Source organism: Apium graveolens, chromosome 4 (genome assembly GCF_009905375.1).
Source record: "Apium graveolens cultivar Ventura chromosome 4, ASM990537v1, whole genome shotgun sequence".
Classification (NCBI taxonomy): domain Eukaryota; kingdom Viridiplantae; phylum Streptophyta; class Magnoliopsida; order Apiales; family Apiaceae; genus Apium; species Apium graveolens.
Genome location: NC_133650.1, coordinates 5,373,636 through 5,433,020, shown reverse-complemented (window position 1 = coordinate 5,433,020; position 59,385 = coordinate 5,373,636). Strand labels below are relative to the sequence as shown.

General features: G+C 33.1%; 4 protein-coding genes across 5 annotated transcripts; 3 read left to right on the top strand and 1 right to left on the bottom strand.

Annotated features, from left to right (window-relative positions):
* Positions 1-6,606: 6,606 nt before the first annotated feature.
* On the top strand, positions 6,607-22,176 carry LOC141717573 (mannosyl-oligosaccharide 1,2-alpha-mannosidase MNS1-like). Its single transcript, XM_074519709.1, has 14 exons — positions 6,607-7,096; positions 8,285-8,332; positions 14,333-14,524; positions 14,776-14,888; positions 16,702-16,767; positions 16,901-17,072; positions 18,050-18,139; positions 18,357-18,481; positions 18,628-18,693; positions 18,997-19,105; positions 19,197-19,295; positions 20,195-20,275; positions 20,474-20,644; positions 21,556-22,176. The coding sequence occupies exons 1-14, from the start codon at positions 6,938-6,940 to the stop codon at positions 21,796-21,798; spliced, it is 1,734 nt and encodes a 577-aa protein (XP_074375810.1). The 5' UTR covers positions 6,607-6,937; the 3' UTR covers positions 21,799-22,176.
* A 2,363-nt stretch (positions 22,177-24,539) lies between these two features.
* On the bottom strand, positions 24,540-33,988 carry LOC141717572 (putative mitochondrial adenine nucleotide transporter BTL1). Of its 2 annotated transcripts, none has more exons than XM_074519707.1 (6): positions 33,715-33,988; positions 33,468-33,635; positions 33,294-33,388; positions 31,130-31,463; positions 30,676-30,913; positions 24,540-28,904 (listed from the first exon to the last, which is right to left on the bottom strand). In XM_074519707.1, exons 1-6 carry the CDS (start codon positions 33,742-33,744, stop codon positions 28,654-28,656), a joined length of 1,116 nt encoding a protein of 371 aa, XP_074375808.1. In that variant the 5' UTR covers positions 33,745-33,988; the 3' UTR covers positions 24,540-28,653. The 2 variants fall into 2 exon arrangements, with proteins under 2 accessions (XP_074375808.1, XP_074375809.1); XM_074519708.1 differs by having other exon boundaries at positions 33,468-33,632; positions 33,715-33,987.
* Positions 24,930-28,085, top strand: LOC141717571 (tyrosine-sulfated glycopeptide receptor 1). The gene has a single exon (XM_074519706.1). It carries the CDS (start codon positions 24,930-24,932, stop codon positions 28,083-28,085), a length of 3,156 nt encoding a protein of 1,051 aa, XP_074375807.1.
* Positions 33,989-37,266: 3,278 nt separating the features above from the next.
* On the top strand, positions 37,267-47,862 carry LOC141718223 (uncharacterized). Its single transcript, XM_074520603.1, has 6 exons — positions 37,267-37,432; positions 37,529-37,781; positions 37,867-38,457; positions 38,575-38,882; positions 39,008-39,237; positions 47,536-47,862. Exons 1-6 carry the CDS (start codon positions 37,267-37,269, stop codon positions 47,860-47,862), a joined length of 1,875 nt encoding a protein of 624 aa, XP_074376704.1.
* The last annotated feature ends 11,523 nt before the right edge of the window (positions 47,863-59,385 follow it).

The following is a 59,385-nucleotide window of genomic DNA, read 5'->3' as shown; positions in this document are numbered from 1 at the left end:
TTTGGTCTTTCTCACTCCTCTTTTGTCAAACGTAGTTGCAGGTCATCATTCTGTAATTGCATCATTTCCTTTTGTAGTTTCAAACTCATGGCTACTGATTCACTTCGTGAAGAAGCAATAGCCAGTGAGTCCTTTTGCATTGTTTTAAGAATTTCCAGACCTTCGTCATTCTTTGTCTCAGTTGCAACCCTTTTTAACTTCTTCGCAACTTTCCTTCCAATAGGACGTTCCATCATTTCATCGGATTCTAAGCTGGTATGAATTTGACCGTCAACACTTTGTGAGGAAGCCTATTTGTCCTTACCAGGCTTGTTTTTCTTATCCATGGTAGCTTGGATTTGGTGAAAATCGCAATACATGCCAATGACGTATGAACATAAACTTCTCCTTCAATATTGTCTCGTATGTCTCTATTGCTTCATCAATCTGCAATATCACCTGAAAGGGAAGGAATCTAGACTCCAAGTTATGTTTAATACAATGACTTAAGACCCTGTATTATTTCTCTTGAATTTACAAACTTTGTAATTAAGCACAATACTCAAGCCTACATATCCTAAAAATAATGCATCTTATTAAAAAAACTGAACATCAAAATGATTTGCTTAAGACAATGCATATTATCAAATCTCAATCAGAAATTAATTGCACTAAGGAGTACCTTATTTTGCTCAGTTGTTCCACTTTGATTTTTTGAGCAAACTTGGTTATAGAATCCCACAAATTTGGCCACTTTTTCATTAATTGTACACCATCGATTAGACATGGAGTTTGATGTTTGATCACTCTCAAGACCTTCTTTATTTTTGTCGTAATATTTTCAAATCATATCCCAATAACACGTATGTGTTTGGTTGCTACCTTGTACCGGATCCATGCTAATATTTAACCGGGCAGAAATAAGCAACATATCTTCTTCAATCAAGAAATTTTTCGACCGATTTCCCTTCTTCGATTTCACAGCTTTTTTTATGGTTGAGATTCAGATTGAAAAAGGGGGCTGAGATTGAGAAGCAGGTTGAGAAAATACGAAATCTTCAAATGACCCATCATTCAGTAAAGATACGAATGAGCCTCTCATTTTCTGTAAAAAGAACACAACTTATTGGAGAATTGAAAATTTTCTGAAAAATCCCCAATTTTGTAAGAATCAAAACCTTAATCCAAGAATACAAGAACATGTGATTGTGATTTTAGAAAGAACATATAAATAAGATATCAAAATAAATATGGAACAAATCTAAAGTCCTAATTTACAACAAAATTTGATAAAGAACGAGCAAATCATACCTTTGTAGCACAAAAGTAGCAGCAGCGGGAGAAGCAGGAGCGGGAGATGAGCTGGCTGAATATAGAGGACCAAAAGGGAATCAACGGATATAGCGGATGAAATTGGGATTTCTATAATTTTACCTAACAGCTCTACACCCTTGGAGCCCTTTTATTTATAGAGAATAGCTAAAAATACAACTATAGCACTGTCAGCTAGAAGTTTTGACTAACAGTTCAGGATGGTTGGAGTTGCTCTTATGCGCATTACATCTTTTTTTGTATTTAATGGGTTTGTTTATTCTCAATTTCTTGTTCCCTTCATTCAGTGTTTCTACCTCTAGTTCCTATGTTTTAGCGTCAATGTTGCTTTAACTTCAATTTGTTGTTACTGTGTTTATTTACGTTATCTGTAGTGCAAGACAATATAAGTATGCCCAATGCATGGGTGGTTGTACTTTCAATTAAATCGCCACCAATTTCCAGGGCCAATTGTCCGTGTTTATCCAAGGACTTATGCTAGCTAGGGAAACTGTCTCTTTCGTCACAATTTGGGTTAAAATGCCAAAAAGAGTGTAGGTTGCGAGTTCAACCCTAACCTTTTAATGTTCACAGTTTCTACTTAAGATACCTTGTAGTAATCTCAGTTATCTTTAAGGCCTTTCTCCCAAGGATTTTAAAAATTGATGGAATTAAGTGAGTAGGAGGTAGACTTGTCAATGAATAGGATGTCCGATCATATGTGAAACTTGATAGGTGGATATAAATTGTTTAAAATTAAAATCAATCTGATAGCAATCCGATCCGAGAAGGAACAGATTCAATAAGAAGTGGATATGAATTTCATTGATCCGATTCGATAAAAATCGGATTCAAAATACTATAATTATATATTTTATGAATTTTATATATGAATATAGTCTAATTATATTAAATCAATATAATTTACTTTAAAATGTATTAATATTCTCATTTTAAGTCATTTTATTATATTTTCACACAAATTATTATTTCATCATATTATATTTTATTGAATATACTACATTATGTTTGTGGGAAATTATTTTCTTACATAGTGTTTTATTCACAATTTATTTTCTATACTTTATTTTTATATATTTTCAAATTACATTAATATATTATAATTTATTTATTTTCATAGTTGGTTTAAACTAAAAAAAATCACATACTTCCAAATATTTTTAATTTTCACAACATTTTTTTACTATAATATAGCTTCTTGTGCTTATATTTATTTTATTATTAAATTGGAGAAACTCTACTCAATCCTCTAGTTTTCAGCTCTATTAAATATATGATCCTACTGGGGTATTTCTCTAAACCTTAAGATTTTAGATGAGCTGGTTACTCAACATGGTATCAGAGCTTCGGTTGACGGGAGAACTAAGGTTCGATTCCCAGTCACCCCCAATATTCTCACAATTTATTATGGACACTAAAAGCAATTAATACCCCAAAGATGGGTGCGGGCATTTCTCTAAAACCTTAAGGTTTTAGATGAGCTGGTTACTCAACAAACTCATTTGATATTTTCTCAAACATCTCCATCTCATTAGCCTTTTTGATAGCATTTGCTTCCCTCTCGGTCCTCTCCCATGCATTACCTCTCCCGGAGTTTTCACACAGCTTTTGACTAATTTTTCAGCTAGTTGATTGTTATAGTCATCATCTGAAATTTCCTCTAAAATTGGTAGAAAATCTTCGTGATTAATGCAGTTTCATAGTGCACCTAATTCAACTTTTATTTTCTTTGATTTTCTTCCAGTAGACTTAAAGTGTGTTTTGGATGGTTGTTTACATGATGGAGGTTTAGTCAATTTTTTCAAGGAGGCCTGGTTGGTTGAGATAGGTATTTTGAGTAGAGAGTTGACTGTGAGTCTGTAACGATATTTAGGCTTGGAGGTTTGGATGGTTTGAGTTTTTGTTTGGCTAGGGTTTTGGATTGAGATTGGCAGAGTTGTAGATTTATTGCTTAGTGGTGTTTTCTTAATGTCTTTCCCATCTCTTCCATCATTCTTCTTTTTGTCTTCATCTTTCCCTTTCCTTTTCTCATCTTTTTGACCACCACTGCTTTTGCTAGATTGACTTAGATTTGAGACAAACGATTTGCGTTCATCCTTATTTTGCTCATCATCGTCCATGTCATCATCTTTTTTTATTATAGCAGTCTTTGGTAGCATATCATCAACATTTATCAAGTATCTCCCAAAGATATTAATCATCTCAAAATCCTCAACAGTCTTGTTCTTCTTAGTCTTCAACTCAGTCTCAATCACCATCATTATCTTCTTCTTCTTCTTCTTCATGACACAATATTTTGTAACTTAAAAGTATCTGCACTACTTGGTAGTTGAACATATGTAGGCCACCCCTTGCTAGGTTTAAAATACGCCTCTAAAAATGCTCCATCTTGGCCTGTTTTGAGTTCCTTTAGCAAATGAGTGTCCTCCTGGATCATCACCTTCACTTTGTTGATGAAGATCTTTAGTTCTGAGGCTCTCCTAGACTTGAGAAATACTAGAGAGACCTGCATGCATTTATCAACTCCAGAATCATTGATATTGATTACCACGCTCTTTACACTTGGCATTTGTCTAGTGATTCGTACCACTCTCAAGAAGTTCACATTGTTGTTGGCAGACCTCTTGTAAGTATGATGGTTGAGATTCACTGGGACTCACAAGCCCTCTAAAATGTCGTTAAATCCCTTGTCATAGCAAGGGCCTTCAGCTTTCATTTTGAGTCTTTCCTCCATACCAACATCGTCACTTTGACTGGTAGATTTTAGCTTGGACTTCATCTCCCCCTTAGACTTGGTAGCAGGAAAGTTAATGTTCTGGGGGATCTGTGACCTAACAATATGTGGTGTTTCTTGGAGAGGAACCTTAAGTCCATCAACAATAGCTCCCAATGACACACTTGTCTATATTTGGAAGTAGTTTTGGCAGTATATCAAGGATTTGATGTCATTTTTCTGACCGTGGACAAGAGTTGCGAGCTGATTGACTTGAGAAGTCAGAGATGCACTGGATGCTTGAAGTTCAGTTACTTGAGATTGGAGAGCTTGAATTTGGTGATATGAAGAGGTGGAAGGAATATTTGCATATATTTTAGACGCGGTTGTTCCAAAAGTGTCATGCACCACCTATCTAATATTTTCCATCATCAAGGCTGAAGGCTCATATCTAGTCTTATGAAGTTGATCTAATTTGATTTTGGTGTCATTGTTGTTTGTGATTTATTCTTGGATAACATCATGCAACGCCAAAAATGATTCTTTGAGATGCTTGATGTTGGACTCAACCATAGTGAGACTGAATGTAGCCATCTTTTCAGCAAATTTGTTGAATTAGTTTTTGATCGCTATTTATGATGGCACAAGTTCATCAATTCTGGTCCCCACCATCTCCTTGATCTTTCCTTGATGACCATCTAGAGTCTAGTCTAGTGCTTTTTCAATGAAGCGAAAAGCTTTTAATTGTGCTTTGTAGACTTCAGTGATGACATCATACACATCTTGTGGAGTGAGTGCTTTGGCATTGATACTCAATTTAGTGTTATACCCTTATATGAACTTAGCCAAAACCTCCTCCATCTCAGTGCTAAAATCCTTAGACATCCACACATCTACATTACCATTTTGTTCAACTTCATCTGCAATCGTTTTCCAGTTGATCTTCAACATCCTTTTTGTAAGATAAAAAAATTGCTTGATAGTCTTGGTTAGACATATTTGTTGTAAGTAGTTGTTTAGTGATGCTGACAAGTCCTTCAATTTGATCTACAAGGAAATCATATATGATCATTGATTGAATTTGAGTGTTCTGTAGTCATTGAGAGATTAGGTGTGAGGGTTGTTGTGTAGAGGTAAATTGTTGGTTTATGTTTGGTTGTACGGTGGTTGAGGTGGATGGTACACCCGTGACAGAGGTCAAAGTTTGACTCACAATTGGAAGTATAATTGTGACAGTGTGTTGATTACTTTGAGAGTGATCTTTCATTTGAATTAGAGGGGAGTTGACCCGGTTAATGTCATGTATTATGGTCTTACCCTTATTCTTCTTGCAAAAAATTGACACTTGAATGCACTATTATACTTGCATCCCAAGTCGGTGGATCATTGGCAATTGATTTTCAGTTTTAATTGTGAATGCAATTTCATCAAGAATTTTGAGAGAAGTTATTCCGTCAAGAGGAACCTTCAATTAAAACGGAAAGAACTTGAGCAGCTTCCCTAAAAATACTAAAATTGATTTGGTTGATTCTAATTCTACGATTACATTCAAATAACTTTTCATACTCGCAAATGATTGATTTTGATATTTACTAAATTGTTGAATTTAATGGTTACATTATTTATAAGGTTATATTTATTTAATAGTAACTTATTATTTAAAGTGTATATTTAAATTGCGCAACTTATTTTAGTTATACAATTGAATATAAATTTAATTGATATAAAATATAATTAATTTTTCCTGAATTATTGTATGTAATTTATTACGAATCAAAAATAATTTGTTATAACTAAATACAACAATGGTTATTATAAAATTAGGCTATTACGTGAGCCCGTAGGGTTACACACTGCGCACCCGAAGGGTAAATAAAAAAAATTACGATTGTTATTGTAAGTTTCTTGGGTTAATTTTAGTTGTAAATATAATTACAAACTCGTGAAATTTTCTCAAATTTTCTTTTAAAAACTAAAATTTTATAATAATAAAACATATTTTTTAGGGGGGTGTATTCAATTGGGATTTTAAAAGATTTTTATGAATTTTAGAAATCATGGGGTATTCAATTTGGATTTTAAATAATCCTTTAAAATCTGAAGGTATTCAACAAGGATTGAAAAAAGTCTTTTAAAATGTAAGTGTATTCAATTTAGATTTTAAAAAGTCAATCAAAATTTGGTGGTATTCAATTTGGATTTTAAAAAATCCATCAAAATCTAATGGTATTCAAAAGTCCATGGATTTTCTTTTATTTAAAAAAGTTGTGGATTTTGATGAATTTGCTAGTACATTTTTAATATCTTGAAATCTCTTCAAAATATATGAGATTTTGATGGATTTCTAAAAAACTCCACAAAATCTGCAAGACTCTACAAGATTTTGGATCAAACTCCATCAAAATCCACGAAAAATTGAAATCAACGAAAATCTTTTAAAATCCGTAGATTATTAACAATATTTTAAAATCTGAAATGAATACACTCTAAGTTTATAGTAGTAGATATTTTTGAAAAGCGTTTAATTACATTTTTCATTTGTGAAATCACTAATTAAGAACTCAAACACCGGAACTTCTGATTTAGTACAGTGTCAAGTTAAGGGAGGACCATAACAGAAAGACACAAGGAGACTTTAGTCGGAGTCTTCTTCTCCATCTACCTAAGTCTTTGGGAGTTGGAAAAGTAAAACAAACACAAACTGTTTCTAACTTTTTATGCCTTGATCAGCAGGCCAGGCATCTGATAACTCTTTGTTCCTTAATTTCTGTATCATATTCGTTTAGGGCTTTTTTGTTTTACACCAATTCAATTCTCTCTCCGTGTGTATAGAGAGCGAGAGCGAGAGCGAGAGATAGATAGAGAGAGAGAGAGAGAGAGAGAGAGAGAGAGAGAGAGAGAGAGAGAGAGGCGATGGCCAGGAGCAGATCTTTGTCCACCACAAACAGATGGAGGTATATAAATCCTGCTTACTATCTGAAGCGACCTAAGCGCCTTGCATTTCTCTTCATAGCCTTCGTCTGTCTCTCTTTCTTCGTTTGGGATCGACAAACACTCGTCCGAGAGCACGAGGTACCTTTTTATTCTTAATAGTTTGTTATCCGGCATTTCCATAGGATATATCCTTTGTTATATGAATCGAGCATTCCCAGGGGATACTCTTTGTCATTGTATCAAGACGTTTCATTAAAATTATTAAGTAATTGCAACTAAATGAAAGTGATTCCATCCAATACGTAGTTAGCAAGCCTTTAAGTGATTAATTAACTTACCTATATTATGTATATTATGATTAGAGTTACCTACTTCATTAGCCCATTATTCTAACTTACTCATCCAGGGGAGGTCAAAATTTGGAAATTTTCGATAATTTTAAAATCTAGTGCATAAATTATATTTTAGCGGGGTCAAATCACTACTATTATTCATAAATTTTGACTAAAATATGACTCAGATAATAAACATTATACATAATTTCAAGTTGAGTGACCCCACGGGCTTGTTTTTTTTTGAGTTAATTGTTGTTTGATTAATACTTAGATTAGAGTGCATCCGTATGCTTTGTAATTTGTTCATTATGTTAAGAAAATAAATCTCCTGATAATTTGTTGGTGAGGTGTAATATCACTTTTGCATTGTTTTGGAAATTAGTGAGTGGCTAATCCAATTATCTGTTAGAGATCCTGAGCAATTTTACGTATTGTTTTCGAAATTAGTGACTAATCCAGTTATCTGTTAGAGATCTTGAGCAATTTTACATAATTTTGGGGAAACCGATCAGACATGTAAGGGAAGAGTGTTAATTGGATCGTCTAGAATCACTTATGAAATGGAAATGCGGAATTAGAGGGGCTTAACTAGATCTTGTATTATATTCTAACACTAGCACATAATGCATGAGCAGCAGGGAATACATTACTAGAAAGGAGTGATGGAAATTTCTGCAGGCATCGATGTTGTATGTAGAAAGTGACAATATTTTACTATTAATTTCAGTCTCAGACTCCTTTCGAGCTATTGTTGCAGCCAAATATCAGTGAATCAAGTTATAACTTATATTAGTACTAATTATTACAGTTCTACACGTCTACATGGAGCGTATGGTAGATAATTGTTACATTTAATTTGGCATCTCTTTTTTTCAAGAATTGGGTATCGGTTACCGTCCCATTAAGAGCTGTTATTTCTTATACTATAATCCCTAACCAGGGAGATGTATTATTATAACGTACTCACCTGTAGTAATTTTCTGGTTTGCAGGTGGAGGTTGCTCAACTGAATGAAGCAGTGCTTAAATTACAAAATCTGGTACTCGTAGTTTATCCTTAATATACTTTTAATCTATTTGCTGTATACATCCTATAATAGCATGTTTACATATTTTCTGTGCCGTATATCTTTCCAGTTATTTCACGTTTCTATAATTCTTGTTCTGTTGTCTAGTATTCTGAATGACTCATTCCAACTCTAATTGATCACACCTTAAACAATTAAGCGTTCTTTTTTGGCTACATTATTATTTTCCTTTCGAAGAACCCTCTTTTCTAGGTAAAAATGTCAACCAAAATTGTGGCTATATTTATGAAGTTTTAGCAATAATCAATTTTTTTTCCAGAATAAGTTAAAGATATAAATATGCATGTTTAGTTTAAAACGAAGACGGTAGATCAATCTACAGACTATGTGAGAATGATAGATGATTTGTGTAATAAAAGTGAAAACATGTCTTATGAGTCCACAAAGAAAATGTTGCTAAAGGCGCGAGGTGCAAAGGTCCTCTTGGATAACTTGTGTGAGATTCTTGGATTTAAGTCCTTTAAAGCCTATTAATAAATATAGATGTGCATAATAATGACTATATATTTGTGCATGTGGTAATATATTAACTCGATAAGTATCCAAAGTAACTATCTTAACAAGTTAAACCAAATAGTATATTACAAATATGGTCAACGGATATTCTCACTGGTAGAGCATAAAACAATTACATTAGTTGTTGATTGTTTTTATATTATTATTTAGATTTAAATATGTATGTAATTATAGTTATATTTGTATTTATATGGTTATGTTGTGAATATAAATCTATTTATGAGAGTGTTTTATTTTAAATATTACCATTATTATAGGTGACCAGACCGACTACCAACAAATCTTTCATCGTTTCGTCTTTAATATAGTAGTATAGATATAGATTATATAGTTAGGAAATAAGAATTTGTTTCCTTAATTCAGTTATGGTAGTAAAATATTATAAAGATTTAATTTTCTTAGGAAATTTCTTGGCTACCAAGTAATGTTTTTTATCATATAAACTCTTGCAATCCTTTATTATTAAATAGAGATGAATGATATAAATTATATATGAGGATTTTGTGTGTTTTTTTGCTGATTCTCCGCGGAGATAGACATCTTATCTCCTGTTTTACCCTTTTTCCACCCGTCCTACATCAAAGGGCTACAATGACCCACTTAATAAATTCAACACATGACTACATGTACGTTTTAAATCTTATCTCCTCTAGCTACTAGTCTAGCTTTACACCTTTGTAAAGTCCCTGAGCAAACTTAGTCTTGAACACTGACATAGGTGTAGAAAGTAGAATCCGAGTTAAGTTTTTTTTTTTATTTTTTTTTTGTGCTTTTCAGTATTTATAAGATTGGAAATGCAAAAGTTGTTAATAAAGCTATTTTCAAATCACAAATGATTATAATATAGAGATTAGCTAAGGATGGACATCAGATTACCCCGCCCCCGTTCTCCGAATTCTAACCCACTCCCTGAACGGGGATCATTTTGCTCCCAATCCCTGTCCCAAACAGGGAACCCCGGGGAATCTGGGATTCTAATATTTTTTTGTCAAATAAATATTATATATTTCAATAAATCATGATACGCTAATTTGTTCTAAATTTAACATCATATTTTAAATAGCAATTTAAATTGTATGTATTTATAATAAAAGGTAAAATTAAAATTATTAATATTATATCATATTCTAGTCAAAAATTTTAATAGATTAAAGTGGATTAACAAAATTAAAACTTTAAGAATATATACACATAATAATTAGTCATAACAATTGAATTAATATATACAAATTATCATTTATTATGTTAAATATGATAAACGGGGAACGGGTCGGGGATCAGAGCGGGGATACCCTAATTCCCGACCCGCCCCGATCCTCGATTTTTTTTTATACTTTTCCCTATTCCTCGGACGAACCCGAAAAATTCCCCGACCCGAACTGGGCGAGGATCGGATCGGGTATGGCGGGTAAAATGCCCATCCCTATGATTAACCCATCAAGACTCTAAGAGGAATTTTCCAAGATGATGTAACTAGGCATTTGATTGATTAAGTGGCTGTCAATAGACGATTTCCTGGAAGATTTATATAAAGCTTAAGATCCCTACGAATAAGTAACAGGTGTATACGTTTTCTTTATACCCTACATTTGTTGAGGTGCTCTACGATAAATATTTGATGAACAATGCCTTCGGAAGCAAAAAACTAATTGAAAGTATCTTGATCTATCTGTGTTCCATCATCACTTCTGATGTACTTAAAAAAGACATGAAAATGATTTGTAACATAATTCTGAAAAACAACCACAATAGAAGAAATCAGTTCCTTTGTATAAATCAAGTGGGTCCAAGCAGTTCCTGAACAATCATTATGATCTAGCACCTGACATTGTGATAGGGTTTCCACAAGTTAATATGAATTAACTGAAAACATATAGAAGTATTTAAATTTTATACAGGAAAGGGGGGCTTACAACGTTAATTAATGCAGAGAGCCAGAGATGAGACCTTTAAAGTTGACGGAATATAATGATCCCAAGGAGATGACTTCATGATAAATTGCATTCACCATCTTAGGTTCTTTAGCCATGCCTTCTCGAGTATAAGAACCCCCATCCTACCATCTTGATGTTGCACCGGAGAAGAACCAATTATACTAAAAGAAATCTAGAAATTTTAGAGTTTTGTGTTCTATTTCCTTTCCACTCATTGTACCAATTTGGATGCCTCGTCAATGTAACAACACTGGTCTTAAATATGACCCTTACTTTGAAGTAAGAGTAAAAAATTTAGAATACATAAAAGTCCTTATCTCATATGGATTACTATTTACCAACACTGCGAGTTAATGAGTTTTGGTTTCTTAATATGCCATAATATGTGATCGGTGCTTAATCAAGTTAGCTTAGCTGAATCAATTTGTTAAGGTGATCATCCTTACTCATTCTGTGTTAAATATATTTGATGTTGTTTAGGAATTGTTATTAGGAGATGTTATCAGGAGTTAGCTCAGAAGTTCATCTTCCATCACAGTCTGACAGAAAATGACGTTATCAGTATTTAGTCATCAGAATTTGTTATAAAAACTTAACAGTTAGAGTTTGTTATGCTACAAATTAGGAGAATATTGATTTTGATTAACGAGATAAGATTTGCAAAGATATGTCGGTTTTAGGACTTTAGTAATTAGTAGCTATCGGTTATAAGATATACCATAATAAGTTAATTCATACATATCATATCTTTTGTAATTGATAGTGTAGCTGTGTGATATAAACAGAGATTAGGTTTACATTATATTATCATTAGTGTAACCTAGCAGTTCTCAAGGAGATATGTTCATCATTTGAAAGCGTACTTTAAATTTTATTGTTAGTTTTTTACATCAATAAAAACTGAGTTTCATATCTTGTGTTGATTTTCAAATTGATTGTTATACACTGCATTCAACCCCCTTCTACAATGTATTCAAGGCCTAACATTCTTTTAAATGCATAACATGTGCATTTCTCCATAGCACCTCAAGACCAAACTGGATATGGATATTCTTAAAGAACTTGTAGCTGGTCCCAAAAGATCTTATACTCTTTAACTCTTCTCTCAATCGTACGATGATATTTTTCGTACCAATTGACCCGACAACATACATAACCAATACTAATACCAATGCCATTACCAAAATTTAAATTAAATAAATGGGGGTGGAAACCCGAGTTCCTTCCTAAACCGAGCTTTGAATACCATATTAAGTAACCAGTCGCTCTAAAAATTTAATGTGTCAGAGGATGGTCCGAACATGATCTTATACTCTTTAACAAAGTAGACATTAACTTCTTATGAATCTCATATAAAGAATCGGAATTGATTGACCATACTCTCCTGAATTTCTAACCATAAATGTTTAGCAGTTTGAGAGAAATAAAACTTTCTGGAATTCTTTTCTCCGCAGAGTACAAAATCTAACCAGTACTCATGTAATTATTTATCATTCATTTTTGGAGATACGGAGAATTAGATGCGGGTTTTGAAAAAGTTTCAATAATAAAACTTGATTTGTTCCCTCTAATGCAAGAACGCCACGACTCTAACTGATATTGTTATTAACATTAAACATAGTTTGCCCTAATTGACTATTCTTATCACCATGAGATCAGTAACGTGGATCATTGTAATTAACAACATAATTGGGATTATTTCAATGATTTGTCAAATGTTTTGGCATGATTGATTCGAATCTTAGAAAAGGCACTTGCAAATTGAATTTGAAGATCTGAAATCCTAGCTTCAAGAGAAGAAACAATCAAGAAATTGAAGCGAACTAAAACCCTGGATAATGATATTAGGTGTATATATCGAGAAACAAGTAATTAAAACAAAAATATTTTGATATAAATCGATGAAGTATCGAAGATTTATACACAACTGAGATTATATGTGTATATAGAAAGGTAGTCAAATGAGAACCTCCTTTATGAGAACTGAGATCCAATCTCATTTTCACATTATTTATATCAATTTCGAATCCTAACCACGCAATTTAAATTCTTATTTGATTTTCTTCATCTCCCCCTTCTCTATCATATGTACACTCTTTCTCACCAACTCATCAGACTTTTGCATGTTGAAAGACTTTTACATGTTCTGCTTTAAAATATTGCAAAAGATATTGCAAAATATGTTGCAAGACATATAGTATTCCAATTTGTACATTATTTAAGAGTAGTCCACTTAACAAAACCCATATAGGTAAAACCCATATATATTTATATATATTTATGATTTGGTGATTTGTGTTTAAATTTAGAGATTTTGTTTTAGGTTCTTAGTGCTCATTATAAAATAATTCTCATTGGTGAAGCCCTCTGTGCACGTGTGTGTATATATAAATCAATAGTACGGAGATTATGAATCGAAGCTCCTAAACTCTAATACCATGTAAAAATAATTACTGTATGATAATTCATCTAAAAGAAGATCTTGAGAAAATATTATGTATAGTAGATTATAAGAACTTGAAATGAAACGAGATACAAAACGTTATATATACAACATTAGCAATTAGCCCACTGTCTAACTTGTTACTAACTTCACGTCAGCTATAGTATTGCTAAATAGTTAGAAAATATGAAATAAACTTTATGACTAACACAGGCAAATTCAGATTGAACACTCTTCCAAACAATATTAGGCAGTATTGGACAAGCACCCACTCTCCACTCTCCACCCTCCAGATTCTTATTCTTCAATGCCTTTAAACATGCAAAAGTCTTCCTATATATAACCTGAACATCAGTCCCTTATTCCAAAGACAGTAGCTTTTCTATTTGTAATCCCTACACCAGCATTTTATTTCTAAACTAAAACTGAAACAAAATAAATTCCAGCCTCCATTGGAAATGTGCAACCGACTTAATATCCCAATAACTCCAATCGAAAAATATATTTATTCTGTGACCTATCATATATCTCTTAGATGCATTAGAAGCAAAACTTTTGACGTTTGAAGGTTACCGTGACATAAATATTTAATATGTATTCAGGCAATAAATTACAACCATAAATGAAAATCAGATTATAAGGCTGTTCATATTTTCTATGAATACTTGTCATCAACAAAAGAACATTCTTTAAAAAAGTAAAAACACATAAAAAAGAAGAACCAAAGAAGAGGCGCATGGGTAGGTGAGGTTAGAGCGCTTCGCTATGCCTGGGTGAAGCATTTCACTTTTCACATGTATCTTATGTATTTCCTATCCCTTGGTATAAATTTAAATTGTACCGCGTAGATTTCATTGTTGTTACTTGTTAATTATATTATGTTTTCTCCACTATCTTTAATTCATAACTATTTTAAACACTTAATTGTTGTTTTACCTTCTATACGTTTGTGCATGCATACTAAATCTGGATTGCAAGTATTTTATAGTATTATTGTGTATTTTTTTTCGATTTGATGTGTCTTAATTTTAAGGGTCTAAAGTCCAACTTAACTTGCAGTTGGAAGAGTCGAAGAATGTTAAAGATGCTCTAGGTGAAAAGAGTAAATTCGGTGGAGAAGATACTGATGCAAGTAAAATGGTTGGCATTGAGGACCCTATCAGTGTTCAACGAAGAGAAAAAGTAAAAGGTGCTATGCTTCATGCATGGACATCGTATGAGAAATATGCATGGGGTAAAGATGAGCTTCAGGTATGCAGACAAGAAATACTGTAAATTTTTCAGAATAGAAGAAAAATATTATAATTATGTGTTTGTTTTAGTATTCTTCATTTCTTATTGTTGCTTTAGGTCTTTTGCTAACATTATGTCAAGTCGCATGTTTCTCCTTTTAACCTATGATTTGTCTTTAAAGTAGTCTTTGTTAACTTTAAGATTTCCCTATTTTTTTTAATTGCTTAGTCATACAAATTGTCGTGCTAACATGCTAGCATGTTTTTCAGCCGCAATCAAAGAATGGTGTCGATAGCTTTGGTGGTCTCGGTGCAACTCTTATTGATTCTCTTGACACTTTGTACATAATGGGTCTAGATGAACAGTTTCAAAGAGCCAGAGAGTGAGTTCTGATCTTTATATGCTTCTCTCCGTTCAGCGATATTTTTAGTTCTCTACTCCTGTTTATGAGTTAATAGTTATTACTTATTATCATAATTACCAGAGGTAATACATATAAACCTGCTTTGGAAGAAGACAAGTATAGTACCTGCGCCCTTTGTAGTAGTCCATTTTACTTGTCGCACACAGTTTGAGGTGTAAAATGAAACATTTACACTTAGTATTCATTTTTAACTTTTATTTTAGATAAATATATAGACTCTGAATTAAAGTAGAATGTTTGATATAAATATAAATTTTATACGCAAATTGGATGCCAAGAGTCAAAAGGACTAGCAAAAGGGGACTGAAGGAGTACTATAATACTCCTTTTATAACAATGATGTCTATCTGCAAGTCAGTTCTTGATTAACATAGTTTGTATATGATATATTAATCATATGACTGCAATTGCATTAATCAATCTACATATTAGGCCTTGAATAATATTTTCCATTCTTAAAGTCGTGCAAAGTTAGTACACGTTCTGTTTCTTTCTGTTAGGCTTATTTTCTACTGGCGACTTGTTTTGCAATTAAAGAACGTCCAGACTGTCTGACTGTCTACTTTCCTTCCTTGGTAGGTCTCAGTAGTATCTTTTACCCTCTATAAAGCTGAAGTGGTTTCTGTTATGTTTTTATTCGGAAGATTTCCTTTTCATTGTTTGTTTCAAACAGTGTACATCGGAAGATATATTATTTGGGTTGGCGATTCTTCTCCATGATTATACATTTTTTAAATTTGTTCAACTCTTTTTTTTATCTTATGTTCTTTTCTGGAAAGGGTGTCATAGATTCCTAGAGATGCCAAAAAATAGCTCGGGACTGAAGCCTGGCGCGGCCTGGCCTGGAAAAATCCGGTCCAACCCGGCCTGGCATCCCAAGCATTTAAAAGCCGGCCCGGCATCCCAGGAATTTAAAAGCCTGGCCTAGATAAAAAGATATTATTATAATATTTTTAATATATTTACTACAAACTAAATATACTTTATACACATATCTTTACATCTTGATGACTAAGAATCATTAATTTTTTTTTCAAAAAAAAAAGAACCATTAATTTTTTACTTGCATCTACCTAACATGAATAAATATATATCAAGTATTAGGGATAATCTATCAATTTATCAAAAATTAAAAAAATTCTCGGAAACCTGGCGCATCCGGCCTGGGGGATTTTTGTGCACCTCTGTATTCCTAGTGACTCCCCCAATTTGTCAGCACTGAGCTGGGCCACATAGTATCTCGACCAATATGTATGCTATTCAGAAACAACAAGATACATTTTTCATATCAGCTCTCTCCTTTCAGGTTCTTCGATCTGTTCTCTTCTCTTATTAATAAACTCGGGAATAGAACAATAAGGAATAGGCTTAAAAACCAGTCTTTTATTTATTATTATATGTTTTTAGTTAGTTTAGGTCTGTGACCATTCCCATTACTTAATATTTTTATTGACTAGTACCATTTTTATAATGGCGCAGTAGCATATCATATTCTTTTTAACATCTCTTATCAATGATATACGTTCCAAGTAATTCAATCTATATTCTCCCATTGCAGTTTCTGTTATTTACAGTAATAAATTACTTGGCACCTGTTAATATTTCTCCTGTTTTTATTCATGCTATTTTGTGTTAACTTTAATTAATCTTCTTTGTCTTTTCCAGCAATATTATGTTTCTTATAATTCATGCACTATATAATGAGAATAAAAAGTAGTTTAAGTTCATATATCTGTAACTTCTTGGCTGATTAATAATCTATTTAATGCAGGTGGGTTGCAAACTCTTTAGATTTCAACAAGAATTATGATGCTAGTGTTTTTGAAACAACCATAAGGTTTCTTCATTGGTTTACAATGTCTATTTTTATTTTATGTTATTGGTCAGTAGTGCATGCATGTCATGTACTAATTTTGCATTGATGAAATAGCTAAAAAAAAGGTGTACTGGTATCATTTGTGTTTTCACAGAGTTGTGGGAGGACTTCTAAGTACATTTGATCTCTCTGGGGATAAAATCTTTCTCGAAAAGGCTACAGATATTGCTAACAGACTCCTGCCTGCATGGGATACCACTTCCGGAATCCCCTTCAACATTATTAACTTGGCTCATGGAAATGCACACAATCCTGGTTGGACCGGAGTAAGTCCTGAAATTATGTGTATCATTTATATGTACTTGGAATTGAATATGGTGCTCTTTGTTTCGTTCAAGTTTGGTTTCGCGGTCCTTCCAATCATTTACAAATCCGAGTAGATTACTTGTAGATATGACTTTCACGGATGCAGGACAACTTTGAGAACTAATGATTTATATGATAGAAAACAATAAAAGATGAAGTTGAGTGGATTAAGAAAAGCCACTACCCCAAGGGTTTCCCACTCTTGTAAGTGTATATATATAAGGTAACTTGTACCGTTGATTTTACCCTAATTGAATCCTCTTGCTGATCCTATAAACAGAGCTTCAAGTACGCCGTAAACAGACTACATTCGTTCCATTTTTAGCTATCAAAAATTTCTCTCTACATTTTACCCTATGTTGCATACAAATGTACAAGTCACCAGTTTTGATGCTTGAACAATCTACCGAGTCCCTGAGGCTCTTGTCCAAAAGTATTGATGCTGAGTAGGACCTTGGTAGCATGGTCGGGATCAAGTGTGAGAACCATTAAATTGTCTTATATATATAGTAATATGTATATATATATATATAGCCACAAATAAAATAAAAATACTCTCTTTACTCTAGACTTTTAGCCTGTTCATAAGTTTTCCCAAAGGAGTCGATTAGGTAAAAGTACCTTTCTCCGGATACAATTTACCCTTTTTAATGTCTGAATTACTACTTTTAGAATTTTACCTTATAGAAAGATCTTTTTCATAAATAGTTTACTGGATATCGGCCTTGAAGTCAACCATATCCCACCCTGGGCCCAGACAAAGTTGGACTTTTAATTGCTTCGAAAGAGCTGGGATAAATTTAGCCCATATAATTCTATTTGGGGGCTAACAATACCAGGGTTGGGGCTTCGAGGGTGTTAGCTCGGGTATTGTATCTACATGTGGATTATGTAAATATCATATATTGTAACTGAAGTTTATTTGTCTTGTTACAAGGGAGACAGTATTCTGGCAGATTCGGGCACAGAGCAGCTGGAATTTATTGCTCTCTCTCAGAGGACGGGAGATCCAAAGTATCAGCAAAAGGTACACATTTGTCTTAAAACTATTTGGGATCTTTTTTAACATTCCTGATGGTAGAATATATAAACATCTACCACCAATGTGGATCATTCTCAACGAGTAGTTCATTAGTCTATACAAAGAATTTTTTAGTTCTTATTGTGAATGTCTATTCGGGCGTTTTCTTTTACTTTAAGCTTTAATACCTTCCAACTGATTTACTTCATTATGTGATTTTCAGGTAGAGAATGTTATTTTACAGTTAAATAAGACCTTTCCCTCTGATGGTTTACTGCCCATATATATTAATCCACATAAAGGAACACCATCCTACTCAACTATAACTTTTGGGGCCATGGGAGACAGGTACGAATAGAATGCTTAGGTCTGATGCATTTGAACTTGGATTTGATTTCATATCTATTTGTAATCACATTTTTAAGTATTGTTTTTTGTCGGAGACCACAGGAGTCATCCTCGTGTATTCATTGGTGATCTAATTTTGCTTGCAGTTTTTATGAGTATCTACTTAAAGTTTGGATCCAGGGAAACAGAACCACTGCTGTAAAGCATTATAGGTGAGATTCGTGAGAAACTACATTAACTTATATATAGAGTTTACAATGTGCATTGCGCCATTAATATTGGTACCCCTTCCATTTCTGTAAGTTTCTTGAAAAAATTATCTGAACAATCAATAAATAATCATTTTGTTGAAGCTTCCTTTGATAGGATACTGCCTGGTATTCGCTATATTATTATCCCATATTAAAGATTTTTTTAACTTGCTAGTTGCTATAATTCCAAATGAGTTGGGGATAACATCCTACTTTTTAGGAACATGCTGATGGAAAATTAATTATTCTGAATTTTGAAAACAGAGAAATGTGGGAGACATCAATGACGGGCTTACTGAGCTTGGTTAGAAGAACTACACCATCATCTTTTGCATATATTGCAGAGAAGATGGGAAGTTCTCTTTCTGACAAGGTAATACATGACGGGGAAATAATATATAGCTTTATTTTAAACTTAATGTGTGTTATTCAATTTTTTATCTTTCATTCTATTACACATGCAGATGGATGAATTAGCATGTTTTGCCCCAGGAATGATAGCATTAGGGGCGTCTGGTTATGATCGTGACAATGCCCAGAAATTCCTATCACTGGCAGAAGAGGTAAATATGATTTTTTACCTATAGGCGGGTAGTAATATTTTGGGGGAATGAAAGGATTACCTTCTAGTAATGTGTTAGTTGTTTGATTTTTTTTTAATGAATTGAATCATTTTCCAGTCATGTTATCAATATAGTTCTCATTTTTTGTGCTATGATGTATGTTTGCAAACATTATCAATTTAATCTAGTACTTCTTGGTTCTTACATGGGGCATAGGTACTTGCTCATGTTTATATTACCTTGTATTTTTTAGTTTTGCGCGTAAGCAACTTTAAAATGCTTCTTTTTGTTCCCTTTTCTTTGGTGGGTAAGAAATCAATTGTTTAGTCCTTTTATAGCAAACTTGTGGACGCTAAACGTCCAAGTACCATTATTTTTTTTTGTGAAGAACCCTTTTTTATATCGAATGACTCACATAATTCATTTTGGAGAGATTTAGTGCAACTAAATCAAAGTATTTAATACTAAAATGTCATATATTCTATATATCTTAAATCGCTTATGATTGAAGGTCAGATCATTTAAATATTTTGATATTTGCTCAACTATTCCAGAAAATAAAGATTAGACTACTTCAATGAAGTTAATTTGATTTTATGAAGGAACCAAATATCAGATGGTGTGTCAGGAGCTTCATTTGTGTGGAAATGGGTATACACATTGATGTAAATACGTGAAAATAACCAGAGTAGATTTTTTCTATTTAGTTGTGAACCTGATTATTAAAGATATGTAATAATAAAGTTTTACCATTTTCCCAGAGTACCAACTACCAAGTATATTGCAGTGGCATTAATCCTTAATTGCTGGTCCTAATTTTCTTAGTCAGAGTGGCATGTTCCTTGCGAAACACAACTATATATGCTCTTGACTTCTCTTTCTTTGGCTTCAATGTGTAGCTGGCTTGGACTTGCTATAACTTTTACCAGTCAACGCCAACAAAATTGGCTGGAGAGAATTATTTTTTTCGTGCAGGGCAGGTTGGTAGTCATATTCTATAATGCAAATTTAATATATCTTAATTCCTGAGAGTTGCAAGTTTTTCTTTTAGTTACGGACTTATGGTCACTTGCATATATTTAAATACTACTTTCAATTCATAAGCTTTCAATACAGAAATTGAGTCATGTATGAGGTAAACCAAGAGCCAAAGGTCTCAATCATTCGTAAAATTTCAGGATATGAGCGTCGGTACTTCGTGGAATATATTGAGACCAGAGACAGTTGAATCTCTCTTTTACCTCTGGCGTTTGACTGGAAACAAGACATACCAAGAGTGGGGTTGGAATATATTCGAAGCATTTGAAAAGAACTCACGCATAGAGTCGGGATATGTTGGATTAAAGGATGTAAGAACTTTAAACTATGATACAGATTGCATTACGATCATGATCTGCATTTAAGTTTTGGTCATACATTTCTGAAGTGGAAATATATAATTTATTAATGTTGGGATTTTTGCCCCCCCCCCCCGGTCTCTTTCTCTCATTTAAATTTTAAAAAATTTCGTTGCCTAATTTTAAAACCACATAACCTTCAATCTATTTTTGAACTCCTTTAGTTTGTTTAGTAGTCGGATCTTCAAGAAGGCAACTTCTCTACTTTCATATGAGTAGGGGCTAGAGCTTCTGCACATCTTACCATCCCCCCTAGACTCTAGACCTTGTTTTTTTAGGATACACCGGATATGTTTGGTTTTATTTCCTATTTATTTTGACAAGGAAATGATTCTACTACATAATTGCTCTCTATCTCATCTGTATTTGATCACTTTGTCTTGAGATATTCCAACTATCCCCTAGTTTAATAATCCACTCCTACTAAATATCATTTTACTTCCCCACCTAAATAAAAAACCCTTCATCCCTTCTATTATAAGTTCACACCCCTTGTGTTAATCACTCCCTCATTCCGATCTCCCACATAACAGATAAGTTAACATAAGTGTAATGTGCCTAAACTGAATAAAAATGTAAGAGTTGCGCATGAAGGTATCTAGCACCAACCTTCAAGTGTTCGTGTCTCCTTTTTTGATTTATGATCTCTAGCCATTCTATCATAAATATGTTAATAAATGAGACCTGATTGTCTCAAGTTCTTTGCTGTCTAATAGAGCTCATTGTGTCTGCTTTCGCTCTTTGGTTAAATGGGCCAATGGTCGCTAGGGATTGGCTCAAAAGTTTAAAAGTATTTACATTGTAAAGCATTACCTGCTTTTAATACTGGACTTATCTTACTGATAGTTTTCCATTACTATTAGGTTAATACCGGCGTGAAAGACAATATGATGCAGAGCTTCTTTCTTGCGGAGACACTCAAATATCTATATCTGCTGTTTTCACCTACTACAGTTATTCCCTTGGATGAGTGGGTTTTCAACACAGAAGCCCATCCCCTAAGAATCGTCACCCGACAAGGTCAAGGAGTTATCAATGAAGCATCAGATGAGCAACACAAGCCGAAGTTGCATTCAAGAAAACAAGGTCGATTTGGTCATCTTTAAATTATTAGTTGGTGTCTTATTTTTATAAAGTCGGTTGTCCATTTATGCGGGCTCGATTGCACAGAGATGAGAGATCCAGTGCGATAGTGTGCTTGAGAGCAATATGGCTTTTTGCAACCTATTGGTTCAATTGTAGAGTTATATTACTATAAAGTTGGCCATAAATTCGGTATATTCACTTGTTTGGTTGCCATGCATAAAAGGATTGCAGGCATAAAATGTATAACATAGAATGTATAGTGGTCTATTTACAAATTTTTGTGTTGGATAGGTTGAGAAGTACAAGTACTTTCTACATAAGCCATAAACATGTTATTTCGAACTTTAAATGTATTAGATTTAATAATATTGCTGAATAGTTAGAACTCTTGACCATGATATTTTTCCTGCCTTTAGTATATATAAAACACATTTAATAGAATACTTTGATTAATTGTTTAATGATTACTTTGATTTTTTATATCTTTCGCATAGAAATAATATAATACTATTATTGAAATGTTTTTCTTAGTTAAATTCTTATTTTGATGTTAGAATAAAAGTTTTTAAAATTTTAATCTTAGATGAGATAGTTATTTAATATGATATGTTATGGTACATGAAATTCTATTATTTAATAGAAAATCAACAAATCGACTTTGTGCAAGTCATTTTTAAAACTTGTTATTTATTTCATAGCATACATTTGTAATTATTGTTTTATACATTTTTAGTTGTAAAAGGCGTTTGTAAAAATAATCATATGCTGAAACATATTTTTAAATTATGCATCCTTAAATATTTATTTAAATTATATAGTTGCATCTTTTCAATTACATAGATTTCTAAAAGATATTATTCTTTTACAATATGTTTTAAACAATAATGTCCTTAAAAAAATTCAAATAAAATTTTCAAATAAGTAGACTAGGTTTATATTTGTTTTTGGACATGAATAACACAATTAAGTATTGAAGTTGAAATAATAAAAATGAGTAGCTCCTTAAATTTATTTATAAAATAAGTGAAATCTGAAAATATGTTTGTATCATATTTTGGGTTTGGATAGCCACAACAACCAAGTAAATAATGTCTAAATGTCAAAACAAAGATATCAGACCTACCAGTAGACTATCTTTCTTTTCAATTATAATAATACAAGGTTCTAACCCTTTGTTTTCTTGGAGACTTTTGCCTTATTTTTCATGAAAAAACCAAGAAGAGTTATCAAAGGTAAGAAAAATAAGAAATAAAAAAGATATAAGGACATGACATGTGCATAGATTAGTGGCATACAATACAATACACACATGTCAGCTCCTCTGTTATAACTGATCAAAGCTGGGGAAACTACATAAACGTTAACACACATTGATAATTTTTGTATCATTTTTACGACTGATACTCTAATACCAGTCCATTTTGCAACAAGATATATACAAATGTATCTACATTTAACATTACATTTAAGTCAACTATTTTACTTGGACTATAGAGCATCAGTATTATGGCGGTGTAAACGAGTCAAATTGTTCTTCGGCTATTCGAGTTCGTCTCGTAAAAAATTCAGATTCAGCTTGAAAATAATCGAACCAAGCTCGAACTTAAGCTTTTCAATTTTTTATTCGAGATGAGCTCGATCTTGAAATTACTCAGTTAGTAAGGTTCGCGAGTCTTATCGAGTTTCTGTTATTTTAATTTTTTTATAAATATTTAAGATTTTTATATATTATATTTTTTATCGAATCGAACTCAAACCGAGTCGATCATATTTTATATTTTTATTAATATTTTTTGAAATTAATTCGAGATTTTGAACGAAATTCGAGCCTACGAAATTTTTTACAAACCGAGTTCAAACTTGAAATTAAAAAATTGATCAAGATCGAAATCGAATTCGAGCCGAGCTTAACGGTAATTGAATCGGCTCAACTCAGTTATCCTAGTTTACCTTGAGTACCGCCTATTGGACTGGGTCCAAGTCGCTTGTAATTTGGGTTTCAGATAAAAAAAGTAAAGGGAAAGCTAAAATAATGAGTCAAGTTGTGGGGAAGCAGGTAATGCTTACCCAAGGAAATAATAATAATAAAACAACCCAGTAGCAGAGATAGACAAAAGGATATATATATATAATAATAATAATAATAATAAATTAAGTGGGGGTGATTAGGAAACCACGAAGAGAGGTTCTCCATTTGTTTTGTCTTTCACTTGCCTTTTTTTTACTAATTTAGTTTATATATCTTATAATTAAATATATGTTCTACCAAATCTCGGGATGAGCGAGAATCGAATTTAGAACCTAAGAAGATAAACTTGTAAGCACTTGTGTTTTTAAATCTACAAAGTTATGATTTATTCCCGTACATCACACGCTTTCTCTCCATGCTCCCCCCTCCTAGCATACAACAAGTATATAAAAAATAACATCATCATCATCCTCCTCATATTTATCTTTCTTTTTCATCGTAATAATAATATATTCCCATTTCTTCCCTTTAAATATTCCAACCATACAAAGTCTACCAGCTTGTTTACTGCACCTAGCTCAGCCGCCCGAAAGTAAACGTTTCTTTTTTTTTTATAATAATAAAAAAAAAGAATAATGAAATAAATAAATAAATAAATAAATAAAAATTGTCAACATCCCCACCCCCGCTACTGTCCATCTATCCCCAGTCTTCTGCTCTGCTAATGCTAATGGGTGGAGACTTAAAAGTCTGCCGCACAAACTCATTCTTTGATGATACTCCAAAACAATATTTATAATAAATATTAATAATAATAATAATTATAAAAGGCAGTCTTTGTAAATCGCATTTAAGCTACAGACATAATCATAAATTCTTCTCCCGTGAAATTCAAGCGAACTCAGGAGACATAATTATAATGAGATTTAAACCCGTGATCAAGAGGATAGTTATCTCTGTTTAACCAACTGAGCCGACCCTTACGGGCTAGTTAACTGTCTTCTTCATCCTTTAGTTGGTTTGGTTTGTGCAACTTACTAATGATCCAAGAATCTTGTAAATTTATAGATACAGCAGCTCCTACCCAATAAACAGACTCATTTGCCAAGCACCACAACAACAATCGATCAGGTGTTTAGTCTATCCAATCAGACCCCACAACTAAAAATAACAGCAGCAGCCATGCTGTCAATTCATTCTTCTGCTTGCTGCTGCTGCTATAGATTCTTCTTAATCCTCTTCTTTCTGGGTTCTTATTGCCATGCTGCTGTTTGCAATAAGGTGGATCAAAGCTCTCTCCTCGTCTTCTCCCAAGCAATCTCTTTCTTCAACTGGTCTACTTCTTCTACGCAAGATTGCTGCGTCTGGGAAGGGATCACTTGCGATCATAATGGTCGTGTTACTCGTTTATTACTTCCGTCCAACCACCTCCGAGGAATCATCCATCCCTCCATAGCTAATCTCACTTCTCTTGTTCACCTCAATCTCTCCAACAACTTTCTTTCCGGCCCTCTACCTCCTACTTTTTTCACGTCCTTGACTCAAATTCAGGTCATTGACTTGAGCTCCAACCGCCTTTTCGGACAACTACCAGTACCCGGGGGCCTGCCTGTTACTGTCAAAACACTTGATCTATCCAACAACCACTTCAACGGGACTGTCCCCTCTTCATTTCTTTCTCAAGCTCTCCAATTGGAAACTTTCAATGTAAGTAACAACATTTTTGCTGGTTCTATTCCTTCGTCAATCTGCACATATTCACCCTCTCTCTCGCGCCTTGATTTCTCCTACAATGACTTTCATGGCGAGATTCCCATGCTCGGGGATTGTCCTAAACTGGAAGCTTTAAGAGCAGGTTTCAATAATCTTTCAGGACAGCTTCCTCGTGTCATATACAGCGCTTTGACACTGCGGGAGATTTTTCTTGCTGGCAATAAGCTGAGTGGATCCATTGAAGAGGGCATTACTAAACTTAGTAACCTCAGGATCCTATCTCTCTATGCCAACCAATTGACAGGAATTATCCCTCGGAATATTGGAAATCTCTCATCATTGGAACAGTTACACCTTCACATCAACACTCTAAATGGGACTCTGCCGTCATCTCTGATGAATTGCACAAGTCTCCGGATGCTGACTTTACGTGTCAACTTCTTAACCGGTGACCTGTCCTCCCTTGATTTCTCCAAGCTCCTTCAGCTTAGCATTATTGACCTTGGGAACAACAATCTCTCTGGAAATTTGCCACCAAGCCTTTACATGTGCAAGTCGCTAATTGCAATTCGACTAGGAGTTAATCGAATACAAGGACAGATCTCGCCTGAAATCCGCACATTACCTTCCCTAACGTTCCTCTCGATTTCCAACAACAGCCTAACCAATATCACAGGGGCAATTAAGATCTTGATGGGCTGTAAGAACCTTCGTATTATCATTTTCTCAATGAATTTCTTTAAAGAGGCAATACCAGAGGCTGTAGAAACAATAGACTCTGATGGATTTCAAAACCTCCAGGTTCTTAGTATGGGTGGTTGTAACTTCACCGGAAGCATTCCCAAATGGTTGGGTAACCTGAGGAAACTACAGGTTCTCGACCTTTCTTATAATAGAATAAAGGGCTCAGTTCCGGGTTGGTTTGCAAATATGTCTTACCTGTTTTACTTGGACTTGTCTGATAACCTGCTATCGGGAGATTTTCCAAAACAGTTAATTCAACTGCCAGCACTGACGTCAAGAGAAGGTGCAGACCAGCTAGATGGTAGTAACTTAGAGTTGCCCATTTATGTAGCAGCTGATAATCAATACAACCAGCTTGCCAGCCTCCCACCAGCAATATACCTCAAAAACAACAGCTTCAGCGGAAATATTCCAATTGAAATAGGCCAATTAAAATATATACAGGTCCTTGATCTCAGTTGCAACAAATTTAGCGGCACTATTCCTAACCAACTATCTAATCTTACCAAGTTAGAGAAGCTGGACCTTTCTGGAAACAATCTTACCGGTGAAATTCCTGCATCACTTAGACAGCTTAATTTCTTGTCTTCTTTCAGTGTTGCAAACAACAGTCTTCATGGTCCAGTACCAACAGGAGGGCAGTTTGATACCTTTACCAATTCCAGCTATGAAGGGAATATAGGGTTGTGTGGTCCAATGACTCCACGGAACTGTACTAGCAGCTCAAAACCTACACATTCTTCTGTGCATAGAAGACCAAATAAGAAACTCATTGTTGGGCTTATCCTTGGAATTTGTTTTGGCATTGGTATCACTCTCACTGTTATAGCATTATGGATATTGTCGAAAAGGAAAGTCCTGCCTCGAAGTGAGCCTGATAAGATTGATATGGACACAGTATCCTTCAATTCTCATTCAGTGATATGTACTGAATTTGGGAAGGATACCAGCCTTGTAATTCTGTTTCCAAATATTACAAATGAGATCAAAGATCTTACAATATCTGAGATTTTGAAGGCCACCGACAATTTCAGCCAAGCCAACATTGTTGGCTGTGGAGGTTTTGGTTTGGTATATAAAGCAACTTTAGTTAATGGTACCAATCTAGCCGTTAAAAAACTTTCTGGAGATATGGGTTTGATGGAGAGGGAATTCAAAGCAGAAGTAGAAGCGCTATCCACAGCTCAGCACAAAAATTTGGTTTCTTTGCAAGGTTATTGTGTACATGAGGGTTTTAGGTTACTTATATATTCCTATATGAAAAATGGGAGTCTGGATTACTGGTTGCATGAGAAGACTGATGGAGCATCTCAACTGGATTGGCCTACGCGACTGCAGATTGCACGAGGGGCAAGTTGCGGGCTGGCTTATATGCACTTGATCTGTGAACCGCATATTGTGCATCGTGACATAAAGTCCAGTAATATCCTTCTTGATGATAAGTTTGAAGCTCATGTGGCAGATTTTGGATTGTCAAGATTGATTCTTCCATATCATACTCATGTAACCACAGAGCTGGTAGGTACCCTGGGCTATATTCCCCCCGAGTATGGCCAAGCATGGATAGCTACCTTGAGAGGCGACATGTACAGTTTTGGTGTTGTGATGCTTGAATTGCTCACTGGGAAAAGGCCTGTTGAAATATTCAAACCAAAGATGTCGAGGGAATTAGTAGTGTGGGTGCAACAACTGAGAAGTGAAGATAAACAAGAAGAAATCTTTGATCCTGTCCTCAGAGACAAGGGCTTTGAAGAAGAGATGCTTCAGGTGCTTGATATGGCCTGCATGTGTGTAAATAGAAATCCTTTTAAAAGACCTACCATTAGAGAAGTAGTTGACTGTCTCAAGAATGTAGGATCCAATTCACTGACGGCACAATAACTGCAACAGCATCCGTGCATATACTTAAATCGTAGATTGTTATTGCAAATTTCAAAGTAAATATACACCAGTCAGATTTATTTTGTTTGCTGATGATGATACACGAACAAGTAATGATTGCACGATATCAAACAAAGCATTTTATATTCTAAACCTTGCCAATATGGGACAACTTAATTTATTTTCTAAATTCTAAAACTGACGATAATGTAGCAAAATTCTACATGTACATAAAATTAAGGGTAAAAATGTTTACCGAAATACACGGCATCCATAAAGGCTTGCACCTTATGTATATTCAACCCAAAATTTTACGGTAGATAAACGTATATCAAAATCCAAAACATATGGGGTGCACAAAGTGCGTACTAATAGATGCATGCTAAGCAAACTTTACCCAAGTTCCGTCGCAATTCCACCGTTCATTTTTCCAGTTCCTTTAGCTAAGAAAATTTTGTTGGCAAATTTAGCACCAAATTTAAGGATCAATGTAACTCAGGCTTCCTGTGAAGTTGCGAGTTTTGACACTAAGCTCCGCACATCCGAACACTCAACTTCAAATTAATCATCATTGGGAATGTCTCCCAGCAAGCAGAATATCTTTCCATGCTTCATAAAACATCCAAGTGATTCCTGAGGATGGCATAACTTTCATACAACTGGCACCCCACCCTCTATAAAGTCCTAGTATTCCCTCATTCTTAACGATTTCAGAAAGTGCAGCTGCCATGTTGGGTGGGCATCGACCCTGCAGAGTTCCTACCATCAATCGTTTTCTGGCTACCTCCAAAGGAAAACTGATGGTGCTAGCTGTGAAACCTGGTCCGCCAAAAACAGAAGGAAGGATAACTCAGACAACTTTAAAAAGGAAGCACTTTTATATAGTAACTTTTAGCATGATCCAATTGACAAACAACCCTCCAGACAAAGCACAAGCTTATTACTGTTATCTGTTCAACAGGAAAAATGTGTGCCAACAGAATGGTGGGAAATCCTAAGGTTAAAATCTTGTTAATGAAGTTACTTTGTATTAGTGCAAAAGTTGATTTACAGATCCTGTTATGCTGCTCAAATATATGTATATACAGGTTCTTGCTAAATGAGAGGCTCTTGCTAAATGAGAACCACATTATTGTGAAAACTAAGATCCGATCTCATCCCTTCATTTTTATACCCACAATAAATCTACCCCATGAAATTTAATCCACCTTCAAAACTAATTATCACTTTCGGCCACATCCCCCAGCCACCAAACTCTGGCAACATCACCGGTATCTAGAGCTGTCAAAAAAATTCGAAAAATCCGATATTCGTCCGAAAAAATCACATTCGTATCCGAAACAAAGATGATATTATCTGTATCCGAATCCAAATATATATATATAAATATTTACATAATTTAAAATTTATTATATTAAATTTATAGTGTGTGTTTGTGTGTATATATATGTTAAATATTATGTTTATACAAATTTTATAGACATATATAAAAAAATCACCTAAGTTTATCAATTTAAAGATAACAATTATATTTAAAAGATAAATAAAATTAATTTTTAAAAAAATTAAAATATGATTAAATCACTTTAACTCTTATTTTAATTTTTAAAAATGAATTTTTAATTTTTACTAATTTTTTTCAATTTTTTTCATTTAAAAAAAAAATTTAAAAATCTGATTGAAAATCGGATTCGGATCCGGATATTATACGTATCCAGATAGTTTCCGTCGGATCCGGATTCAAATATTATTCTTTAAATATTTTCCGGATTCAGATACGAATACGGATATGAATTTTTGGATTTGGTAATGATTGGTGTTACATTTATGTTTTTATGGATTTATGTCTGGAACCTTGGTAGTTTTTGTTTTATTTTTGGTGAGTTTGTATCAAGTTTTTATTATTTATGCTGAATTTTGATGATTTGGTGATTCTCCTTATATAGGCGATTAGTGGATGGTACTGGTTGTGGTAGTTTAAATTCTTATGGTTTTATTTATTTTTTGTGACATCATGATTTTTTTTTCTTGAGTTTGACGGTGATATGTCGGTGTACTGATGGTGGTGACCACATGGTGATCTTAAAGATGGTGGTCGGTTGTGGCGATCAGTGGGTGCTTGTGATGGCGGTGTTGATTTCATTATGGTGATTTTTGTAAAACTATAGTGATTCTAGTTATGGCGTTGATGATTAATTGTTGGACTCCATAGGCGGTGGTGGCCGGAAACAGCGGTCGGTGATTGGAGTAGAAAGATGGTGGTGGAATACTAAGATATTGATAACCTTAATTGGTGGTGGGAGACGAGGATAAGGTTTGTAAATAAGTGGCTACGATTAGATCTGAAATTTCACCCTAATTGGGGTTCTCAGCGAAACATGACCCTATATATCTATTTATCTATCTAAACTATACTATTATAAGCAAAATTGAGTATATTTAATTGTTGGTTGATTGAGCTATACTACTTCACGAGGTTCATGGATCGAATCATGTCAACAACATATGTTAATATAGATAAAAATAAAGGTACATGTTTCAAATAATCATCAACATATTATTGTGATATTAATAAAGACTGAATTCCCACCTGATAGAGCACCGAGTAGCAGCATCTCTGCACGGCTTAAAGAATGTTTCTTTTGACCTCGGCAATATGATTGCTTCAATGTTTCGTACATAAAATAGTAGCAAGTACTATATGGGAGCATACCAATTAATGTAGGTGATAAACCAGCATAAAAGCCGCCAATTCCACCACTATTGTAAATCTTGCCAATTGCAAGGCTCAAGCACGGGTAAGCATCGGGACTTATAGTTAAGCGGTCCTGTGGTAGAGAGATAAATGTTATAAATTATTAATCAAGATTACAATTTGCTCCGATATATAGTTAAACCCAATACACAAGTCCTATAGCAAAGCAAGAGCAAGTGTGTAAAAGAGTAGAGGCTTCCGTGATGCTCAAAAATTGAAAATACATTTTAAAAAGATTTTCCAGGAATACTTCAGACTCCAACAAACTGCACCAGACAGATAAATATACCTTTAGGACTTCGAGCGGATGGCAGACAAGCGTGCTAACTACTCCAGCAGCTGCACCAGCCAAAGCAATAGGAGATAACCAAGAGAGAGAGATATTCAGACTAACGTGACCAATCTGTACATTTGGTCCATCAGAATGTTTCCTATTCTCTTGTACTGAAGTCATTGCCCGCTTGACATATTCAAAAGTTGCAAGTTCGATAGCCTGTGTAGGAACTATGCGCAGCATGTTAACTGCATTACCGGCCCATAATCCTCGCCAACCCTGATGTTCGATGACCTCAAGGAAACTACCAAAAATATGTCTGGAGCCCACACCAACAATCATTCTTGTCCTACATAATCCAACATAATCTGATTTAAGAATAAGGTGCAATGCTTAATTTTAGAAAAAAATGGACTAATTACTAACAATACATTAGATTATGTATATCTGTTTCACTAATCATTACAAACTGAGGTTCCCTATATTATTCTTGATAGCTTGACATTTCTAAGTAAATAGCGAAATGAAAATCGATGACTACCTTATTTACAACATCATGAACTACTGCAGACAGTGATTTTCTACTTATGAATACATATTCGATATTCCGTCTAGCCTGATATTTTACTGTTTTTCTCCCAGTACCCTATATACAACCTACTGGTCACTGTCATCTTGAGTCGCTATAAATAGCAATATCACTAATTGGTTCAATCATTGTTTTCCTTCCAGATCTTTTTCTTTAAATGAAGATACTTAAAAAACAGTGAAAAACACAAAAACAACAAGATTGCACTAAATAGATAAAAACTGGATAGTAAAATAAGTTTATAATGGATGGTTGAGTAGGAAGAAACAAAAGAAACATCAGGAACTGAGAAATTGAGCTAATATGAAGTGCGTAGTAGAGCTTGGTTGCAAGTCCCAATAGCCCAGGAGCGCTAATTTCACAAATTTAACAAAAAAATATTAAGCCACTGGATTTTTTTACTGATCTTGCTAGTCTATATTTACAAATAGACAATATCTCAACCAGAATATCTGATATATTAGGCATACAGACATTCCGGTGTACTGATAACAAATAGTGAGAAAATAATACCAGCTGTTATATCATAGAAGAGCAGTGCATTCAATTATAAGGCTGAATTGATTGGTGGAAATCAATATTGTGAGACAGGTGTGAGAAAACTAGCATAAATGGTGATGTTAAGTTTATCTAAAAATGATGAAAAGGGAGAAAAAAAAATGCTTCATTCTCATTAATTTACACAACCCATATAATGACAACTCATAATGCCAAATCAGACTGAGCACTACATTTAACTATGTAAAATGAAAAATAAACTAAAAAAATACAGAAGCCTTTTGTCAAACTGGACTTGGAGCTTGAATAAGAATGCCAAGCTTGGAAGATAAAAAACTGTGTAATGCAGGAGGAACAGACTTGGCAAGAAGATCAGCTAAGTGTGAAAGAGTCTTGACATGACCTTTTGATTAAAATTTAGATCCACGTAATCCCCGATGAAATACCAATCATCCCTCTATTGTTTTGTTCTTTTTTGAAATGCATGATTCTTTTACTCGAGCATTTTGCAGCAAGGTTGTCAAAAATAATTTCAATAAGCCAAGAAACAGGAATCTTCGAATCTAATAATAAATCTTTTAATTAAATAATTGCACTTGTAGACTAGTAGTATGATTGATGCCTTCGTATTCAGCTTTACAAGTACTCCTTGAAGTTGTTTCTTAGCTTTCCAAGCACTAGAAAGAATTGAAGAAAACAAATGAAGGAGAAATTGAAGAACAAACAGAAAATTAGGTCAACAAACAGAAATTGATGCATAAAAAAAATCACAAACTGAAGCAAGATAACAGAAATATGAGAATTGATTTCAAGCAGCTTGTTAAGAACTTAGATCAAACACAAAGGCGAGAGCATCCTTGCTAATAAAGAAGCAGAAACGATTAATGGTGATGTTAAGCTAAATCTAAAAAGAAGCAGCAGACAACTGAAATGAAATGATTTATTTTAATTATCTGGTGTATACATACAACACCACCACCTACCCAACTATACTAACACGAAATATCAGCTGATAATGTCAGTCATAATACATGTATTTCGTGTAGAAATACAAAATTGAAATACATGTGAATAAAAGTGAAAGGGGCGGACCTAATGGTTTCGAGAGGCGCGAGAACAGCTTTGGTCATGGCTCCTGCCAGAGCACCACTGAGAAACTCACCTACTTCTCTAGTCCTCAGAAATTGCTAAAACACAAGGAATTATAAGCATTAATATTATTGAAATTATAGAATAAAGATAGTAATTAGTAATTAGGTGAGTTACTTTGATAGGGGGTCCTAATTGCAAAGGAAGGGTGTGGGTGGAAGCATGGTGGTACTTGAGGTCAGCAAGCTCCAACTCTTGTTTTGGGACATTAATAATCATGGCCATATCTCCACGGCCGCCGCCGCCGCCGTACAAGTTCCCCGTTAAGCAAAGGCTCTTGTGCTGCTGTCATTTTCAGATTCCAATCAGAGAGAGAGAGAGAGAGAGAGAGTTACTAATGGTATACAATGTACTACTCACTTACCTTAGAGTCTGGACGTGATTTTTGGGTCATTTTGTATGAATCTCGTCAACAAAAACGTTTCCTTATTGCTTGTATAGATATTTTTTCTTCGACAAAGAAAAGTGTTGATACGCTTACTTGCCAGCCTCCGCTTCTTCTTTCTTTTTTAGGGTTTTCTCCGCCCGTTATTTGATTATTTTTCAAATTTTCTGACGACTAAAGCAGCCTGACCTCCGTTCTTGTGGGGTTCTGCTGTGCAACAAGATACAGTCAAGCTCCTTAATTGTATTTATTTTTTTTAGGGAAAAGCATATAAACATAAACAGTTTGGAAATTTCAGCCATAAAGAAAAAGGATGTGAAATATTATACACAAATTTTAGGGAAATATTATTCGGTCTTTCAAATCTGTTCATGTGCATCCATGAGTTTAATGTAGTTTTGTTTTTTTAACCTCTTTTTGTTTTGTTCTGAAAGTAAAAAAAAAAAAAGAGTTATGCAAAAAGTATTTCCCAAATTATATTATGGAAGTTTTGTGAGACTATAAAATTTATCTTTCGCGTGTTATCTTTTCATTATATCTTTCTTTATATCTACTATATTATAAATCCTGAATTCACAAAACATGTGGTTTTTTACACTATCTACCCCATATTTTCAAATATTATTATCAAGTTTTTTATTACCAACTTGCACCACTCACACGTGATTTGAACAGTAGTAGCATATACTATTTGCAATTGAAAAAGGAAAGTATGCTTTCTTGCCAAAAGTACAAGCTAAAGTGTACTGTCACAACCTTTACTTCCCATAACCAAAAGAATCCAAACAAAACATAGAAAGTTGGACCAATTCAAATCTGAATTCAAAATTCAAATCCCCTTTCAGATTTCATTTTTTCCTCCTCTGGTTTTGGTGTTTTATTCATCTATCTCTTCAGGCGTTGTACAAGCATATTCGTCCTCTACTTTTGGTACTTTATTCATCCCTTCAGCTGTTCGAGAATGAAAGAGGTTTTTAATTACTTGTGATGTATTTGAGTTCCATTTTGCAGACCACATACTATCACATGAAAGAGTTTCTTACACTCTGATTTCATTTTCCAGGCCACATACTCTCACTTGAAACTGGACAATTTCACATCTTTCCGCACGGATGTTTGTATGTTTTCTTTCAGCTTAGTGCTAATTAACTTTATCATTTGTTGTATGTATTAGATTTGATATTGTGGACTTCAATTAGGTACTCACACCCGGAAGTTTAGGAAGGTTGATTTGGTTTGCCCAAAAAGTTACGGTAACACGCTAATTTTTGTCGCAAATTATTATTGAACTTGTGATTTTCCAATTGTTTATAATAGAAATCACCGAGTGAAATGTTTCTTAAATTGTAGATGCTACACCGTCTCCTGTAACACACTTCAGCAATCACAAAGAACATTGTAACCTTTTGTCATGGATAAATTTTACAAAAATCTTTTGCTATTAAAAAACATTTTCTAATATTTTTAATAAATCTGAATTAAGTTTCGGTGTTTTCTATGGGACTCCCTGCTCCAATAGTGGTTCCAACAACAATATTCGGAGCCCTTCTTATCCTTCTGTCACAGCTTCTCCATGTAACCTCGGAGAACCTTTATCAGATATTTCAAATACAACCAGGATTGTTGTTCAACCACAAGGTATCTACACTTCACTTAAGCTATTTTTCCAATGACCATGATGCACTGTGTGAATTCGTTTCAATTTTTCAAGATAAATTTCTTCAATTTAAATAATGAATTATGCTTTGCATATGTAAACCTTTACCTACCATTGTATCATAAGGTGACGACAGTACCTTTGTTAAGTCATCAACAAAAGAGTGCAGACAGTTTGAGAGTCCATTGGTGACACCTACTGCATATACAGAACCTTTATCCCGATTTTCAGATAAGCAGAAACCTGTTAATGATCATCAAGGTAATTAAGTTAGAATTCACTATTTTACCAATGAAGTAGTTGTATTGTGCTTTGTCATTTGGTTGAATATAAGGCTACTAACATCACATGTCATGCTGCTCAATTAAATTTTTAGCTTCATGTAACTTACAATCCCAACGAATTCGGAAAGGCGGTTGTTCGAAATGAGCTTTTTCAGTGAATTCTTCTAATTTAAGTAGAAGGATTGATTCGTCTGTTAGAGCAGTCCCGTATATGGCATTATTTCAAGAAAATATTTGTGATATTGACTACGAATCTGCAGGTACCTTATTTGCCAAAGAAAGAGAAAAAAAATCCTAATTTTAAGTATCAGGTACCTTCTGATAGTTTTGTATATATTTGCAGAGCATTCAACCATAGCCGAGTTCGAAGGAGATTATTTTGATTTCTTCCATGATGATGGTAATGAAACTGAAATATAGAAAATGATATATACTTTATACATGAATAATAAGCTGAGATCTTTTTTTACAGATCACGACACTGCTTGTGTTGAAGAAGAAATCCTGGAAAATGGTCGGGAAGCAGCACGTTCAGGTATTGTTCCCGAAATTGATGACTCTTTCATGTATCTTACATGTTAATGACTTCCTTTTTTTTGTTTACAGTGCCTGAGGGTTATGTATCGTTAGGGTCTCCGACCGAATTTTGTCGTAAATGTAAGGTTGTCATGTGGAAGGAGGAGAGGACCAATAAAAATGTTAAGAAAGGTGTTCCGAAGTTCAGTTTTTGTTGTTTGGATGGTCAGATAAAACTTCCACGCACACCAACCATCCCGTCATATCTGATGCATCTTTATACTGATCCGAAGAAGAAAAATCATTTTATGAGATACATTCGTCTTTATAATGCCATGTTTGCTTTTACTTCCATGGGAGGCAAAGTTGATCACACGATTAATTGTGGTAGGGCGCCTTGTGTTTATCGTCTAAATGGACAGAACCACCATATTTTTGGAACCCTCATCCCTAATGAAGGTGATGATCCCAAATTATGTCAGTTGTATGTGTATGATACTGAGCACGAAGTGGACAATCGAATAAAATGGGTGAAAGTAGACAGTGGGGAATTGGTTGACTCAGAAATTGTTGAAGGCCTGGTTCAAATGTTGGATGAGAGTAACCAATTGGTTAAAAAATTTCGTTATGCCAGGGACCGCTTCAAAGAACAACCGATAAGAGATTTGAAAATCAAATTAAAGGTTTTTTTTAACAATTTTATTTTATGTGCAGAACAATTTCATTCTCAAAATTTCTAATTGAAAATGTTAACTGATATTTGAATCTTTAAATTATGTAGGTCTTCACATTCGTCTAGCAGGACGTATTTATCAACAATACGTTGTTGATGCATTTTCATATGTTGAACAAGCTAGATTGTGGTGGTTGCGTACACATCAAACAAATCTTAGAAGTGATATGTATAATTCACTTGCTAAGAAAATGGTTAACGGTGTAAATGATACAACGAATGTGGGTAAAGGTTTTATATTACCTGCTAATTTTCTGGGCTCTAAAAGATATATGCAGCAGAACTTTCAAGATGCTCTTGTCGTATGTCGTGTTGTAGGACACCCTGATGTATTTCTCACAATGACATGTAACCCACTATGGGACGAAATCCTGGAAATGATGAAATTACTTCATGGTTGCTCTCCCCGAGATTCTCCGGATATTATTGCCCGTGTTTTTCATCTCAAGCTCGAACAATTGTTAGATGACATAAAGAAGAAGAACTATTTTGGGACGTGCATTGGTGGTAAAAACTTCTTATCTATTTCAAGTTTTTTATGTGAATGTAATTAAACGACCTAAACTAATAAATTAATTTCTTTGATTATTTTTTATGGTGTAGTTATGTACGTTGTGGAATTTCAGAAGCGAGGACTACCTCATGTTCATATGTTAATATGGCTTGATAGGGAGTCGAAGATGAATCTTGCCTCTAACGTTGACAAATTTGTGAGTGTTGAGATACCTGATCCTCTGACAGATCCAGTTGGTTATGATGCGGTAAAATCATTGATGATTCATGATCCTTGTGGTCTCCAAAATCCCAAATCTCCATGTATTAGCAGTTGCCGGTGTACAAAGCATTTTCCTAAAAAGTAAGAGTTCTTTAAATTTCTAACTTATGAACAAGATATTGTCATCGAATTGTCTGTTTTCTGAAACTTACATATACATTTGTAGGTATTGCAACCAAACATATTTTGATCAATCCGGTTTTCCAATTTACCGACGTCGTAATACCGACATTACTGTCATGAAAGGTAAATGTGAACTTGACAATCAGTCTGTGGTTCCATACAATAGGGATCTTTTGGTCAAATATCAATGTCACATGAAAGTAGAGATATGTTGTCATGCACGTAGCTTAAAATATCTTTTCAAATACTGCCTTAAGGGTCATGATCGTGCCACAATTGAAATTTCTACCAGTAATGGAGGTCTGGATGATGGAAATGATAAAGTAGTTGACGAAATTAATGCATATTTTGATGGTAGGTATATTTGTGCATCAGAGGCAGCCTATCGTATTTTTGGTTATCCTATACATTATCGCTCTATTTTTGTGCTTCGTTTGTCGTTCCATTTTCCAGGAGAGAGGAGTTGTACTTTTACTGAGAGTGAATCACTTGAAAAAGTAGTTCGTCGCGAGCAATACAAACATAGTCAGTTGGAGGCATTTTTTCTGCTCAATGAAAGTGATGTTAATGCGAGGAAATATACATATGACCAAATTCCCCAGTATTATGTGTGGAACGAAACTGACGGGAAATGGTGTGTTAGGAAAAAAGGCAAACAAATTGGACGCCTACTCTATACGCATCACAGTAGTGGGGAATTATGGTACCTGCGTTTGCTGCTTTCAAACATTTGTGGTTGTACTTCTTTCAGGTCTTTGCAAACTGTGAATGGTGTTCATTATTCAACCTTTAAGGATGCTTGCAAGAGTTTAGGATTGCTAGACGATGATAATGAATGGCATGTTGTTATGAAAGAGTGTGTCGTAAGTAGCTTTCCTGCGCAGATTCGGCAACTATTTGTACACATTATTGTCAATTGTCAAGTAACCGACATGAGGAAACTTTGGGATGACCACTGGAAACACATGATTGATGACATTTTGCTTAAAAGGAATGAGTTAGCAATTGATCCCAACAATGTGTATTCAGACAAGCAACTCCAATTTTTTGCTCTTGCAGGTAATGTGGGCCTTATGCCATTTGAAAATGCAATGCATTCCTTACATAGATTTATTTGGTTGTACCTACATTTAATTTGGTTGTACCTACATTTAATATAAGTTTTTTTTTTGTAAATTTTGCAGAGATTGATAAGTTGCTTAAGTCCGTAAGCAAGTCATTGAAACAATTCAGGCAACTGCCACAACCTCCATCTACATATTTACAGTCTGGGAAAAATAATTTGGTGATTGAAGAGACGAGTTATAACCTTGATGAGATGGATTCCAATTTTAAGAATCTTTTCCAGCACTGCAACACTGAGCAACTTCAAATTTTCAAAGATGTTGTCCATGTTAGTGTAGGTGCCCTAGAGGCAATACATTATTCTTTTATAATCTTTATGTCAGTTGATCATTCAATAAATGTATTTATTATGACCTTAATTACTGCGATATTTTGTTAGCATAATAAATGTCCTTAGAATCATGATACAAATTGTATAGTTTAAGTACATGACTTGAACTTGAGATTATATAATATATCATATTCTTAAAGGTCCCTAGTCGAGTATTATTATATAGGACAATAATAATACATAAATAGACTAGTATGTTGTTTGACAAGATAACCACATCTCATTGGTTATAAGTATGGGGATACTAAAGTCAATACATAGGTACATGTGAGAGTACATGGTACTGGACAGACCCACAGTGAGATTCTTCATGTTTAATAAAGTCATAAGAAAGACTCACAGTGATAATGGTGTAACGATCCTTTGACTTGAAATCATTATATTTCTATACGAGGATTAATATACTTTGACTACATTAAAAGTTACTTTTGATCGGGTGATGATAAAAGTGGACATTGGGTATATCATGAGTCGTATGAGAAATATGAATGATAGATAAAGGATTTAACCCTCCTATAATTATGAGAGATATTATTGGCCTCTTGATTGAGTGAGATTATAAAAGCATGGCCATGCTCAAATAATGATTTGTCTCGATAATCTACTCATGGATCAAGTAAACCCGGATTAAATGTTGAAGAGGATGACTAAATACATGCCTCGAGTTTAATCTATAATATGTATGGTTAAAGGGATTATATTACACGAAAAATATTAATCATGAAAGGTTTTATCTAATCACGATTTAATTATTGTTTAATTGGGTAACAATGATATATTACTAGATACCGCTCATTGTTTATAATTTTATTAGAGAATAAAATTATTGTCAATTAAATAATAGCCTATAGGGTCGCACAAATAGAGCACTTAATGGAATAGTTAATTTAAATTATAGATTTAAATTAATTGATGATTATTTGAATTTTATTATAATTAAGTAAGACTTAATTGAGATAATATAAATTCGAATTAAAAGGAATGTTTTTGCCCATAATAATTAAGTATGACTTAGTTATTAATTAAATAATAGAAATTCGTTTTTATTATTTAATCCAATACCTACTAGGGTTGGGTTTCGCTATTATGGGCCTTTTTAATCAGCCATTATAAATAGATAATGATAGGTTAAAGAGGCTTGTACGTTTTTAAGAAAAAAACCCTAGCAGTAAAGAGAGGCAGAGGCAATTCAGATCGTCAAGAAGGAGGCTAGTACATCCATTCCGTAGTCAAGTTCGTGAGACGTTCTTGAAGGTGCTCGTGTGGATACCATAGAGGTGTTTCTCCGAGAGGTAGACACAAAGCGTGATAGCTAGGATCTCCGTTGAGTTCGTGAAAGTTAAGCTCTTGAAAGATATGATTCGTTATCTCCATAATCTGCCCATAATTATACATGGATCCTGTTTTGGGTTTCGAAATTTTTATTTTATTTACGTTTATCCGCTGCGTTTTATGCCTTCGGAACCCAACAATGGCATCAGAGCTACGTGTATAAGGGGCTGATTTGGTTACGTGTTTACTGTATTTTTACAAGTATGCATGTGTGATGAGTCTGCCATGATAACAGTTATGTTATATGAGTCTGCCATGATAACAGTTATGTTATATGAATGATATGATGAATCTGTTAATGATCTATATGATGATACTAGTATATTTAAGATCTGCCATAACTCATATGTATGCGATCTCTTAAAATATGTATACTGATACATGTTTTTGGTAACTGGGATATGGATCGTGTGTATACTGATACATGCTTCTGGAATAGTATTCTGATACATGTTTTGCTAGTATTCTGATACTTGATTTTGCAAAAATTTCCGCCATCGGGGGGCTCGCTGCCCCCCGAACCCCCCCAGCGACCTCACCGCGGAGGTCGATCCGCGTGCTTAGGGTTTATTTATTATTCTTGATTGGATCATGATAAGTGATAAATAGTATGTCATCTTTATATGATCTATCATGTTCTTTAATGGTTACTTGAGCATGGTGCATAGTTATGGCCTTAAGACCTTAGTTGTAATGGTTTATTCTTTTGGTTTGTAATAAATACGGCTTGCATGTCGTTTTCTATTTGTAGTTGTTTTATCTCGAATGTAACTCGAGTTCTTTTGTAAGTTCATTAGTATAATTCTTAATGTAACATCCAAGAAGGACAAGGGAAAGATGAGGCATCCTATGGAGGCCAAGGAGACAATGAAAGCAATAGAGAAGACATATGTAATAGTTATTTTTACACCATAAACTGACCTTGATCTTTTCATTAGCCTGAAAAGATCACATAGGATTGGGCCATAACTATTGCACGTTTACTTTACGCACTTTTCATATGATGTATAAATAGTATGTGTAGAGTAGAAAATGCATGTTTTAATTAGATTAATGATGCATGTATGTATTAGATACATCACCCCCCATGCCATGCCTTTAAACAAGATAAATCTGTAACGACTCAAGATTTAAAATTAACAAACGATCATGAGATTCTCGTGTTTATGAAACACGGAATAAAATACGAATTTTCTTTATTTCTGACATGGGGCGATTTTGTCAACAACGGGTTCATAGAACTTGTAAGGCTGTGGGTTTTAAGCGAGACCGATGTGACTCCTCCACTACCTGGAAATCAAACCATTGACGAGTATTGATTTGAAGTATTTTATTCAAGGAAAAATTGGGAATCTCTTTATGATGGGATCATGATCGTTCTAAATTAAAAATCCCTAAGTAAAAATATTAAGTTTTAATCAGATGCTTTCCAATGAATGAACACTCATTAAATCCTAGATCGATAAGGGGAAGGGCTGTCAGTGGCAGGGGACTCCTATCTATCATGGTGAAATGCGACGAATATAAACGGTTATATTCGGACGTTGTATCATTGGGTCTAACTTAACTGAGTCATCATAATAAGGTGAATATAAACGGTTATATTCAACTATTATGAACTTAGAAGCATAGAGTTTGGTTAAAAATCTATTAGATAGATAAAATCAATTGTTGTTCACCAAATTATCCAAGAATTATATATGATATAATTGACAACTATTGTCTACCTAAATAATTATGTTTTAAGGATACCAGTGGCTGACTTAGAACATGACAAAATATGGATCTTGGCTCACTAGAAAGATTTATGGGATATACTTTCCGAATTAATAGTTAGGGCTATTAATTTGATAAAAAATAGTGGGAGATATATTATGAATATATCATAATCATATGAACATAAAATTTTAACTCAGACAATCTAATGTTTATTTTGCGCTTTTATTATTGTAGATACTGAGTAATGGCAAACAACACAAACACACTGTCCGTACGTTCAGTCCTTGAGAAGGACAAGCTGACAGGAGGAAACAACTTCCTAGACTGGCAGAGGAATTTGAGGATTGTCCTCAGGCAGGAGCGCAAGCTTCATGTCATTGATATTCCTCCTCCAGGCCCCCTTCCTGAGGGTGCTACTACTGATGAACGAGCAGCACGCACAAGGGATGAGAATGATGCAAATGATGTTGCATGTCTTATGTTGGCAACTATGAGTGCTGAGCTTCAAAGACAACATGTGCATATGGATGCATATACTATCAATGAGCACTTACAAAGCATGTTTGCAAGCCAAACTCGTCAAGAAAGGTTCAACACGAGTAAGTCACTTTTTAATTGCAAACAAGGGGCGAGTGAACCAGTTGGCCCACATGTTCTGAAGATGATTGGTTACATTGAGTACCTTGAAACTTTGGGTTTCCCGATTGGTCCGGAAACTGGTATTTACCTAATCATGAATTCTTTGAACAACAAATTCACTCAGTTTGTTGTGAACTACAATATGAATGAATTTGACAAAACACCTACTGAATTGTTGCATATGTTGAGAACATATGAGACCAACATGAAGACAGCTGAACCTGCTCCCATACTGATGGTGGGAAATAAAGGTAAGGCCAAAGGGAAGGGCAAATGGAAGGGTAAGAAGAAAATTGGATCTGATTCTACACCCATGCCAAAGTCAGGTCCCAAACAGGCTTTAAAGCCTAAAGGTGGTGTGGCCAAGGGTGAATGTCACTATTGTAAGAAAGATGGTCACTGGAAGAGAAACTATCCAATTTACTTGGAGGATCTGAAGAAAAAGAAAGCAGTTCAGATTTCTGGATCAGGTATTTATGTTATAGAAGTTAATTTGTCTATTTCTACATCTTGGGTATTTGATACTGGATGTGCTTCTCACATTTGTATAAATGTGCAGGGCCTGCAGAGAAGTAGAACTTTGGCTAAGAGAGAAGTGGACCTAAGAGTAGGCAATGGAGCAAAAGTTGTTGCTTTAGCTGTAGGGACTTATTATTTATCTATGCCCTCTAGGCTTGTTTTAGAACTAGAAGACTGTTTTTACGTGCCTGCGATTCGCAGAAACATTATTTCTGTTTCTTGTTTGGACAAGAAAGGTTTTTCATTTACAATAAAGAACAACAGTTGCTCTTTTGCTTTGAATGATTTAACCTATGGTGTTGCGCGTTTATTTAATGGTTTATATGTTCTTGATTTAGATAACCATGTCTGTAATATAGAAAACAAATGACTTAAAATGAATGACTCAAATCAAACATACCTCTGGCATTGTCGTCTAGGCCACATAAATGAGAAACGCATATCCAAATTACATAAGGATGAATACTTGGATAAGTTTGATTTTGAATCATACCAAGAATGAGAATCTTGTTTGCTTGGTAAGATGACTAAAGCCCCTTTCACTGGTAAGGGTCAAAGGGCCACTAAACGTCTGGAGCTAATACATAGTGATGTATGTGGCCCAATGCGTGTAATTGCTAGAGGAGGCTACTACTACTTCATAACATTTACTGATGATTTCAGTAGATATGGATATGTATATCTTATGAAGAACAAATCCGATTCTTTTGAAAAATTTAAAGAATACAAGGTTGAAGTAGAGAAGCAAATTGGCGGAGATGCAAGTATTAAGATCTTACGATCCAATCGTGGGGGTGAATACTTAAGCACCGAATTTAGAGAGTATTTGAAAGAGTGTGGTATTGTATCACAACTCACTCCGCCAGGAACACCTCAATGGAATGGAGTTTCAGAGAGGAGAAATCGCACCTTGTTGGATATGGTGCGATCGATGATGAGTCATGCAGATCTTCCAATTAGTTTCTGGGGTTACGCTCTAGAAACAGCGGCTTTCACACTTAACCGTGTTCCTACTAAGAAGGTTCAAAAGACTCCATATGAGATATGGAAGGAGAAACGGTCAGGCATGAACTTTATGAAAGTTTGGGGATGTAAGGCGTTTGTGAAACGTCAAGAATCTGACAAGCTTAGACCTAAATCCGAAGAGTGCATTTTTGTAGGATACCCTAATGAAACAAAGGCGTATTATTTTTATAGTCCTTCTGAGCAGAAAGTGTTTATTGCTCGAGATGCTGTCTTCATGGAAAGAGATTTTGTTTCCAAAAGAAACAGTGGGAGAACTATAGATCTCGATGAAGATCGAGAACCGCAAAATAGCATTGAACCTGAAGTGGAACAAGAGCAGAATAATGATAATGCTCAACAAACACAGGTTGTTCATAGATCTGGTAGATTTCGCCATGAGCCAGAGAGATATGGATTTCTCATGACTCAGTGTGGTGATTTGATGCTCATAGATGAAGATGAGCCTCTCACATACCAAGATGCTATAAACAGTCCAGACTCTAAGAGATGGCTTGAAGCCATAAAATCCGAGATAGATTCCATGTACGAAAACCATGTATGGACTTTGGTTGATCCACCTGAAGGGGTAAAACCCATAGGGTGCAAATGGGTTTTTAAGAAGAAAAAGGGCATGGATGGAAATGTTCAGACCTATAAAGCTAGGCTGGTTGCAAAAGGTTTCAAACAAATTCATGGTATTGATTATGATGAAACTTTCTCACCAGTGGCTATGGTCAAGTCTATAAGGATTTTACTTGCCATTGCAGCATTCCATGATTATGAAATCTGGCAAATGGATGTCAAAACAGCCTTCCTTAATGGAAGCCTTGAAGAGGATGTGTACATGACACAACCGGAGGGTTTTGTCGATCCAAGGAATGCTGGCAAGGTATGTAAATTGCGTCGATCCATTTATGGATTGAAGCAATCCTCTAGGAGATGGAATATCCGTTTTGATGAAATAGTCACAGAGTATGGCTTTGTTCAAAACGAAGATGAACCGTGTGTTTACAAAAAGGTTAGTGGGAGCTATGTGGCATTCATAGTACTATATGTTGATGATATACTACTAATGGGGAATGACATACCTTCTCTAAAGGCTGTTAAGACTTGGTTAGGGAGTAATTTCTCCATTAAAGACTTAGGAGAGGCATCCTACATTCTAGGAATGAGGATCTATAGAGAAAGATCTAGAAGGATGATCGGTCTAAGTCAGAGCACATACATTGATAAGGTTTTGCATCGTTTTGGAATGCAAAATGCAAAAAGGGGATATGTCCCCGTGTCTCAAGGGATAACGATCTCTAAGGACCAGTGTCCGAAATCATTGGATGAGAAGGACCACATGAATAAAGTTCCATATGCTTCAGCAATTGGATCTATCATGTATGCAATGGTATGTACTCGCCCAGATGTCTCGTATGCTTTGAGCATGACGATCAGATACCAGTCTAATCCGGGTGAAGGTCATTGGACGGCAGTTAATAATATTCTTAAGTACCTGAAAAGAACTAAAGATTCATTCTTGGTGTATGGAGGAGAAGAGAAACTCGTTGTAAAAGATTACACCGATGCAAGTTTCCAAACAGACAGAGATGATACTGTATCACAGTCTGGTTTTGTATTTTGTCTAAACGGAGGTGCTGTAAGCTGGAAGAGTTCAAAGCAAGAAACAGTAGCTGATTCTACAATGGAGGCTGAGTACATTGCAGCTTGTGAAGCAGCTAAGGAGGCCGTTTGGATTCGAAAGTTCATTTCTGATTTGGGAGTGGTTCCATCGATCGCAGATCCCATTGATCTATACTGCGATAATAATGGAGCCATTGCACAGGCTAAAGAACCTAGATCACACTCCCGGGCTAAACATATACTCAGGAGATTTCACCTTATTCGAGAGATTAATGAAAGGGGTGATATACACATATGTAAAGTGCACACAAATGATAACATTACAGACCCACTGACCAAAGGCTTATCGCAGCAGAAGCACGATGGTCACACTAGTTCCATGGGTATTAGATATATGGGTGATTGACTCTAGTGCAAGTGGGAGATTGTTAGTGTAGGTTCCCTAGAGGCAATACATTATTCTTTTATAATCTTTATGTCAGTTGATCATTCAATAAATGTATTTATTATGACCTTAATTACTGTGATATTTTGTTAGCATAATAAATGTCCTTAGAATCATGATACAAATTGTATAGTTTAAGTATATGACTTGAACTTGAGATTATATAATATATCATATTCTTAAAGGTCCCTAGTCGAGTATTATTATATAGGACAATGATAATACATAGATAGACTAGTATGTTGTTTGACAAGATAACCACATCTCATTGGTTATAAGTATGGGGATACTAAAGTCAATACATAGGTACATGTGAGAGTACATGGTACTGGACAGACCCACAGTGATAGACTTAATTATAATATAAATTCGAATTAAAAGGAATGTTTTTGCCCATAATAATTAAGTATGACTTAGTTATTAATTAAATAATAGAAATTCGTTTTTATTATTTAATCCAATACCTACTAGGGTTGGGCTTTGCTATTATGGGCCTTTTTAATCAGCCATTATAGATAGATAATGATAGGTTAAAGAGGCTTGTACGTTTTTAATAAAAAAACCCTAGTAGCAAAGAGAGGCAGAGGCAATTCAGATCGTCAAGAAGGAGGCTAGTACATCCATTCCGTAGTCAAGTTCGTGAGACGTTCTTGAAGGTGCTCGTGTGGATACCATAGAGGTGTTTCTCCGAGAGGTAGACACAAAGCGTGATAGCTAGGATCTCCGTTGAGATCGTGAAAGTTAAGCTCTTGAAAGATATGATTCGTTATCTCCATAATCTGCCCATAATTATACATGGATCCTGTTTTGGGTTTCAAAATTTTTGTTTTATTTACGTTTATCCGCTGCGTTTTATGCCTTCGGAACCCAACAATCCATTCAGTTCAAACCAACGCAGGAGGTGTTTTTTTTGTTTATGGGAGTGGTGGTTGTGGAAGACGTTTGTTTGGAAAACAATAATTTATAAGTTAAGGTCACTTGGATTAATTGTTTTACCAGTAGCTTCATCTGGCATTGCAGCTACACTGATGCCAGGTGGAAGAACAACACATTCGCGATTCAAGATACCTATTGTGCTTGATGATTATTCTTCATGTGGTATTAGTCATGATTCAGACATAGCTGAGCTGATTAAGCATACCTCTCTCATCATATGGGACGAAGCTCCGATGCAACATCGCTACGCTTTCGAATGTTTGGATCGATCTCTACGAGATATCATGAAATCTGTTGATCCTAAAAGATATAGTATGCCATTTGGAGGAATTACAGTTGTTCTGGGGGGTGATTTTTGACAGATTCTCCCCGTAATAAACCTTGGTTCACGTGGCGATGTTGTTTCTGCCTCTATCACTCGGTCCCGTCTGTGGTTAAAATCCAAGATATTGCTACTACATCAAAATATGAGGCTCAACCAAGCACAAAATCCAGCTGAGGTTGAAAGCATTAAAAAATTTGTCGAATGTTTACTGAAAATTGGTAATGGTCATATCCAACCCATACAAGACCCTGTTGTGCATTATGAAGAAGATGATATTGAAATTCAACCTGATTTTTGTGACCCTGAAGTTAAGAATTATGTTGAGAATATGATCCAATGGACCTATCCTAATTTTTTATCGCAGTACCGCTCACCTAATTATTTAAGTGAAAGAGCAATATTAACACCCACCAATCAAGTGGTTGGTCATCTTAATTCTGTCATTGTTGATATAATACCTGGCGATCTCTTTACTTATTATAGCGTTGATAGAGCCGGGGATTTTGGTGGCACAGCTACAGAACTCAGTTTTGCGTTTCCTCCAGAGTATTTGAACTCTATTAGCATTCCTGGGCTCCCACCTCATGATCTAAAGTTGAAAGAAGGTGTTGTGGTTATGTTAATGCGCAACTTAAATCAGACACTTGGTCTTTGTAATGGCACCCGGATGATGATTACTCGCTGTTTGAAACAATGTGTGGAATGTCAAGTAATAAGCGGTGCATTTGTTGGTATGAAGCACTTTATTCCTATGATGGAGCTCTCTCCTATCGATATAAAGTTGCCTTTCAAATTAATTCGCAAGCAAATGCCTCTCCAAGTCTGCTATTCAATGACTATTAACAAGTCACAAGGCCATTCTTTTCAAACTATTGGATTATACTTGCCGAATCCAGTTTTTACTCATGGCCAACTCTACGTTGCTCTTAGTCGAGTGACTTCACCTGAGGGTTTGAAGATTTTCATTGATTCGAAGAACGACAATCCTACCAATGTTACAAGGAACGTAGTGTACAAAGAGATTTTTTATAACTTGCCTGTATAACCTAACGTGGCTTTAAAAATTTCTGTTTTTATGTATACAAATTTATATGACAATTTCCTTTTAATTAATTAACTCAAATTTATATTGTTTACGGTGTTGTGATTACATCAATTTTGTTAACTTGGATTGTAAATTTATACTTTCTATTTCAAACTACATTTTATTTATCATGAGCCTGGGTCAAAGCCCATAAATAGCCAACGGTGAATAATTTAACCTGTAACTTATAAAATATTTATCAAACATTATTTTTAAAAAAATAATATTTTTTAATTAACCACCCTCTGAGCCTCAACAGCTGGCCAGTCAGAAGCTTAAATTACCTCTTTCTCTCTATTACAAACCCATTTCTTCATCTTGAAGGTGAAAGTAAAGAATGAGCTCTTTCATTTATCAAAAAATTAAGGACCTTCAGCCCATGGAAAAGTTGGATTGGAAAATGAAGGTTCAAATCTGCAGAAAATTGGGTGATTATCCTTCCAATGAAAGAAGTCAAGCCGGCTTGAATGTAATTGTTGCGGATGAGAATGTAAGCTTCCGTGATTGTAATATAAAAGTGATAAGTTCTTTTATAATCATTTCTACTCTCTCACTTAGCTTCATTTCTCCTTTTTTAGCATGATCGTATGCATGTTTGGATTCCTCCCAATTTAGGAGCTATTTTTGCTAATATTTTAGTTGATGGTGAACAATATGAGATTAGGAATTTCATAGTTAAACCATACAGTGCGAAGTATAAATGTTTCCAAAGTGAAACACACATTCACTTTAATGACTCCACTGTTGTCAACCCGCTGCCCAGAATGTTGTTTGGTAAAGTCCCTGATATATTCTCTTTTTTCTATCTTGGAAATGTTCGTGAAGCTCTATTTCAGGATACTCATTGTATTGGTAAGATGAATATCAAGTAATGCATCTGTTGACTGGAAAAGTTTCTACAATGATGATTTGATTTATGATTATTTGTTGTAGATGTTGTTGGTGTCCTTAAGATTCAGCAGGGTGTTCGATCTCTTACACTCCGTAATAATATTATTCATACATATGTCGACATTGTCATTACTGATTCTGTGTAAGTTTGTATAATTTAAATTTGTTTCTTTGTGTTATTGATCCACCTTATAAGACTGTGATGTTTGCTACCAAATTTCACAATTTGCGGGAAAAAAATTGAAGGTATGATGTTAAGGTGAGGCTCTGGGATAAATGCGCCCTATCTACCAATATTGCGGTCAACGATGCTGCTTTCACGGGTGTTCATCCAGTAGTGCTTAGTATATGTGGTTACAAAATGGTGAAGGACATATACACCGGGGAAACCACATTGTCATACACTGTTTGTACCAAAATTATGGTGAATCCCAATATACCGCGTGTTAACGATCTTCGCAACAGGTGATGAGCACAATGTAATGTTAGCCTTGAAAATAATGTCATTAAATTATTATGTATTAACATTATAATTTATTCCAGATATTTGGGGAATGAATGAATTTTGAGTCTGTCAATTAGATGCGGTTCACCACGTACAACATTCCGGGAAGTCGTATATATTTTGAAACCATTTGGCAGCTAATGTAATAATTTATTCTTGTTAAGCGAACATTTAGTTTCTATAAATTTAGTGTTATGTAGTAATGATCGGTGCCATTGAAATATTTGGTAATGAAGATTTCAAAACTTCTAATTAAATAGCAATTTTAGGTGATTATTGAATATTTTATTAGATTTCACAATAAGTCTATCAAAGTAATTTACAAGAAGTATGTTACTGTATAATTATTCATATGATTAAAGAAGTGCCTTATACATTATCATCCAGATGTTGTATAACCTAAATTTTAATGACATCAATTACTTTATATTATATTACTTATATACTGAAATGCCTAATTACAACGTTTTTTCTAAGCATCCTATTGTAGGTTATAAATATTTGATTTATGCGGTCATTTTCTATGTTTTAACTTATGATTGCTGCTGATATATAAAAGTTTGCTTCTTACGACATTAATTTATTATTATGCGGGACCTTTTTTAAATTTATTGAATGTTAGTGTTAATTGAAACTTCTAATTATAATATCAAATACGTTATTGTCTTTTATGTAGTTACCCTTAATTGATAATTATTTCGAATGAATAATTGATAAAAAATATTTTCACCTATTGGATTAGCTATTGTAGGGTTTAGATGATCATGTAATTTGAAGATTAATTATAATGACATTGTTATCTTCACTTTAGTAATCGATATAAATTTTAATGTTTACTACCTACCAATTACAACTGAAACAGCTATGTACACGTAAACATTAATTACACCATTTATTCTTGCTTCAATAAATTTTACCGTAAAATTCATAATCGCCAATCTCTTTTTGTACTATTTATTGTAATTTATCATTATTGTAGTACCATTTTGTAACTTTTAAATGTACAAGTATATTATATGTACATTGATTGTTTAATAATTAATTAATTTTTTTTCTTATTTATTGAGAATTTTGTCCGACGTTCGTAATAATGTATTCTTAGTTTCAAAATTACAAGTATAATGTATGCACAATGAATGTTTAATTTATACAAAGTACAATTTAGTATTACGTATAATTATAAGTAGATCTCATGTACAACTGATAAATTTATTTTTACTTATTGCAACTATATTTGGATATGTGACCGGATGGTCATACTGTATGACTTACTATAAAGTTGATGATCAATACTTTCCAAGATAACTTACATTTAAATTGTTACCTATAAATTGATATTTGACATCAAATTTTTCCGGAAAATTACTTACGAACCGTTTCCAAATTGATCTCTAAACCTAAACATTAATTTGTTCACTTAATGTCTACTCTGTTAGTTAAACACTAAAATTGCGTAAAACAACGTTTTTTCTAAGCATATTACTGTGGCGTTTCATTTTCTTATTAATGTGGTCATTGTCCACATTCTAATTCTTCGGTGCTACTTATATATGTAAGTTTGTATGTTAGGACATAATTTTAGTATACCGTGTAATAGGAAAATTAATTTATGACATCTTAGTGTGAATTGAAGCTTACAAGTAACTTACAAATTAAATTATTGTACTATGTATTGTTAGACCCTAATTCTACAGAGCGTATAATTTGAATATCAATTTTAATGTAAACTACTTACGAACCGTTAATGTATACTCTACTACTTATACGCCGATATAAGTAATAAAAGAAACAGTCCAATTATTCGGTGACTTACTGTTACAACAAAATTGATAATAAGAATGTGGTTTGTATATTATTTAATGTACTATATTATTATCTTATTTTAATTAACTCAAAATGCAGTCCTTTTCTATTGTAACTTATGATTACTGTTGTTATATAGAAGTTTGTTTCTTACGACTTTAATTTATTATTGTGCGGAACCTTTTTAAATTTTATTCAATGTTAATATTAGCTGACGCTTCAAATTATAATATCAATTATATTATTGTCTTTTCTATAGTTACCCGTAATTGTTAATTATCGGAAAGGAATAATTGATACTTATATATTCACTTATTAGATTATCTATTTTAAGGGTTTAGATGATCATGTACTTTGAAGATTACTTATAATGACATTGTTATCTTAATTTTTGAAATTGATATGAATTTTAATGTTAACTACTTACCAATTACACGAGAAACCTCTATGTACACGTAAACATTAATTACAACATTTATTCTTTCTTCAATAAATTTTACTGTGAAATTCATAATCACACTTTTCTTTTTGTAGTAATTACTGTAATGTATCCTTATTGTTTTACTATTTTGTTATTTTCAAATTCACGCGTATATTTTATGCACATTGATTGTTTGATCAATACAAATAACCTTTTTTTATTGCGTATAATTACAAGTAGACTTCATGTACAACTGATAAATTTACTGTCATTTTTGTTTAATCATTTTTTGGTGTTAATTGAAACTTTTAATTATTATGTGGGACCTTTTTTAAATTTATTGAATGTTAGTGTTAATTGAAACTTCTAATTATAATATCAAATATGTTATTGTCTTTTGTGTAGTTACCCTTAATTGATAATTATTTCGAATGAATAATTGATAAAAATATTTTCACATATTGGATTAGCTATTGTAGGGTTTCGATGATCATGTAATTTGAAGATTAATTATTATGACATTGTTATCTTCACTTTAGTAATCGATATTAATTTTAATGTTAACTACCTACCAATTATAACTGAAACAGCTATGTACACGTAAACATTAATTACACCATTTATTCTTGCTTCAATAAATTTACCGTAAAATTCATAATCACCAATCTCTTTTTGTACTATTTATTGTAATTTATCATTATTGTGGTACCATTTTGTAACTTTTAAATGTACAAGTATATTATATGCACATTGATTGTTTAATAATTAATTAATTTTTTTTCCTATTTATTGAGAATTTTGTCCGACGTTCGTAATAGTGTATTCTTAGTTTCAAAATTACAAGTATAATGTATGCACAATGAATGTTTAATTTATACAAAGTACAATTTAGTATTACGTATAATTATAAGTAGACCTCATGTACAACTAATAAATTTATTTTTACTTATTGCAAATATATTTGGATATGTGACCGGATGGTCATACTGTATGACTTACTATAAAGTTGATGATCAATACTTTCCAAGATAACTTACATTTAAATTGTTACCTATAAATTGATATTTGACATCAAATTTTTCCGGAAAATTACTTACGAACCGTTTCCAAATTGATCTCTAAACCTAAACATTAATTTGTTCACTTAATGTCTACTCTGTTAGTTAAACACTAAAATTGCGTAAAACAACGTTTTTTCTAAGCATATTACTGTGGCGTTTCATTTTCTTATTAATGTGGTCATTGTCCACATTCTAATTCTTCGGTGCTACTTATATATGTAAGTTTGTATGTTAGGACATGATTTTAGTATACCGTGTAATAGGAAAATTAATTTATGACATCTTAGTGTGAATTGAAGCTTACAAGTAACTTACAAATTAAATTATTGTACTATGTATTGTTAGACCCTAATTCTACAGAGCGTATAATTTGAATATCAATTCTAATGTAAACTACTTACGAACCGTTAATGTATACTCTACTACTTATACTCCGATATAAGTAATAAAAGAAACAGTCCAATTATTCGGTGACTTACTGTTACAACAAAATTGATAATAAGAATGTGGTTTGTATATTATTTAATGTACTATATTATTATCTTATTTTAATTAACTCAAAATGCAGTCCTTTTCTATTGTAACTTATGATTACTGTTGTTATATAGAAGTTTGTTTCTTACGACTTTAATTTATTATTGTACGGAACCTTTTTAAATTTTATTTAATGTTAATATTAACTGACGCTTCAAATTATAATATCAATTATATTATTGTCTTTTCTATAGTTACCCGTAATTGTTAATTATCGGAAAGGAATAATTGATACTAATATATTCACTTATTAGATTATCTATTTTAAGGGTTTAGATGATCATGTACTTTGAAGATTACTTATAATGACATTGTTATCTTAATTTTTGAAATTGATATGAATTTTAATGTTAACTACTTACCAATTACACGAGAAACCTCTATGTACACGTAAACATTAATTACAACATTTATTCTTTCTTCAATAAATTTTACTGTGAAATTCATAATCACAATTTTCTTTTTGTAGTAATTACTGTAATGTATCCTTATTGTTTTACTATTTTGTTATTTTCAAATTCACACGTATATTTTATGCACATTGATTGTTTAATCAATACAAATAACCTTTTTTTATTGCGTATAATTACAAGTAGACTTCATGTACAACGGATAAATTTACTCTCATTTTTGTTTAATCATTTTTTAGTGTTAATTGAAACTTTTAATTATTATGTGGGACCTTTTTTAAATTTATTGAATGTTAGTGTTAATTGAAACTTCTAATTATAATATCAAATACGTTATTGTCTTTTGTGTAGTGACCCTTAATTGATAATTATTTCGAATGAATAATTGATAAAAATATTTTCACCTATTGGATTAGCTATTGTAGGGTTTAGATGATCATGTAATTTGAAGATTAATTATTATGACATTGTTATCTTCACTTTAGTAATCGATATTAATTTTAATGTTAACTACCTACCAATTACAACTGAAACAGCTATGTACACGTAAACATTAATTACACCATTTATTCTTGCTTCAAAAATTTTTACCGTAAAATTCATAATCACCAATCTCTTTTTGTACTATTTATTATAATTTATCATTATTGTGGTACCATTTTGTAACTTTTAAATGTACAAGTATATTATATGCACATTGATTGTTTAATAATTAATTACTTTTTTTCCTATTTATTGAGAATTTTGTGCGACCTTCGTAATAGTGTATTCTTGGTTTCAAAATTACAAGTATAATGTATGCACAATGAATGTTTAATTTATACAAAGTACAATTTAGTATTACGTATAATTATAAGTAGACTTCATGTACAACTGATAATTTTTTTTTTACTTTTTGCAACTATATTTGGATATGTGATCGGATGGTCATACTGTATGACTTACTGTAAAGTTGATGATCAATAATTTATAAGATAACTTACATTTAAATTGTTACCTATAAATTGATATTTGACATCAAATTTTTCTGGAAAACTACTTACGGACCGTTTCCAAAATGATCTCCAAACCTAAACAATAATTTGTTCACTTAATGTCTACTCTATTAGTTAAACACTAAAATTGCGTAAAACAACGTTTTTTCTAAGCATATTAGTGTAACGTTTCATTTTCTTATTAATGTGGTCATTGTCCACATTCTAATTCTTGGGTGCTACTTATATATGTAAGTTTGTATGTTAGGACATGTTTTAGTATACCGTGTAATATTTCTTTAATTTATGGCATCTTAGTGTGAAGTGAAGCTTATAAGTAACTTACAAATTAAATTATTGTATTATGTATTGTTAGACCCTAATTCTATATAGCGTATAATTTGAATATCAATTTTAATGTAAACTACTTACGAACCGTTAATGTATACTCTACTACTTATACACTGATATAAGTAATAAAAGAAACAGTCTAATTATTCGGTAACTTACTGTTACAGCAAAATTGATAATAAGAATGTGGTTTGTATAATATTTAATGTACTATATTATTATCTTATTTTAAATAACTCAAAATGCAATCCTTTTCTATTATAATTTATGATTGCTGCTGTTATATAGAAGTTTGTTTCTCACGACTTTATTTTATTATTCTTACCTATAAATTGGTATTTGACGTCAAATTTTTCCGGAAAACTACTTACGGACCGTTTCCAAATTGATCTCTAAACCTAAACATTAATTTGTTGACTTAATGTATACTCTGTTAGTTAAACGCTAAAATTGCGTAAAACAACGTTTTTTCTAATCATATTACTGTAGCGTTTCATTTTCTTATTAATGTGGTCATTGTCCACATTCTAATTCTTCGATGCTACTTATATATGTAAGTTTGTATGTTAGGACATGATTTTAGTATACCGTGTAATAGGAAAATTAATTTATGACATCTTAGTGTGAATTGAAGCTTACAAGTAACTTACAAATTAAATTATTGTATTATGTATTGTTAGACCCTAATTCTACAGAGCGTATAATTTGAATATCAATTTTAATGTAAACTACTTACGAACCGTTAATGTATACTCTACTACTTATACACTGATATAAGTAATAAAAGAAACAGTCCAATTATTCGGTGACTTACTATTACAGCAAAATTGATAATAAGAATGTGGTTTGTATATTATTTAATGTACTATATTATTATCTTATTTTAAATAACTCAAAATGTAGTCCTTTTCTATTGTAACTTATGATTTACTGTTGTTATTTAGAAGTTTGTTTCTTATGACTTTATTTTATTATTGTACATAACCTTTTTAAATTTTATTCAATGTTAATATTAACTTACGCTTCAAATTAAAATATCAATTATATTACTGTCTTTTGAATAGTTACCCATAATTGTTAATTATCTGAAATGAATAATTGATACTAATATATTCACTTATTAGATTATCTATTTTAAGGGTTTAGATGATCATGTACTTTGAAGATTACTTATAATGACATTGTTATCTTAATTTTTGAAATTGATATGAATTTTAATGTTAACTACTTACCAATTACACCAGAAACCTCTATGTACACGTAAACATTAATTACAACATTTATTCTTTCTTCAATAAATTTTACTGTGAAATTCATAATCACAATTTTCTTTTTGTAGTAATTACTATAATGTATCCTTATTGTTTTACTATTTTGTTATTTTCAAATTCACACGTATATTTTATGCACATTGATTGTTTAATCAATACAGATAACCTTTTTTTTTATTGCGTATAATTACAAGTAGACTTCATGTACAATGGATAAATTTACTGTCATTTTTGTTTAATCAATTTTTATTGTTAATTGAAACTTTTTATTATAATGCGGGACCTTTTTAAAATTTATTGAATGTTAGTGTTAATTGAAACTTCTAATTATAATATCAAATACGTTATTGTCTTTTGTGTAGTTACCCTTAATTGATAATTATTTCGAATGAATAATTGATAAAAATATTTTGACCTATTGGATTAGCTATTGTAGGGTTTAGATGATCATGTAATTTGAAGATTAATTATAATGACATTGTTATCTTCACTTTAGTAATCGATATGAATTTTAATGTTAATTACCTACCAATTACAACTGAAACAACTATGTACACGTAAACATTAATTACATCATTTATTCTGGCTTCAATAATTTTTACCGTAAAATTCATAATCACCAATCTCTTTTTGTACTATTTATTGAAATTTATCTTTATTGTGGTACCATTTTGTAACTTTTAAATGTACAAGTATATTATATGCAAAATGATTGTTTAATAATTAATTAATTTTTTTTCCTATTTATTGAGAATTTTGTCCGACGTTCGTATTAGTGTGTTCTTAGTTTCAAAATTACAAGTATAATGTATGCACAATGAATGTTTAATTTATACAAAGTACAATTTAGTATTACGTATAATTATAAGTAGACCTCATGTACAACTGATAAATTTATTTTTCCTTATTGCAACTATATTTGGATATGTGCCGGATGGTCATACTGTATGACTTACTGTAAAGTTGATGATCAATACTTTCTAAGATAACTTACATTTAATTTGTTACCTATAAATTGGTATTTGACATCAATTTTTTCCGGAAAACTACTTACGGACCGTTTCCAAATTGATCTCTAAACCTAAACAGTAATTTGTTGACTTAATGTCTACTCTGTTAGTTAAACACTAAAATTGCATAAAACAAAGTTTTTTCTAAGCATATTACTGTAGCGTTTCATTTTCTTATTAATATGGTCATTGTCCACATTCTAATTCTTCGGTGCTACTTATATATGTAAGTTTGTATGTTAGGACATGATTTTAGTATACCGTGTAATAGGAAAATTAATTTATGACATCTTAGTGTGAATTGAACCTTACAAGTAACTTACAAATTAAATTATTGTATTATGTATTGTTAGACCCTAATTGTATAGAGCGTATAATTTGAATATCAATTTTAATGTAAACTACTTATGAACCGTTAATGTATACTCTACTACTTATACACTGATATAAATAATAAAAGAAACAGTCCAATTATTCGTTGACTTACTGTTACAACAAAATTGATAATAAGAATGTGGTTTGTATATTATTTAATGTACTATATTATTATCTTATTTTAAATAACGCAAAATGCAGTCCTTTTCTATTGTAACTTATGATTGCTGCTGTTATATAGAAGTTTGTTTCTTACGAATTTATTTTATTATTGTTACCTATAAATTGGTATTTGACATCAAATTTTTTCGGAAAACTACTTACGGATCGTTTCCAAATTGATCTCTAAACCTAAACATTAATTTGTTCACTTAATGTCTACTCTGTTAATTAAACACTAAAATTGCGTAAAACAACGTTTTTTCTAAGCATATTACTGTAGCGTTTCATTTTCTTATTAATGTGGTCATTGTCCATATTCTAATTTTTTGGTGCTACTTATATATGTAAGTTTGTATGTTAGGACATGATTTTAGTATACTGTGTAATATGAAAATTAATTTATGACAACTTTGTGTGAATTGAAGCTTACAAATAACTTACAAATTAAGTTATTGTATTATGTATTGTTAGACCCTAATTTTACAGAGCGTATAATTTGAATATTAATTTTAATGTAAACTACTTACGAACCGTTAATGTATACTCTACTACTTATACACTGATATAAGTAATAAAAGAAACAGTCCAATTATTCGGTGACTTACTGTTACAACAAAATTGATAATAAAAATGTGGTTTGTATATTATTTAATGTACTATATTATTATCTTATTTTAAATAACTCAAAATGCAGTCCTTTTCTAT

What these genes read in the sequence shown, in the direction of transcription:
- LOC141717573 (XM_074519709.1), top strand. Translation starts at nt 6,938, where the DNA reads ATGGCCAGGAGCAGATCTTTGTCCACCACAAACAGATGGAGGTATATA. An exon ending in CACTCGTCCGAGAGCACGAG is followed by an intron (nt 7,097 to 8,284) that starts GTACCTTTTTAT and finishes TCTGGTTTGCAG; the next exon opens with GTGGAGGTTGCTCAACTGAA. An exon ending in GATATGTTGGATTAAAGGAT is followed by an intron (nt 20,645 to 21,555) that starts GTAAGAACTTTA and finishes CATTACTATTAG; the next exon opens with GTTAATACCGGCGTGAAAGA.
- LOC141717571 (XM_074519706.1), top strand. Translation starts at nt 24,930, where the DNA reads ATGCTGTCAATTCATTCTTCTGCTTGCTGCTGCTGCTATAGATTCTTC.
- LOC141717572 (XM_074519707.1), bottom strand. Translation starts at nt 33,744, where the DNA reads ATGACCCAAAAATCACGTCCAGACTCTAAG. An exon ending in AATCACGTCCAGACTCTAAG is followed by an intron (nt 33,636 to 33,714) that starts GTAAGTGAGTAG and finishes TGAAAATGACAG; the next exon opens with CAGCACAAGAGCCTTTGCTT. An exon ending in AATTAGGACCCCCTATCAAA is followed by an intron (nt 33,389 to 33,467) that starts GTAACTCACCTA and finishes CTTGTGTTTTAG; the next exon opens with CAATTTCTGAGGACTAGAGA.
- LOC141718223 (XM_074520603.1), top strand. Translation starts at nt 37,267, where the DNA reads ATGACATGTAACCCACTATGGGACGAAATCCTGGAAATGATGAAATTA. An exon ending in ACAAAGCATTTTCCTAAAAA is followed by an intron (nt 37,782 to 37,866) that starts GTAAGAGTTCTT and finishes ATACATTTGTAG; the next exon opens with GTATTGCAACCAAACATATT. An exon ending in AACGAAACTGACGGGAAATG is followed by an intron (nt 38,458 to 38,574) that starts GTGTGTTAGGAA and finishes TACTTCTTTCAG; the next exon opens with GTCTTTGCAAACTGTGAATG.